Source organism: Phaseolus vulgaris, chromosome 8 (genome assembly GCF_051622355.1).
Source record: "Phaseolus vulgaris cultivar YP4 chromosome 8, ASM5162235v1, whole genome shotgun sequence".
Classification (NCBI taxonomy): Eukaryota; Viridiplantae; Streptophyta; class Magnoliopsida; order Fabales; family Fabaceae; genus Phaseolus; species Phaseolus vulgaris.
The window spans coordinates 18481592-18553680 of record NC_143505.1 but is presented as its reverse complement, the minus strand read 5'-3'; the positions used below and the strand labels follow the sequence as shown (position 1 = coordinate 18553680).

Here is a 72089-nt window from a genome sequence, read left to right as displayed (position 1 = left end):
GTGTTTAAAATGGCTATTTAATTAACCTATATTGATTATGACTTATGGCTTTAGAGCAGTCGAATTTGAAGATGTCTATATTTCTAACGTAATTGGTCTCTTTTGATTTAATTATTCTTATGATTTATTGTGTATTTGTCTTGAACACATATGAGGTGGGTAATTGTGCAGGACACATCCATTAGTTTCCTAGGTACAGGTATTGGCATGTTAAGAGGGCATGAAATGCATAAGTTTCTTGTGTGACATATTTTCTTGACATAGTTTGTCTAAAATTACCTTTTCCTTAAAATTTGAAGTATATTATTCATATCTCCCATAAGTATTATATGTTTTAAGCTTCTTTTTCTTTCTATGTTCCTTGACATACTATAAGAATATCTTCGGTTTGACTTTAGCTAAACGAAATCCACATTAAAATTTGAGTAGCGTTTATGTTGCGTAGGTTAATAATCTACCTTGTATATAGTTAGAAGTTATTGAATTTTGTTGTGGCTAAATGTATGCAAAAATATAGTAATAGTGTGGTTCTTGTGGAAAAAAAATTAAAATGCAACAGATCAACCTAAATATAAAAAAATATTATTAAAAATTATATGTGTCAGTCTAATCCTTGCATAAAAATAACTCTGATGTTTAGAGTAGGTTTAACCCTTAGAAGGAAAAAAATACATATCATCGATTTGACCGATACGCTAGGAATGTAAAAAAAGTTAAAAGTATTTAATTTTTTGCCAATATGATTCCAATAAAATAAATTTACTAGTTCAATCAATTTAACTGAAAACTATGAATACATTGATATGATAATAAAATCAATTGAGGTTTGATTTGAACCACACAAAATATGTAAACCCTAAACTCAGTTGAAAAACTAAGCTAACATGATCCTTTATTGATGATCTTTATTGATGGACTGTCTCCAACAATACTCTCCTTCAACCAATAAAGCAAATATATGCATACAACCTACAAAATATAGTGGAATATATAAGACAAAAAGTGCATCATACAATCACCACTGATTGAACTATTTGTTCTTAATCGTATTCAAACTAGCTTTTAGGATAATAGCAACTGCAAATTTATTAGGATATCAATGTTAGTAGCTTAAGGTCTGTTACATATAACACCTTATAGTGATTTGTAGGAGAATGTTGTACATCAAACTTGTAGAATCACTATTTGCAGAACAATTTTTGTAACTATACTGTGAAAATGTGTATGACTTCCATTAAGCAACACCCTCATGGAGCAGTAGTGATTATGGCACAACCCATAAGCGTTGTTAAGGATCCTATTTTCCTTAACAGGCTTAAAAAAGCCTTTCAAGAACAATTAAGGGTAAGTGTCCTCCTCGACTATCTTCCAATACCACCCTATTTACATTAGTTCTATTTTTCCAAAATAAATAAGAATTTTTATTTCATACTCAATTTGTGTAGTCCTTGAATTTCATCCTAATTACAATTGAAATTTTATACCTGAGCACACAGTATGCCAATATAAGAGCACTTGAAGTTGTCCAACATGGTGAGCATGCATTTGGTGTACCTGGGGGCCCCATGGTCCCTGTGACTCAGAGAAAGGTGAAGTTCTTATTTTTGAAATTTGCAAAAGTCTTTTGGATTTTCATATTTCTCCACATCAATCACCAGGATAAATTTTAGTACAATTTCTCACTTGTTCCTTAAATCCATATCAGTATGAGTTTTATGATGTGATTGTCACATGCAGGCTCATCGAAGGAAAATAAGAAACACTACTACTAAGCTTCTCTTTGAAGTGCCATTTTCTTTTCAAATTCCAACATTTTGTTTGATGGAAAACATTGCTTTGAATATAGTAAGTTTGTAGCACATATTTATATATATATATATATATATATATATAGTCCAATTCCAACTAATTGTTTTTTCTTTCTCTTTATGTTTGTTTTCTTGTTCCATGGAGTCCAATCTATGTTTTCTGATATAATAAACCTTTTACTGAATAATATTTCTTAAAAATTTGCAAAGGTACTACTGAACCGATTCAGGGAAGGAGGAAGCTGGGGGAATCATATTCCCCAATTTTCAATTGCAGAAAGATTCCAAAACTGGTTGCTGGAAAAAAGGGAACGCAACAGAGACAATAATAATGACATTTTAATCAAAGATTGGGTATAATTCTACTATCAAAGATTTTAGTTGTTGATAAAGTTAATGATTTAAATGTAAAACAAGATTGAAACCAAAAATATACATGCATGGTATTTTTAAGTAGAAATTAATGCAAGTGTTTATTTGTAATGACCTATTCTAAATGCAAATCACTTACACACATATGCTCTTGAGTTTGTTTTCTCGAGAACAACATTGCATTGCATGTTGGTTTCCAACACAAACATGTTTTTAGATTCTCTTGGTGAGGTCAAAGATTGATGTTGCTAGCACTTTTGGATCTTGAGTTGTTTTACTTTTGTAACTATGTATTTATTGTTGTGCATCTGGAACACATGATTGAAACATTTTTTGGCTTTGGTTGCCACAGCGGCAAACTATCAAGAAAACTAAGTTCTCTAGACAAGTTGTAGTTTTAGTTATTTTTTTTTGTTGTTACATCATTTTGTGATATTTTGTGCTTTTAGTTAAGTTTTTTGTTTAAGTCATTTCATTCACAGGTTGGGTAGAATGTATATAGGATCTCTAGACAACTTGTAGTTTTAGTCATTTTTGTTTGTTGTTATATCATTTTGTGATATTTTGTGCTTCTAGTTAAGTTTTTTGTTTAAGTCATTTCATTCACAGGTTGGGTAGAATGTATATAGGATTTTGAGATGGTATGTGGTTGGATTATAATAAATTCTAACTTGGAGGTTTCTAGCTATTTTTGTGTATATGAATTGAGGGCATTCCTTAATTATTCCATTTTATTTAATGTAATTAGTTCATTGCAGATAAAATAAACACATAATTGAAGAAATTAAGTTGAGATTTATACCCTAGCTTTGAAAACTAACATATGCAACTGTTTATGCAGTTCTATCATCACTTGCCTTCACAACAGACATTACGATCCCAGCAAGAAGTATTTAACTTTTTGATCACTGGAGATATACATATCAAAGACATTAACAAGAAAGCAAAGCAATCTGATGCTGCTGCTGCTGAAGGAATATAATAAATTACATATTCTTTAACACATCAGTATGTGAACACTGTATAAATATGTATATATATATATATATATATATATATATATATATATTACGTTCTGCTATAACATAGAAATGTTGTTGTTTATACTGTGCAGGTTCAGATTTGGCATCCTATGAATTAAGCAGCAGGATAGAAATATATAATATTGATTGAGATGAAGAATGGTGATGACGGTGAAAGTAAGAGAGATAGAGAGTATGAATGAGATGAAGAGTAGTTGGGAGTGTGATCATTTTACTGTTGAATCAGTTTCAGAAGAATTCTATTTGGATAACAATAGAAAAACTAAAAGAACAATCCAAATTGTTTCGTTTTCCTTGGGTAAGAATAAGACATGTAGAAAAAAAACTATGAAAGAGTTCCATTTTGAACCCTAGAATTTTAAACTTTCAGTTTCTGGGTCTGAAATGAAACGTGTAGAAAAACGTAATACAGATTGTTATAATCTCTTCAACTGCAACTTCCATGGGAATAATCTCTCCTTTTCTAATTTTTAATAAATATTTTAATTTTGAGAAATGCTATCTTCTACGTCTGTGTTCATCAACCTCCTGATATGTGACTATAAAAGAAATATTTTACAAAAATGAAATTTATTAATTTTGGAAGATATATACTTTAGAGAATCCAAGGAAAATAATGAGGTTGGAAAAAAGGAAAACTTTTCCAATATATATATATATATATATATATATATATATATATATATTTCTTCGAAGTACAAAAAGAGTAGTAATTTAATAAAACTTTCCACCAATCCAACACCATATTTTTGTGTTTATTCAATTGAAAGCTTTTGATGATGTTACTACTAGAACTTTAATAAACTGAGCAGATGAGGTTTTTATGGTATTTTTAGAGAATAAAGAAAATGTTGACTAATATAGATGAATGTTCTATTATTTTTTTAGGGATGATATTAAGTAGCTTTATCTATTAGCAGTTCTACTTTTGATATATTTAGTGGTTCTGTATTTGAATCAAAATGACTGGAAAATGTGAATTAATAGCCAGCAAAAATACTAGTAAGAAACTGCCACTCAATTTTTCACCAGTAGTTCATAATTCGCAAAAAATAATGACCACTTTCTGGACAGAATTGTTTGGTAGAAGAAATTTTTTAGCCTAGATTGGTCCTAAATAAATTCGTCTTGTTATAATTTTCAGCTTTTCAGTGATTAGATTTGCAACTGAATAACATTCATTTATCTTGTTATAACTTTTAGCTTTTCAGTGACTAGATTTCAGTACGAGAGAATGGGATATTAGAGACGGTTAACGGATGTAAAGGTAGCGAAGTCAACATTTAAGTGTGGGTTATGTGTAGACTTGGTGAAGAAACAGAAGTAACATGGGTTCACTTTATGATAGTCTAAGTTTAAAGAGGGATGAATTATACTTAGACTAATTTCATCATAAAATCAACTTTATGCAATCCAAACAATAAAATTGTTTTATGAAATAATATAAATTGAATTTTTTCTTGGTAGAAAGCAAATTCAGAAAAACAACTTATTATTAAAAAAACAATCCATTGAAATATTCTATTAAGCAATATTTGATTATGTTTTTAGATATTCACTTATGAAGGAAAAATAACAAAATAATTTTGAAAACAACATATTACATTTTTTACCTTAGTTATCTATAAAAAGAACAAGTAACCTAGAAAAAGCAGATTTATTTTTCATGTATCAAAAAGATGTTTTGACAGATTACAATACAGGATAACCAATTAAAATATTGAATTCATTATGACAAAAATTATTCTAATATTGAGAATCTTCCTAGTTACTTAGTCACACAAACAAAGATAACACTCTAAGAATTGTTCAAATTAGAAAACTGGAAAATATAGAGGTTGTAGGAAAAAAATTGATTGATTGTTGAAACAACAGGTTAAAATTTTATATCAGTTTTATCAATCTTGCAAAATATGAGGGCAATTAATAAGAAAACTTTAAAGCACACAAAGATTTATACTGATTCACTTAAAATTGGGCTACATAAAGTCCTATCTCACACTAAGATAGATTTTACTAAATCACAAGAATCTTTTGCAAAAGATTGCTCAAGAACAAGTCTTCACTAGCGCAGAAATGCTAATCAAATGCGGCTATTTTACATTTACAAATGCGACTATAGAGTCGCATTTGATCAGCACGCATTCGTAAATCAGAGAGATACAAATGCGGCTATAGAGTCGCATTTGTAAATGCGATTTACGAATGCGGTTATTTCAAATAGCCGCATTTGTATATTCTTCTGAATGAGCCGAGGGTTTTAGGGGTTTAAGATTTACGAATGCGGCTCTGGTAATAGCCGCATTAGTAAATCACATTTACAAATGCGGTTATTTACCGAAGTCGCATTTGTAAATCTTGTTTTTTGATTTACAAATGCGGCTTTGGTAAATAACCGCATTTGTAAATAGTGTTTTTTTTTAAAGTGCAATTTGTATTGTCCCTAAACCATATAAATTAACCTGCATAATGATCAAACCCATAAATACAGAAATATAGAGATAAATTGAGAGAATCAAAATGTACATTTACAATAGTAATCATACATAATAAAACCTACACTATTGATTAACTATGGTAGAGTTATAAAAATTTATGAAATATGTGGACCAAGAATCTCTGACATATGAAATGCCTTCCGAATTCATTGGTGTTTCGTCCGTGAAATGCCTTCTGCATTGCAAAATATAGTTGACCTAAATTAGATTTTAGATATATATATATATATATATATATATATGTTCAAGAATTATAAAAATGATTTAACATATCATGTTATTACCTCTTTCCAACCAGTTTTAACACCTAGTCTTATAATGGTAATCATCCATTGCATAATGTAATAGCCACACTCATAGCTTCCAGGTTGTTTATTACACTATAATTCAATAAAAAGTAATATGTTAGTATATTGATAAACAATGATAATAGAGAAAGAAAAAAATTACAAACCTTTATTCTTATGTAGTTCAAATTATTTGAACTGGATCGACCTTTTAGGATGTTATATCCACGCCATGAACTGGTTAATACAAAAAACCTCGTTAGTAGATGGTTAATTAGTAACATATACAAAGTTAAGTTTATAATGTACTTACGTATCAATGATATCCTTAAATTTTGTGGGAATCTTCTTGTGTAGGGAACAGAACCACACAACAGTCTTATTAACCATTGATAAGACAAGTAATTGCCAATGATGCCTATATCATCCATGAAAAGAGTTAGTAAATATTTAAAACATGAAATAGTAATAATTGATGACATATAATTAAACTTACTCATTAATATAAGGGCATAAATAAATTTGTTTTCCCTCTTTTTCCAGGGTGTTAGTGATGTATGCTTGAGTCTCAGATGACTTTGGTCCAACGGGATTAGTATATGCAGGATCTAAGAATCCATACATATTTTCCTTCCCCTCAGTGATACAAACTCTATGCAAAAACCTACAAGTTTTTAGTTAAAGCATAATCAATAATAATTTAACATAAAGTAAATTGAATAATAGGTAAAGATACTTACATCAAAAAAAATTGGATTATACATATATTGAGCTCCTGATTCCCTGATATAAATTCTGATAAATCTGTGTTGTACATCATCAGTGGCAGTTCAATGTTTATTTGAAAAAATGTATCATCCCACGGAACTGGAAAAGGTTCATTACCAATCTGACTAGCAATGAGACCTAATGAAGCTATAGGATTGTCAATTGGAACCTCACACTTCTTCTCCGGACTTGGTGGCCGAAAAGGTTTCTACAAGATAAAGAACATTTGTATTAAATAATATGTAATATATAAATATAAATAAAAAATAATATAATGAAATGAAATTATTACATGAGGTTCGGGCATAAATCGAATGAGGTCTCTAGGCCAGGCAACGAATGTCTGAAATGCATCGGCCACAGTGGTTACCTCATCTGAAGGTAGTGGAACACGAGCATCAGGAAATCGTACTTTTTCAACTGTTACCTTCGTCACATCAAGGGAGAGAGGAACGTTATGTAAGGTGGTGGCGTCTTGATAGACTTTTCCAAGGGCCACCACCCGAGGAAGTTTGTCGCCCACTACCAGTAGCTCACAATCCTTCGTCTGCCCATTGATATCATCCCCTGATGTTGGAGGAGCCGCACAACTCCCCTTTGTGCTCTTGGGAGTGGGACTAACAAGGGGTTCAATCGGCTCAGCACAAAGTTGTTGCGATAAAAACTCTTGTCGCATTCGATCATTCTCTTTTTTCATCTCTAGCCACATCAAATCAGTCTCCTTTCTCATCTCCTCCATTAATTCTTCACGTATCTTAGTCTTCATTTGAGTTTCGTTCTCTTTGGAGTTGGGGGACGACTGTCGTTCTGAAACTCCAAAATATAGTTTAATTCCGACCCCTTGTCCAGCTGCACGAACACGACCACAGTGCTCAGGTCGTCCAATTGCTTCAACCAGGATATCGTGACGACCTTCAGCAACAAATTTACCGTCGGATTCCAAGGAATCCTACAAGAGTACACAAAAATCATATTTTAAAGCATTAATATAATTAATGCTTTAAAATAAATGAAAATACCAAAAATAGCTTACAATTTTTTCGATGATAAGCCCGGATTGCTCAAAACTTGGTGCACCCGACTTTTTAATTCCGACCCTCTTCCATTTGACATGGCGAAAAGGTGGTGATGGAGGAGAAGTGACCCCTGTTTCCACATTCTCAGACAACGTCCCCTGTTTAGATTGCTCATTTTCCACCATCAGTGCTTGCTCAAGTTTTCGATACCCCGAACGAGACTTAACGTGCGGGGTAACATTCTTCAAAGCTATCTCTTGAGCTTTCTTTCGACGATCCTGTCATAATTGAAATAAACAAAGTGAAGTAAATAAGATAAACTTATTAATGTTATATAAACAAAAAAAGTTAAGTTACTTCACTTACCATCCAAGCCTCATTTTGACGACTTTCTTTTTAAAAAGACGCCATGTCTCTTCATCAATATGTTTGTACTTTAAACATGGATTTTCGTCTTTAAGGTCGCCAAAAACATATCTCGAAGTCAGTCTTGACTTAAAGGTATGAAATTTAAGTCCGATATTGGATATAATCTTTGATCGAAGCGGTTCCACATCAGGAATTTCAAAGTTTGCATGCAAAATAACATCAGCAAATTAAAATTAATCAATGAATATTAAAAAGCATTATATCAAAATGTAAAGCTTACCAAAACATCCTCCCAGATCATGTTCCGGTCGACCTCTGACACCTTATCCCATGAATTAATCAGAATGGAGAGCCTCTCACGAGAAACAACTCCAAGATAGCTCATAAACTCATATGCTTTAGGACCAAAAGCCACTCCAGTGTTGACGTCAATGTCAACACGTGTCTTCTCACCAGCAGCACGTCTCAATGCGAGACGCTTCAATCTAGTAGGTGCTCTACTGCCTCGTCCGGATCGAGGTCCGAGTGGGGTTTGATCGTCATCCATGTCTCTGTTAAAAAAATTAGGTAACAAACATTAGTTAATCTGCATCGAATTAAAATCTTATAAAAATAATACATAAAATTCTAAATCTAAATGCTTATTTACAGGTTGCATGTGGGTTGAAAGTTCATATGTAAATTCCTTCACTGTGGTCTTTACGGGTTGCATGTACATCATCAAGTACATCGTCATCTTTATTAATTATCATTGATGTGAATGAACGGGGGTCACCATTTTCAATATCATCTATGGCCTCCCCTTGTTTTTTGCCGTGTAAAACGAAATACCAATGTTCTGACGTAGGATCTTTCACGTAGAAAACTTGAGATGCTTGTTGAACCATTATAAATGGCTCATCTCGATACCCTATCTTTCGAAAGTCCACTAGTGTGAAAAACTTAGTGTAGTCAACCTCCCATATCTCTTCTATAAACCCATAGTATGTCATTGATCCAAGTACTGGATTTGTATCTTTCGAAGTCGAAAACTGCATTGACTCAGCTTCAAGTGCTTGGTGTAGTGGTTAAATTTTCTTTGAGTTATCTGAAGGAACCTAGGTTTGAATCCCATTCATTGCACATTTTATATTTTGGTGCCAAAATTTACATACGGAAAAATCCGTATGTAAGCCTTCCCGCTCCATGGCGCCAAAAGTTACATACGGATTATATTCGTATGTAATTACATACGGAAAAATCCGTATGTAATACCTGTTTACATACGGATTTAGCCTTCCCGCTCCATGGCGCCAAAAGTTACATACGGAAAAATCCGTATGTAATACCTGTTTACATACGGAAAAAAATTCGTATGTAATAATCCGTATGTAATGTTGATTTTACATACGGATTTTGATCCGTATGTAATATTCTGTATGTAATTCGTGTTTTTCTTGTAGTGAAAGTTTCATTAGCAAATCCGTCAAATACTTCAACACCGTGGTCCCACATTAACTTCAAATCTTCAATTAGAGGACTTAGATATACATCAATATCATTCCCTGGCTGTTTCGGATCGGATATCATCATAGACAACATCATGTATTTTCACTTCATGCACAATCCAGAAGGTAAGTTGTAAATAACTAGTAAAACAGGCCATGAACTGTGATTTGTACTCATTACCAAACAGATTCATTCCGTCTGTAGCTAAACCAAGTCGGATATTTCTTGATTCTTTACCAAACTCTGGAAACTCATCATCAAATTTCTTCCACTGAATAGAATCAACTGGATGTCGGTACATGCCATTACATTTCCTCTCATCTACATGCCATCTAAGATTCTTAGCATCGTTTGGGTTAGCAAACAAACGCTTCATCCTTGGAATGATGGGAAGATACCACATAACCTTCATTGGAGGTCCATGCTTTTCTATATCTTCAATAGTATCATCATCTTTTTGTTTCAACTTATAACGTGATAACCCACACCTCGGACAACTTTTCAACAATTCAAAATTTTTCCGGTATAATATACAATCATTAGGACATGCATGTATCTTTTTATACTCCATACCCATTGGACAAAGAATCTTTTTGGGCTCATAATTACGATTAGGTAGAGTATTTCCCTCTGGAAGCATATCCTTCAACAATTGAAGCAATTCCGTGAAGCTTTTATCAGTCCATCCATTTATTGCCTTCAAATTCATCAATCTTAACACCGCCGACAACCGTGTGAAGTTAGTTGATCCAGGATACAATGGAGTCTCTGCATCGCTTGACATACTTTCATTTCCATGCGCTTTTGCAAAAGACTCAGCTCCTACATCACGAATCATGTCTTCCAATCGATCATCATCTACATCATCGTGTACTACTCATCCATGGTGGATCCCACGTATTCTTCAGTTACGGAAACACGTGGTAAATTTAATAATTCACCATGCCATGTCCACGTTGTATAAGATCGAAGAAGCCCATCACATAGCAGGTGCTCCCTCATTATATTAACATCCAGTATCCTTCCATTCAAATAATTAACGCACGGACACCTGATCTTTGCTCCATCATGACCACTATTAATCGCGTTACATTGTGCAAATTGTATAAATTCTTCTACTCCTATTTCGTACTCCTCACTTAAACGAACAGAATTCATCCAATTTCTATCCATTATATATTCTGGAATAATTATAATTTTTATATCAGTGTTCTATCTCACGCGTTTGCCAACGGTCGAACACCCTCGGACTCAATACCAGAACGTATTATTGCTAAATATAACATATAAAGTAACAACTAACTACTAAATAATATAAATTACATAATACATAAAAAAACATACAAATACAAATTATAAATTATAATAATATAAATTTTGAAAAATACAAATTATAATACATAAAAAACATACAAATTCGAAATATAATAAATACTAAATAATATAAAATTTAAAATAAACAATAAATTATAATACATAAAACAAAATAAAAAAATGCAAAAAAAAATAAATTTAAAAATTTAAAAAGAGGAACAACGGCAGCGGCGGTGGAAGCAGTGGTGGAGCAGCGAGGGAGAGCCAATGGAACAGTGCCTTCGACCAACAATGGAAAGAAAAACGAAAGGCATTAAATACAAAAGCCAATGTGAAGATTGAAAGGAAGAAAGCGAAACTCTGGAATGGTAATACGTACCTTCGACCAATGTAATGAAGTTCGCAAACGAGAGAAAAACGAAGAAGATGAACAGTGCAAACGAAAGAAACTATGAAACTGTTGAGGCGCGTAAAATTTTTAGGGTAAAAAGCATTTACAAATGCGGCTAAACGTAAAAACCGCATTTGTAAATGAAGCTTTTTGATTTATAAATGCAGCTGTTTGAATAACCGCATTTGTAAATCAAGCGCTTTGATTTACAAATGCGACTATACAAACAGCCGCATTTGTAAATCAAAGCGCTTTGATTTACAAATGCGGTTATTACATTTAGCCACATTTGTAAATCAAAGCGCTTGATTTACAAATGCGGTTATTCAAATAGCCGCATTTATAAATCAAATTAATTTCAAAAAAGCCACTGCGTTTTTTACGAATGCATTTAAGCGCTGAGCCGCATTAAATAAAGAAAGCTCTTTTCTTATTTTTGTACTAGTGCTTGAACCCTACAAGAACTAAGAATACACCATGTAAAACCCTATTACAACAGTGTTATGCTTCAAAAAACTCTATCTTATAAGCAATTTAACCCAACCTTACAAAACAAAAGTAGTATGAAACGAATCCACCTTTCTTGTAGACTTAGAAGACACAAACAAGGACCTCCAAATTACAACACCTATATGAATCCTTTTGATCTCAAGATAGTGATGTAAATGACAGAACAAAGATCTCACAAAGTCTCAAAGAACTCTCCAAAAAACAAATTGACTCAAAGTACTTCTCAAGCTTTTAAAATCAGTAAGAATGTATGTGTTGAAGAAATATCTAAGAAAGAAATAAGCCTTCCTTTTATAGACTTTAAAACTGAACCATAAACCAAAACAATTTTGAAAAATTGTTAAGAAAACAACAGATTTAAAAAGAAATAAAAGGTTGATTTTATGAAAAACACTAAAACATATTTAAAGCAGTTTTTAGGAAGTTAAAAAAACTAAAAAAGGAAACAAAACTGAAAATGGAAACAAAACAAACTCACAACAACTTCTAGAAGCAAAACACATCAAAAAAAGTTTTAATCAATTGTTTCTTCAAATACAACCAATTGAAAAACTGTACTTTTCAGGAAAAGAGAAAATTAAACCAATTGAAAACAGTTTTAACCAACAGTGTTTCTGAAAGAAGTTAACAACACTTTTGAAAAACCTTCTAGTTATTTAAAAACAGATTAACTCTTTAGAAAAACACTTTGTGCTTTGACCCTTTATCATATGCTTGAGATCAAAGATAGATCAAGACATCAAACACTAGTCTAAGCTACTTAGACACTTTATGAGACACCAAGACTACTATTCAAGGCTTATGACTTCATCAACTTCTTTTCAAGGCTCATGAATTCATCAAACATATTTAGTTGGGTAGCTTGAAATATCCAACAGCAGAGACTAAAGAAACATTAAGCGGATGCAAAACATTTTTTTTATTTAAAGTCAATATGGGCTACATTAACACTAGAAAGCACACAAGCGTCCGACTGCCGAATGGTAAAATCATTAAATTTTGTTGGAAAAGAAAAAAATATTAAAAAATTAGTGTGTTGGTTTAGTGGACGCAAAAGAAAAAAAAAGCACAATGTGTGGACCAGGACTATGAATTTTTTCTCTTAAAAAAAGTCAATATGGACTAGGCAGATGCAAAATAAATAAAAAAACATGTGTAGGCTAAAAAAAAAAGAAAAGATATCTGTGTGGCTTGATAGACGAAAAAAACTTATGTGTGGACTAGACCAACGCAAAAGCCCACGCACTATGTAAATACAAAAAGAAAAAAAAAACACTTCTATTTACTGGAAACCAATTTTAAACCTGCTGAAATAATATTTATTTCAGATCATCTAGATTAATTTATACTTCAACTAATCAATTTTTGATTTAAAACAATCATCTAATAATCAATTCAATCATCCATAAAAAAATAATTTAATTTAAAAATTTAATTATAATAAAAAATCTAATAAAAACTTGTAATTCAAATTAAAAGTTAATAATAAAAAGAAGTACTTTTGTGCTGTTGAAATCCATACAACTGTAGTTGTAAATGATAAATTAAACAACAATTAACTAAAGTATACAATTACATAAATAAGTCTAAAAGTAGAATTATTGATTAAATTTAATTATAAGTCAAAATATGAAATGCAAGTAATAAAAAAAACATTACAAGATACACTACAATAAACAATGACATCGTCCATATAAAAAGCATATCGAAACAATGTAAAACATTTGAATAAATAAAATATTTAGTACATAATATGAAATATGAAGTGTGAAATAATAAAACTTACATTTTTGGATGAACTTCAAGGGAGCGATTGGTCATCATGGTCTTTTGCATAATGGTGGTGGAATTGACTTGTACCAGTTAAAGCATCGACACATTGTTATTCTATCATCATGGCAAGTTGTTCCTTCATTTACTTGAGTTCGTCTTCCAAGTGTGCATATTTTGATTTGTCAAATTAATTTATTGATGAAGTTGTTGGTTTTCCAACTAATCAGAGTAATCAATGGTTAAACTAAAGCAGGAGGGAAGATGTTCCTTGGTGGAAGTTACCAGCCAAGTCTATCATACCATAAACTGTACCTCTACTCTTCCTTTCAACAACTTCCTTCCAAGCCTGAAGCTTGGTTGGCACATCTACATGGTGGACATCAGAGGTTGATCTCTGAGAAATTTGTGATTGAATTGTCTTCAAGCGCTCATGGTAGTTTTCCTACATAGTCATTAGGAGATGAAAATGTTAGGAAATTACATGAAAAATATAAATAAATTTTAAAAAATTTAAACCAATAAAAGTGTCACGAGCACGAGTACTAACCTAATCACCCTTCTTGTTGGTTTGAGTGGCCATAAAGAGTTTATCAGGTTTAACTGGGAGACCGTATTTATGCTCATAATAATGTTGTACAATTAGAAACAATATATGTTGTAGAAGTAAATTGAGCTGCATGTAAGAAAATCAGGAGTACTTACCAAGCCCAGTACAATATCTTAGTGTGATTTACAACCTGTGGAGTGCATTTCCCCATGCTAAGTTGAAGCCCGATTATTTTTTTTTAGTTGATCTTTCTTTGAAATTTTGGGTATCCCAATAGTTCGTAAATCCACCTTATGCTTGCTCCCCTATCCAATTAGGCCAGTGATGATTTTTTTACGACAAGTGCAGCGCGTGGTCAAAAGTAATAATTTGTCCCTAAGGACAAATATCGAACCCACAAGGAACAGTTGAATAATCAAGTAAGAGATTCACTAAATATAAAATAGAATAATAAAAGTTTGTTGAGATTTGTTATGATGACAATTATTAATAAGAAAACAAGTCAAAGAGTTTGTTGCTTCAATTGGAAAAATAGGGATTGGGGTTCATCTTTCTCACTCTTTTTTATTTTGATTAGAATGACAATATTGTGTCATTTGATTGATATTGATAGCCGTATAAAATTCATTTATATCGATTCCTCACATATAAAATTATTAAGATGCTTCCTAAAGATCGATTCTCGTATATTTATAAAAACAAGTTATCAGTAAGATCAGACATTGATAACAATTAACATTTCAAATTTATTCCTAGCATTCAAACTTGTTAATCATTATCATTTAGGTTAGAAACTTAGAACTACTTTCCAGTCAAATCTAAATATCGAAATCAAGACGAACAAGCATTACTAACAAAATGATAATACCAATCATCAATCAAGAACAAAATATTATGTTTAGATATCACCTCAATACATAAGAGTTTAAACATATTACTCACATTCCCAAATGGTAGAACTAGCCACACATGATGGTTATTACAAGCAGGGAGAGCAAGGAAAGAAGATTCTAGATGTTTCTCTTTGACGGCTACCTCCTATAGGATTTCCTAACACCTTCTATTCTCCCCATTGGATTACAATTGTCTCAATGGTGTTTTCCTCTCAATCTTGCACATTAGGGTTGTGCCTCAAGCCACCTACTTAACCTAATTGGCTTGGGCTTAAGTGACTTCTCGCTTGGGCGCTAATGGACTCGCATGGACGAGAAACACGTAAAACGACCCAACATTATTAGAGCAACGCTCAAGCGAGATCCATTGGTGGCATCTTGGCTTTTTACGAGTTTGGGCAGCTTTGATGTGCTCGAGCATTCCCACTTTCCCTTTTTAGCTTTGTATATTCTCATTTTGTCCAATTATCTCCATTCTTTCCTAGAATCCTGAAATTAACACATATTTGAGAATAAATCGTTCTTATTTAAATTAAAATAACAAAATATGTAAAAAGGTTAAATTTCATAAATTAGGGGTTATTTTATACTTCTTTTATCAACTAATACCCATAAGTGCCTATATTTTAATATGAAATATTACTGAAATTTGGCATTTATCAAGTCCCCCCCAACTTAGAATCTTGTTTGACCTCAAGCGAAGTAAATGAATATATTTGAATTTAAACATCAAAACAACTTAATTCACTAAAAAAATGATTAAATTAGAAACTTATGATGCTTCCAAATTGAAATATAGAAAAATATCGATACAATCAACTTTCAGGATCAAATTAAAACAAATAAATGATAATTCATCAAGGAATTTCTTCTTAGATGCTCACAAGTAAGTGTTTCTCTCTACTTTCACTGAATCATAACAAATCACATTTGTTTTTCATTTCATCTTCATAACACAAACATATTAGAAACATGAATCTTGAGGTCCTTTCCAGGGTTATAATGAGGATGGGCTTCCAAAAAGTATTGGTTTTTCAGATAACAAAATGCACATCATAAAGAAGAAGAACATACCTACAATCCAATTATAGCACATGTGTTGTCTAATCACCATTTTTCTTTTGACTTCACACTTTTCCTCATTTTCTTTCTACCTTTTCATGATTTTCAACATGATTTTTTTTTTCTTTCACAAATAGGAATAAATTCTTCCTATTTTCAACTTTTTGAGCTTTCAACAATTAGAACTAACCATTCCCTTTTCTATGTATATTGCATCTATGTTCTACTTCCTTAAATATGCCAAATGGTAGAAAAATATATCATTAAAGGTTTAGGGTTAAATAATAACAAAAATTCTTGGCTCAAAAGGGATATATAAAAAAAATGAATTCTAATAAGACAAAGGTTGGCTTATTTGGCTCTGGATTCCTAATTAACACAAATGCCTCAATAATCTTCATGCTCTTTTATGATTCTGGATTCCTAATTAACACAAATGCCTCAATAATCTTCATGCTCTTTTATGATGTAACAAAAAATAAAAATTAAGCAACCAAAACTGCCAATTCATCAATAAAACTCTCAAAATTGTTTACGATTCACACACTCACTTGGTTTAATTAGTCTCATTCCTTTTTTTTTTGTCATTTTCTGTTTTAAGCAATCATCCTGTTAAATTTTCATGAATCACAATTTTAACTACATTTGAATAGGGATTCAATCATATTTTCTTTTCTAACTTGTGTCTAATTCATCTCACTATTTAATATTTAAACACAGAGTTCTTTTTTCCACACTTCAATTTTAATATTCCAGTTCTTTTTTATTTAAGAAAAATAAACTAGAAAACTGGTTAAATTAAAAATGAAACTAAATAAGAAAATAATTCAAGACATAAATTAAGAAATAAGCAAGTAAACAAAAATAAACAACAGAAAAAAAAGAGAAAAGAAAAGTAAAACAAAATTAAAATAACTAAAAAGAAAAGAAAATTAGAAAAATAAAACCATATTTTTGTTCAATCCTTTCTTCGTAAGAACTTGTCAAGCTTCGTGTTAAAATCTTCATCTATAGTTGTAGATGATCCTGCTTCGTTTGCTGGATCTGCCTCCCTGAATAATAGAACTTATCCCCAGGCCAAAATACATAAGCTTCAACTGATCGAGAGGCATAAAAGGATTTGGTTGCCTTTGAGAATTTATTTTTGAATATTTGTTATTTTATTTTATTTTTTTATAATTTCGCCTGAGAGAGATTTATCTTGCTTGAGCAAGATTCCCTGCAAGAAAACTCAATTTCACATCGTCAAACTCACTTTAGCGAAATTTATCTCACTTGGGCGAGATGACTCGAGAGAGTGTCCCTTGTTTGTCCTCTTAACTCGCCTGGGCGAGGATCCCTACACGAAATACTTATTTAACGTCATCAACCTCGCCTAGGCAAGACATATGACTCCTGGGCGAGTTCCTCTGCATAAAAACATGGTTTTTGAAAGGTAAAATAAAATAAAATAACAAATCAACATAAAATTTAAATTTATACTAGGTTGTCTCCCAGTAAGCGCTTGTTTAACGTCATCTAGATTGATGCCAGTTTATCTTAAGGTAGACAACTCCCTTTGGTGCATCCTTTTGTACGCATTCCTCCCCTGCATTTAAATTTTTTAACCGTAAAAAAGATTAAAAGTTACCTCATGATCTTGAGCTCTAACTTCAAGTTCTCATTTGTCTACATCAACTATGACTCTAACAATCTTCATAAAGGGTCTGCCAAGTATCTATAGAACCTCCTCATCTTCTTTCATGTCCATTATAACAAAATCTACAGGGAATATGAACTCATCCACCTTCACAAGAACATCTTCAACCAGACCATAAAGACATTTGGTTTCTCTATCAACCAACGGTAATGTCATCTTGGTGGGTTTAATCTTCAAATCACCTATTTTCTTTAGCATTTTCAAAGGAAATAGATTTATGCTTGCCCCCAAATCCAGTAAGACATTGTCCACAGATAAAGCACCTATAGACACGGGAAGATTAAAACTTCCAGGGTCCTTGATACTTTAGGCAAGCCTTTTTAGTCATGGCACTATATCTATCCTCCAGCTCTATATTTCTCTCTTCAATATAGCTCCTATTCTTCATAAATCTTTCAAATGTTGAATCTTGCTTCATATTTCCTGCAAAATAATTTTTAGGGAGCAAATCATAACAAAAATATTTCTTTCTCCTTTTTTTGAAGGAACATGAGGATATGATAAATCTTTTTCAAGAATACCTCTCTCCTTATTTTTACTATTTTCTTCCTCACTTATTTTCTTTTCTCTCTCTTTCTCATCTCTCTTCCCCTCATGCTCATTTTCTTCTTCTTTTTTCAGCCATTACATGATGTGAATGCAACCACAAGAATACATGATTCTTTGACATTCTTAGGAGCAACTTGAGTTGGTCATGAAATGGCACTTTACTTAGAATTGGATCAATGTTCTAATTCAAGAACTCACCAAGACTTTGCACCAAACCAAAGCTCATATGGAAGTCCATATATTGTCAAATGGAATCAAACACAAGGAATGAAGAACAAGAATTGAAAAGCTGGACAAAATTGAAATGCTAAGCTACTGAACCAAACAGAATCAAAGAAACAAAGTTGGAAACACAAATTTAAACGGTGCAAATGAAAGGAAAGACTAGGAAACTAAGAACTACCGAATGAAAATTGAAGAAAAGGAAGAAGAACACTTATAGAAGAAGCTTGCTGGATTTTGAGAATTGGAGAAGCCATTCACGCCACTTGGTTCCTTGTTCCAAGATAAGTGATGGAGTGCCGCCACTTGAAGCTCACCATTGCTCACAAGATAAGGCAAAGGAAGAAGAAGACTCAAGACTCACAATTTCTCTCTAAATTTGAGTATAGTCTCTCTACTATAAAATTCCAATCTGAAAAATACAAAGGGAAGCACCTTATTTATAGCCTATGAGGTGCTGAAATGCAAATCCAAATGACCCTCAAATGCTACCTAAATTCGGCGCCAACTAGACAATGAAGGAAGTGTGACTTTCCTTCCTAGTTTGGCACCTCCTAACTCCTATCTACACTCCCCCCTAGACTCCCTTACTACTTACACCTTTTTATTACATCCACACCCCTATTCTACAAAAGAAATAAGAAGAGCCATCTTATTATACTCTTGTCCCAAAGCTCTTGCCATGCTCCTAGTAATTCGTTGGGCTTGGACCCCTTGTTGGGCTTGGACCCCTTGTTGGGCTTGGACCCCTTGTTGGGCTTGGGTCCCTTGTTGGGCTTGGGCTTCATGGGCTTGAGCATCCTCTACTTGGTTTCCATCACTACATTATTACCATCCCTTTCTCCTACTCTTCTACCACTTTCAAAGGCAATTTTATTGCAATGCTCTTTTGGGTTGGTTTGGGCGTTGGCTGAAAACTGGCCACTTTGTCTCTCTACTAATTGTTTGGCAATTTGTCCCACCTGAATTTCTATATTTCTGATTGCTGCCATATTATTCTCTTGACTAGCCATAGTAGATTTCATAAATTTTTCCAAGGTATCTTTTCTTGACAAGATGCTTTGATGTCTCCAAATCCAAGTGGAAAACTTAAAGACCTTGCTGTTGTTGTGTGTGTGTGTCTAGTTGTTTGAAACTTGTTAATTCACTCCTTAAGTTGATCCAAGCTCAATTGAATCTTTAACATTTTGAAAAGATGGATTTTCTAAAAGGAAGTGAAATTTCAACAGGTTGAAATTTCGTTTTAACAGGTTGTTTGACACTTAGTAGATTTCAAATTGATTTGGAAAAATTTTTTCTTTGCCTTTGCTGTCAAACAAATTTTAACAGGTTAAATTTCGAAACAACAGGTTATTTGACACTTAGTAATTTTGTATGCTGTCAAATAACATTCAACCGGTTATTTCGAAAAATCAATCGACTGTTTTGTTGAAAACCTTAACAGAATGCTGTTAAGTGGTTTTTCTGTTTTAAATGATTCCAACAGCTTTTGGGCTTTTGTTGTAACTGTTTTAACCATTTGATTGAAAGATAAAAAGGTGGTTTTACGCTCCTATGCAAAGAGATCAATCAAAAACAGTTTTGAAGTTTTGAAAGAGCTCTGGATCATCTCAAGTGTGGAATAGGATTGGGTCTTGTATTCTGATCTTTGATCTTGTGATTTACCCAGGTGTTTTCTATTCTCTTCCTTCTTAATAATTTATTTATGTACTGGTGTTGACAAGAAGTGTTGTGTGTTCTTGAGGGGATCAAGATCAACATTCTTGGAGTGGTATGCGGTTGCAAAGAGGGTGAGTGGGCTTTGTGGGATTCAAAGTCACCTCTTTGTGGTTGTGTAAGTTGAAATTTGTGATTGATTACATAGTGAATTCTCAGTGGTTTCTGAGGACTGGATGTAGCTCAGGTGTTGAGTGAACCAGTATAAATATTTTGTGTGAATCTCTTTATCCTTACACTCTTTAAATTGCTTTAAATTTGTTTTGGTAAAACTGCTGATAAAAACAACTGGTTATTTCGTAAAAACAACAGGTTGAATTTTTGCATCAAACTTAAAAGAGTTTTATATTTGGCTTGACAGTTTTTCCATTGATTAATTCTTCATAGCCTTTCACTCTACCTTCAATACTTGCGAAAATCTTTCAAAAACAATTCACCCCGTCTTGTTTAAGCCATCAATTCTAACATCTTCAAATTTGTTCAGTCTTTCAGTAACTGAAGTATATAGGGGTTGTTGTTGTTGTTGGAAAGGACCTTGATTATTGGATGAACCACTATCTTCATTCAACCCAAAAATTTTATTTTTATTGCTTCTCCAACCTTGAGAATAATTATTGTTGTTGGAAAACCACCTTGCCTACCCTGATTACACATGTAATTTACTTCTGCTTTAGATGAATTGTTTTGATAAGCATAGTGACCATTGGGATGATCACCTCCACAAAAATGACACCTGATTGATTGACTCTGGCTCTGAGATAATTGCACGACTTGTATTTGTAAGGGAAATTTAGCCATTTTTTGCAGTTAAAGTCTTAATCTGTTGTGTCAGAATTTTATTCTAAGCCAAGAGTGCGTCTGAAGTATTCAACTCTAACAACCCTTTCTTTTGATTACCTTGTCTATCATATTGGACTTGATAATCAGTCCATGCCAATGCATCAATAATCCTTATCGCTTGTTCTACATCAACAACCATGATTATGCCGCCAGCTGCAACATCTTAGTGTCAGATCTGAGACCATTAAGAAATAGCTCAGTTGAGCAATATCTTCAAACCCATGATTTGGGCCCTTTCTCAGCATCATTTTGAATCTCTCTTATGTCTCACAGAAAGCTTCATCTGATTCTTGTCTAAACATAGAAATTTCAGACTTTGCTTTGATGTAGCGAGAGATTGGAAAAAATCTTTGCAAAATTTTTTTCTCTACATCCTTCCAGCTAGTGAGGCTATGATTTGGATGTGATTTGAGTCATTCTTTAGCTTTCCCTGCCAATGAAAAAGGAAATAGGTGCATATAAAAAATTTCAATATAACCTGATTAAAAGCCCATTGTTCCCACCAATTCATAAAATGTAGACAAATATGTATATGAATCCTCATGATCCATAACTGTAAATTGATGGGTCCTAATGAGACAAAGGAAAACAGGTTTCATCTCCAAGGCCCTAGTGGTAGCAGGTATTGCAATTCTAGAAAAATGCCTTGGCCCTTAGTGCATTGCATAATCTCCAAGTGTTCTCCTAGGGGATGGTGCTTGTTCTTCTGCCATATTGCTTTCTTCCTGAAAAATATTACTGGGAAAAGAAGTGGTCGAGGCTTCCTCTATAGTGTCTCCTCGTCTCTCTTTTGTCTGTCTTTTTGTTTCTTTTGGTTGCCCTTTCAATCTCTGCTTCAAATAATAATTGGTCTTTGGGAATTTGACCTCCTAATATCATATAAGACAGTTAATTCAAGGGTTAGCACAAGGATTCACGAGCAGAAACAAAATATTTTTTTTTCTAAAATTTTAAAAATAATCCGAAGAAAATAAATTCCAATTAAATATGAAAATAAAATAAAAACAAATAAATTCAAAATAAATTAAAATAAACAAAAATAAAATAAAATATTTTTTTAATTAAATAAAACGAAATAAAAGTAGTAAACAAATATAAACACCATAAAAAAATATATACAAAAATTAAGAACTATTAACAAAAAAAAATAAAAAAAAGTTAGAATATCCACAATATTTAGGAATTTACACTAAAAAATTCAATTCTTCCCCGACAACGGTGTAAAAAACTTGATGATTTTTTTACGGCAAGTGCACCGCGTTTTTATAAGTAATAATTTGCCCCTAAGGACGGATATCGCACCCACAAGGAACAATTGAATAATCAAATAAAAGATTCACTAAGTATAAAACAAAATAATAAAAGTTTGTTGAGATTTGTTATGATGACTATGATTAATAAGAAAACAAATCAAAGAGTTTGTTGCTTCAATTGGAAAAATAGGGATTGGGGTTCATCTTTCTCATTCATTTGTATTTTGATTAGCATGACAATATTGTGTCATTTGATTGATATTGATGGTTGTTTAAAAATCATTTATATCGATTTCTCGCATATAAAATTATTAAGATGCTTCCTACATATCGATTCCTCGCATATTTATAAAAACAACTTATCAGTAAGATCAGACGTTGATAACAATTAACATTTCAAATATATTCCTAACATTCAAATATGTTAAGCATTATCATTTGGGTCAGAAACTTAGAAGTACTTTCCAGTCAAATCTAATATTCAAGATAAAGGCAACCAAGCATTACTTACAAAATCATAATATCAATCATCAATCAAGAACAAAATATTATGTTTAGATATCACTTCAATACATAAGAGTTTGAACATATTACTTCAATCCCAAAGGATAGAATTACCCACACATGATGGCTATTACAAGCAAGGAAAGCAAGAAAAGAAGATTCTAGATGTTTCTCCTTGACGGTTACCTCCTATAGGGTTTTCTAACACCTTATATTCTCCCAATTGGATTACAATTGACTCAATGGTGTTTTCCTCTCAATCTTGGATACTAGGATTTTGCCTCAAACTTCTTATTTAACCTAATTGGCTTGGGCTTAAGTGACTTCTCGCTTAGGCGCTAATAGACTCGCCTAGGCGAGAAACACGTAAAACGACCCACCTTTATTGGAGCAATCTCGCTCAAGCGAGAATGAGTTTGCTTGAGTGAGATCCATTGGTGGCATATTGACTTTTTACTAGTTTGAGCAACTTTGGTGATGTTGGTGCATTCCCACTTTCCCTTTTTAGCTTTGTATATTCTCCTTTTTACCAATTATCTCCATTCTTCCCTAGAATCCTGAAATTAACACAAATTTGGGAATAAAACATTCTTATTTAAATTAAAATCACAAAATATGTAAAAAGGTATAATTTCATTAATTAGGGGTTATTTTATACTTATTTTATCAATTAGTACCCATAAGTGCCTATATTTTAATATGAAATTTTATTGAAATTTCGCACTTATCAGTTAGACAACCTTTGACTTGACTTTGGTCAACATGTCACAAAGTCGTTTTCTGAGTTTGGATTCGTAGACCTTTCTTATTTGCCACTCATCTTGAGGGGTCAAAGTGACTCTAGTCTATAATAAACAAGAATATATAAGTTAGTATCTGTATTTCCAAACTGTTTGGTTTGTATGAAATTGTAGTTAATAATTAAAATTATCTTAAAGTTAGTCCACCATTTAAGTTGGTCCTCCTCAGTCAAGACATCATAATGATGATAAGAGCTCTAAATTGAGACCTAATGCAGTGTTTAATGGCCTTAATAACATAATCATTTGGTGTCCAACTACAATACATACAAATAAAATTGTTAAGCATTATGATATACACATTGTAATATGAATATAATATAAATATAAATATTGGATGACTTACCCTTTACCAAGAGGTCGGATGATGACCTTACCACTAGGGTCACGCTGGATGTCCTCACTAGGGAGGTCATGCTCCAAAGTAGCAATGGTGTCATAATCTGCATTGTCACCTAAAACTTTGCACTGAGCGAACCGTGGTCGTGTGGATAGAGGAAGAAGGTGTGGACTAAACTGTGGGAGGAAGGGTCTGGTGCACAAAGGTAACAGGGGTGGGTTGGCCAAAGGAAGTATGATTGGGCTAGAGTGGAGAACTCCAAGTCTAGTGGACTGGTGCAGTGACAATGTAGTGGTCAGTCGAAATAGAGAATGACGACCATGGTGGTAATGGAATACTAGGGGGTGATAATATGATGGAATATATGTCTGATGGGGGTGATAAAGTGGATTGGATGTAAGAAAATCAAAAACGGTGATGGCTAGAGGAGGAGGGGTGAAGAAATATGGGTTAGAGGACGATGTGGAGAAATGGGATGAAACTGTTGAACCAAGTGGTGTTCAAGCTTTGAAAAATCCAAACCCTTTGAAGGATGTTGAAGGCTTGGTTGTGCTTGTTGTTGCTGAGCTGTCTTAGTTAGGATATGGGGTAGTTTAAGTTTTGTAATCCACTCTAGATTGAATCCAAATCATAAGCATTCTCAATCTTTTAAAAGAAAAGTGTTTTTCAAACTAAATGAAAAACAACCGATTGTTTTGTCGAAACAACTGATTGTTTTATACTTAGATGTTTTTAGAAAAGATTGAAAACTGTTTTTCAAATGGTTGAACTATTAAAACCAAAACAACCGATTGATTGCAGGAAACAACCTATTGTTTGTTTTGGTACCATAACAGAAAAACTGTTTTAGCTTTGACTGAGCATTAAATGTTTCTAACTGTTTACGCTCCAGTCTTTAATGCTTTGACCAATCTTTAAATGCAATAAATAAGTTTGTTAAGATTTGATAATAAACATCTTTGAATAAATTCATAAAAACATATTTGAGATTTAAGAACAACAATCTTTTGAGAACAAAAAGTTTTCTGTTTTTCAAAGAATTGAGATTGCTTAGAGATTGAGATTGATCAAAGAGTGTGAGATAGGATTTATGCTTGTATTGATTTCAGATTTTCTTCTGTAACAAGTGCAATCCTTGAATTCTGTTGAACAAGTTTGTTTGTGTGTTTGCTGAGAAGTGTTGTGTGTTCTTGAGGGGATCAAGATCAGCATTCTTAGTGTTGGTGTGTTGGCCAAGAGAAGTGTGTGTCTTGAGGGGATCAAGGTCACTTTCTTGGTTGTGGTGTAAGTAATCTAGGTTTGATTGCTTAGTGGTATTCCTCAGTGGTTTCGGAGAAGATTGGATGTAGCTCTAGGTTTAGAGTGAACCAGTATAAACATCTGTGTGCATTCTCTCTATCCCTAACTCTTTAAATTCAGTTTTGATATTTGTTTACTGGTATAAACAACCGATTGTTTTACTGGTGCTGTGCTTTTAGCTTTGTGTTTTGAAAAACTGATTTCTCAATCAAGGTATTCTCGAAGTAATTTCATTCAAGGCTTAAAATTTTGCGAAAATCCCTCTTAAACAATTCACCCCCCCCCCCCCCTCTTGTTTAAGGCCATATATTCTAACAATTGGCATCAAGAGCTTGGTTCTTGAAAGTTATTCAAGTTGATCCAAAAATCTTTTTTGTATGGCTGGAAAACAATCTTTTGAGGAAGGTGCTTCAATCTACAAATCACCTTTATTCTGTGGATTGAATTACAAGTATTGGGAAGCTAGAATGAAAATCTTTGTGGAATCTATTGATCAAGGAATTTCGAATTCAATTGAGAATGGTCCTTACATTCCAAAGTTTAAAAATAATGGTTTTTTAATTGCAAAACCTTGGTCTCAATGGACCAATGATGATGTGATTCCACTAGCCATATAGAGAATGATTCTTGACATTCTTAGGAATCACCTTGAGCTGGACATTATTGAGGCACTTTTCTTAGAGTTGGATCAATGTTCTAAGACAAGAACTCACCAAAAACTAGTACCAAATCCCAAACTCATTTGGATGTTCCACATATTGTCAAATTGAACCAAAAGAAATGGAGGAAAGGCAAAAACACTAATTAACAACACAAAACAGCAAGGTACCGAATCAAAATGCTGGAATTGAAGAAGAGAAGATGAAGAACGGCCAAGAACACAAATGAACCATAGCTACACAATATCAAGCTGAAATTGCCGAACCAAAACAACTAGGAAACAAGCTAAGACAAGGAAATTAACAAGAGAAGAATGGAAGGAGAAGAGAATGCTCATGAAGATGGAAGAAAGGTTGGATGATCACGCCACTAGAAGTATGGATGCTCCTAGATGAGTGTGCAAGCCGCCACTTGAGGAAACCATGATCCTTCAAGATAAGACTAGAGAAGAAGGCTCAAAAGCTCTCCAATGCTCACTTCCAATTTTGAGTATAGTTTCTTTAGATAAATTCAAATCTGAATTTTACAAAGGGAGCACCTCTATTTATAGCCTAAGGTGCTGAAATGCAAGCTACACAAATTCAAAAACTCCCTCCTAAAAGCTTCTAGAATTGGCGCCTAAAACAATGCATGAGGAAGGTGTGACCTCTTCCTTCACTTTGGCACCTCCTATTCTACTCCTACACCTATCTACTAACGCACCCCCCCCCCTAAGACTCCTAACTAAAGACTAAAAGATGCTTTAACAATAGAGGTTTCTAATGTTTCCCTCTAAGCACCTTCAACAATATTCTTTATTATTTAATACTTGGCCTTGCCCTTCATAGGATGGACTTGGGTTTGGGCTTGGGCTTTGGGCTTGGGCCTCTCTTTATTTTATGTCTTCTTTTAATTTTGAGAAGACTAGAAGGAAGAACTTCAAGTGTGATGGTGAATTGCCTCTTCCTTCATTAATAAAAACCTCCTTTACTTGACTCTCATCAAATGATGAATGTAAAATGGCCAAGCTTGATTGTACTGCTCAAAACATAATAGCTTCTGCACTAGATACTAATGAGTTTTTTAGGGTGTCAAAATGCAAAACTGCTAAAGAGATGTGGGACACACTCAAGGCTGTTCATGAAAACAATGAACCAAAGGAGGCAAGGTCAAAAAGCCAAGCAAGAAGGAAAAGAAGGCAAAACAAGAAAAGCCTCAACCTTTGCTTCATGGCCAAAAAGGAGGATGACTCAAGTAGTGTAAGTTCATCAAACTCCTCAAATTCTGAAAATTATGATCAATTGCTTCAAGCCTTTCAAGAAACGCATGAAGAAGCCAACCGATTGGCCCTCTTGAACAATCGGTTAAAAGAAAAGAATAGCTAGCTTGAAAACAGAGTCAAATCACTAGAAGAGGAATTAGATAATTCAAAAACAGATTTTGAAAACCTTGAAATCATTTACAGAAACTCCTCTTGCAAGTGCAATACTCTTGTTTGTGAAAATTGCGAAAATCTTGAAAATAAGGTTCACTATCTTGTGAAAACTGTGGATAAACTTTCTAAAGGTCAATCCAACTTTGAGAGTGTCTTAGCATCTCAAAACTGTGTTTTTGGAATAGCTGGATTAGGCTTTAATCCACAAAATAAGCAAGATAGATTTTCAAAATCATTTTCGAAAATGCCAGAAAAACAATCGATTGGACCATCGAAACAACCGATTGTTACATGCTTCTATTGCATGAAAAGAGGCCATTCTGTGAGGTTCTGTAAAATCAGAAAATATGTTGTTCCTAAGGGTTTTATGAAGTGGATTCCTAAGGGTAATAAAAATTTGATTGATGAATGTAAACCAAATGGACCCGCATTCATAAGGGGACCAAATCTTTGTACTTGAAAATTTTCTTTGTAGGAAATCTTGGAGGAGAGAAAGCAACAATGGTACTTGGATAGTGGATGTTCCAAGCACATGACAGGAGATAGATCAAAGTTCCTGAGCATCTCCTTTAAGCAAGAAGGACATGTCACCTATGGGGATAACAACAAAGGAAGGATTCTTGGGAGAGGATCCATAGGAGACAAAGACATCTTGGTCATCCATGATGTGCTCTATGTAGAAGGCCTAAAGCATAATCTGCTGAGCATTATCCAACTATGTGACAAGGGATATCAAGTGGTGTTCAAGTCAAACACATGTGAAATTCGTCTACCCAACACCAAAGAGGTAATGTTGGTAGGTAAGAGAGTCAATAATGTGTATCTTCTAGATATCTCTTCACCATTTTCAATTGGATGTCTTTTATCCAACCAAGATGAATCTTGTCTTTGGCATAAAAGAATTGGTCATATTCACATGAATCACTTGAACAAGTTAATTTCAAAGGATCTTGTGATTGGGCTACCAAAGCTCAAGTTTGAGAGGGATCACATTTGTGAAGCATGCCAAAAAGGGAAACAAGTGAAAAGTTTTTTCAAAATAAAAAACGTTGTTTCTTCTTTAAAACCTCTTGAACTTCTTCACATGGATCTCTTTGGACCCTCGGACCCTCAAGAACTATGAGTCTTGGTGGAAATTATTATGCTCTTGTTATTGTTGATAATTTTTCTAGGTACACTTGGACTCTTTTCTTGGAATCAAAGAGTGATGCCTTTTCTGCATTCAAGAAGCTAACAAGAAGGCTCCAAAATACAAAAAACTGCAACATAGGCTCTATTAGAAGTGATCATGGAGGAGAATTCCAAAATGAGAAGTTCAGCAAATTCTGTGAGAAGATGGGGATTCTGCACAACTTCACTGCTCCAAGAACTCCACACCAGAATGGTGTGGTAGAGAGGAAGAACAGGTCTCTTGAAGAGCTAGCAAGGACAATGCTTAGTGAATCATCTCTTCCTAAGTACTTTTGGGCGGATGCTGATGGAGATCAAGCTCAAGTGGACATGGAGACCAATCACCAAGATCAAGAAGAGGTAAAGGCTCAAAAGGAGGACGCCCATGGAGGTCAAAGCCCACCTCAAAGGCTTACAAGAAGCATGTTCAAAGCTTTAGGAGCTAGGGGACGTTTATTTACTCTTTTTGTAATTTCTTTAGTTGAAGGTGCTTAGAGGGGGGGTGCGTTAGTAGATAGGTGTAGGAGTAAATAAGGAGGCGCCAAAGTGAGAGAAGAGGTCACACCTTCCTCATGCTTGGTTTAGGCGCCGGTTCTAGTAGCTTTTAGGAGGGAATTTTGAATTCTTTTAGTTTGATTTTCAGCACCTCTAGGCTATAAATATAGGTGTTGCCCTTGTACATTTCAGATTTGAATTTTAATTAGAGAAACTATACTCAATTTTTGAGAGAGCATTGGAGAGCTTTGTGCCTTCTTCACTAGTCTTATCTTGATGGTTCCATGGTTACCTCAAGTGGCGGCTTGCACACTCATCTAGGAGTCTCCATCCTTCTAGTGGCGTGATCATCCAACCATACATCCATCTTCATGAGCTTTCTCTTCTCCTTCCTTCATTCTCTTTCAATTGTTCTTGTTTTAGCTTGATTCCTTGAAATTTTGTTCGGTGTTCTTGCTGTTTTGTGGTTTTTTGGTTCGGTCTTTTTATATTTCTGTCCATTCATCTTGTTCCTTTGCTTTTCTAGCTCATATGTTCGGTGCATTTGCCTTTTCTTCTACTTTAATTGGTTAAATTTGACAATATGTGGAACTTCCATATGAGTTTGGATTTGGTACTAGTTTTGGTGAGTTCTTGACTTAGAACATTGATCCAATTCTAAGAAAAAGTGCCTAACTATTGTCCAACTCAAGTTGATTCCTAAGAATGTCAAGAATCATTCTCTTCTTTGCTATTGGAATCACATCATGTGGTATCAGAGCTAGAGACGCTTGTGCTTAAAATTGAATTAGAAGAAAGTGAGGAAGCTATGATTGCTAGGTTTGTGAGTGGTCTTAGGAAGGATATTCAAGACATTATTGAGTTACAAGAGTATTCATCATTGGGTTCTTTAGTTCATCTTGCAATGAAGGTGGAAGCCCAACTTGCTAAGAAAAATTCTTTCAAAAATGCTCCTAATGATGGTTACTACAACAAGTCTTGGAGGAACAAAAAGTCTTTTTCTAAATTTCCTTCCAAAGATTCTTCTTTCAAACCCAAGGAAACTAAGCCATCTACCTCTAGGCCTAAATCACCCACTAGAACATCTAATACTAAATGTTTTAAATGTATGTGTTATGGTCATATAGCTGCTAATTGCCCTTCCAAACGAAGTATGTACATGCATGAAGGCATTGTAGTGAGTGAGCATGATTCGGATTCTCCTAAGCATTCATTGCATTCTAGTGCATCTAGTGAGGAAGAGAGTGAATGTCCACTTGAAGGGGATTTGTTAGTTGTGAGAAGACTTCTTGGACAAGTTTCACAACCTTTTGATGAAAGTCAAAGGGAAAATATTTTCCATACAAGATGTCTTATTCAAAACAACATTTGCTCTTTGATAGTGGATGGGGGTAGTTGTGTAAATGTGGCTAGTACAAGAGTCTTGGATTGCCTACTATCTCTCATACAAAGTCCTACAAATTACAATGGCTTAGTGAAGTAGGAGAAATAGTTGTAAATAAACAAGTCCTCATCCATTTCTCCATTGGAAAATGCAAAGATGAGGTATTATGTGATGTTGTGCCCATGGAAGCCACTCATGTTCTTTTGGGAAGGCCTTGGCAATTTGATAGAAAAGTTTTACATGATGGCTTTACCAACAAACTTTCTTTTGAATTTCATGGTCACAAGGTTACTTTAAAATCTCTCTCTCCAAGAGAAGTCCATGAGGACCAAGTTATCATGAAAAAAAAGAGGGAGAGTGAAAAAGATAAAAAAGATAAAAAAGATAAGAGTTCTAAGCCTACACTCCTTGTGTCTAGGCGTGAAATTGAAAGGGAAATAGTGGCTCATCATCCTCTTTTTTTAGCCATCCCTAGAACTCTTAAAGTAAAATCACTTGTTGATAGTCCTCATTGCTTGGAAAATTTGGTAGAAGAGTTTCAAGATGTGTTTGAAGATCCTCCAAATGGACTTCCACCTTTGAGAGGGATTGAGCACCAAATTGATTTGATACCGGGCTCTTCTTTACCAAACCGTCCAACATATAGGACCAATCCAAGTGAAACCAAGGAAATTCGCCAACAAGTTGAGGCTTTGATTGAGAAAGGGTGGGTTCAAGATAGCATGAGTCCTTGTGCTATGACTATTATCTTAGTGCCAAAAAAGGATGGCACATGGCGAATGTGTTCGGATTGTAGGGCCATCAATAATATAACAATTAAGTATAGGCATCCCATACCTAGACTAGATGATTTGTTGGATGAATTACATGGTTCAAAAATCTTTTCAAAGATTGATCTTAAAAGCGGCTACAATCAAATCCGTATCAAACCGGGTGATGAATGGAAGACGGCTTTTAAGACCAACTTTGGTTTATATGAGTGGTTAGTTATGCCCTTTGGTCTAACTAATGCACCAAGTACCTTCATGCGCCTCGTGCATCATGTTCTTAGACCATTCATTGGTAAGTTTGTTGTTGTTTACTTTGATGACATTCTCATTTATAGCTTATCTTTAGATGACCATAGGTTGCATGTTAGGCAAGTTTTAGAAACCCTTAGGAAGGAACATTTGTATGCTAATCTTGCTAAATGTATGTTTGCTCTTGATCATATAGAATTCCTAGGGTTTGTTGTGAGTTGCAAAGGGGTCCATGTGGACAAAACAAAAGTGATGGCCATTCAAAATTGGCCTACACCGAAATCTTTGAATGAGGTCCGAAGTTTTCATGGACTTGCTTCTTTCTATAGAAGATTTTTCCCAAACTTTGGTACCATCGCCGCACCACTCAATGACATAGTGAAAAAGGATGTGGTCTTTCAATGGGGAGAAGCACAACAAAAAACTTTTGAAATTTTGAAAGAAAAATTGACTAATGCTCCCATCTTGGCCCTTCCTAATTTCACTAAGACATTTGAGATTGAGTGTGATGCTTCAAGCATAGGTATTGGGGCTGTCCTCCTTCAAGAGGGCCACCCCATAGCCTATTTTAGTGAGAAATGGAAGGGAAGTCATCTCAATTATTCCACCTATGATAAAGAATTATATGCACTTGTTAGGGCTTTGTTTACTTGGCAACACTATCTTTTTCCCAAAGAGTTTGTGATACATAGTGATCATGAATCTCTTAAATATTTGAAAAGCCAAAACAAGCTTAACAAGAGGCATGCTAAGTGGGTGGAATTCATTGAGCAATTTCCTTATGTGATCAAACATAAGTAAGGCAAAGTAAACATTGTGGCGGATGCTCTTTCTAGAAGATACACTTTGCTAAGTCTTTTAAGCTCTCAATATCTTGGTTTTGATCACATTAAGGAACTTTATCATGATGACCTTGATTTTTCTCTCATCTATCAAGAGTGTCTTAAGGGAGGACACAAAGATTTTTTTATACAAGATGGCTTTCTTTTTAAAGGAAAATGTCTTTGTGTTCCTCATTGCTCTATTAGATTATATCTTGTTAGAGAAGCTCATGAGGGGGGTTTAATGGGACATTTTGGGGTTGCTAAAACTTTGGATGTGTTGCATGAACATTTCTTTTGGCCTCATATGCATAAACATGTTCATAGTTTGTGTGATAAATGCATAGCTTGCCGCAAAGCTAAGTCTAAGATGCATCCCCATGGTTTATATACTCCTCTTCCTATCCTTTCAATGCCTTGGGTAGATATATCTATGGATTTCATCTTAGGATTACCCAAGACATCAAAGGGAAAGGACTCCATTTTTGTGGTAGTGGATCGTTTTTCAAAGATGGCTCACTTTATTCCTTGCCACAAAGTGGATGATGCATGCCACATTGCAAACCTCTTCTTCCAAGAAGTGGTTCGCTTGCATGGGATCCCTAGATCTATAGTGTCTGATAGAGATCCCAAGTTCTTGAGTCACTTTTGGAAGACCTTGTGGGGCAAGCTTGGGACTAAGCTTTTATTTTCTACCACTTGCCACCCACAAACTGATGGTCAAACCGAGGTGGTAAATAGAACCTTGGGACAACTATTGAGATGTTTTATTTCGGGGAATCCTAGAGTGTGGGAGAATTTACTACCCCATGTTGAGTTTGCATATAATCGTGTAGTAAATTCTACCACCTCCCATTCTCCTTTTGAGGTTGTCTATGGGTTTAACCCCTTAACACCTCTTGATCTTCTTCCTATTCCCCTTCTTGGAGATGTCTTGTGCAAAGATGGGGATGAAAAAGCTTCTTTTGTGAAAACTTTGCATAAAGACATCAAGAAGAGAATTGAGAAGAAGGTTGGCAAGTATGCTGAATTTGCCAATAAAAGGAGAAAAGCATTGTTGTTTGATGAGGGAGATTGGGTTTGGCTTCACTTGAGAAAGGATCGTTTTCCTACTCAAAGGAAGTCCAAACTAATGCCTCGAGGGGATGGACCTTTCCAAATCCTCAAGAGGATTAATGACAATGCTTATGAGTTAGATATGCCTGATACATTCTTAGGTAGTCATACTTTTAATGTCATCGATCTAACTCCTTTTTCTGTAGGTCTCCAGAATTCGTGGTCGAATTCTCTCCAACTCGGGGAGTATGATGGAGATCAAGCTCAAGTGGACATGGAGGCCAATCACCAAGATCAAGAAGAGGTAGAGGCTCAAAAGGAGGACGCCCATGGAGGTCAAAGCCCACCTCAAAGGCTTACAAGAAGCATGTTCAAAGCTTTAGGAGCTAGGGGACGTTTATTTACTCTTTTTGTAATTTCTTTAGTTGAAGGTGCTTAGAGGGAAACATTAGAAACCTCTATTGTTAAAGCATCTTTTAGTCTTTAGTTAGGAGTCATAGGAGGGGGGGTGCGTTAGTAGATAGGTGTAGGAGTAAATAAGGAGGTGCCAAAGTGAGAGAAGAGGTCACACCTTCCTCATGCTTGGTTTAGGCGCCGGTTCTAGTAGCTTTTAGGAGGGAATTTTGAATTCTTTTAGTTTGATTTTCAGCACCTCTAGGCTATAAATATAAGTGCTGCCCTTGTACATTTCAGATTTGAATTTTAATTAGAGAAACTATATTCAATTTTTGAGAGAGCATTGGAGAGCTTTGTGCCTTCTTCACTAGTCTTATCTTGATGGTTCCATGGTTACCTCAAGTGACGGCTTGCACACTCATCTAGGAGTCTCCATCCTTCTAGTGGCGTGATCATCCAACCATACACCCATCTTCATGAGCTTTCTCTTCTCCTTCCTTCATTCTCTTTCAATTGTTCTTGTTTTAGCTTGGTTCCTTGAAATTTTGTTCGATGTTCTTGCTATTTTGTGGTTTTTTGGTTCGGTCTTTTTATATTTCTGTCCATTCATCTTGTTCCTTTGCTTTTCTAGCTCATATGTTCGGTTCATTTCAATTCTTAAGTAATATGTTCGGTGCATTTGCCTTTTCTTCTACTTTAATTGGTTAAATTTGACAATATGTGGAACTTCCATATGAGTTTGGATTTGGTACTAGTTTTGGTGAGTTCTTGACTTAGAACATTGATCCAATTCTAAGAAAAAGGGCCTAACTATTGTCCAACTCAAGTTGATTCCTAAGAATGTCAAGAATCATTCTCTTCTTTGCTATTGGAATCACATCAGATGCAGTGAGCACTTCTTGTTATGTGATGAATAGAGTGCTTATTAAACCCATTTTGAAGAAAACTCCATATGAACTCTTCAATGGAAGGAAGCCTAACATCAACCATCTCAGAGTGTTTGGATGCAGTTGCTTCGTTCTCAACAATGGAAAAGAAAACTTGGGAAAGTTTGATGAGAAAGCGGATCTTGGCATCTTCATAGGGTATTCTTTCACAAGTCATGCATATAGAATCTACAATAAGAGGTTGATGACTGTAGAAGAATCAGTTCACGTTGTCTTTGATGAGGTAGATCATAGAAACATCCAAATCCCGAAGACTAGAGCTGAAGAGGATGAACAGAGCATCAGTTTGGAGAAGCTGGAAATCTGTGCAGAAAAACAACCGGTTGATTCGCAGAAACAACCGATTGAAATTCTGCAACAGAGTGAGTTGCCCAAAGAGTGGAGGATTCCTAGAGATCTGTCAGCGGAAAATATCATAGGGCAGATAAAGGAAGGTGTCTCCACACGTAGCTGTTAGAAAAGATGGCTTTAAACTAGAGGGGGGGTGAATTGTTTAAAGGGGTTTTTGCAAACTTTTCAAAGCTAGAATGAATTTATCTCAGAAACCAATTGATTCAGCAATTCAGTTAGCCAAAACAGCAAGCAAAAACTGTAGTACCAGAAAAACAATCGGTTGTTTTAGTGAAACAATCGGTTGTTTATACCAGCAAACAACAAATAAACTGAATTTAAAGAGATAGAGATAGAGAGATTGTACACAGTTGTTTATACTGGTTCACTCCAAACCAAAGCTACATCCAGTCTTCTTAGAAACCCTGAGGATCTCCACTAAGCAATCACCACTTGATCACTTACACAACAACCAAGAGAATGACCTTGAACACCTCAAGAAACACACTCTCCTTGGCCAACACTAAGATTGTTGATCTTGAACACCTCAAGAACACACAACCAATCTCAGCAAACACAGAAACGAATTGTTCAACAGATTACAAAGATTACACTTGTTACATATGAATATCTGAAATTAATACAAGTAGAATCTTATTCCAGCACCTTGATCAATCACAAACTCTTAAGCAATCTCAACACTTTGAAAAACTCTTTAGAAAAACTTTGTCAAAAGATCTTCTTAATTCTCAAATCTGTTTTTCTTAATATATTCAAAGATGTAGTTTGTTATCAAATCTTAACAAACTCTTAAATTGCATTAAAAGATTGGTCAAAGCATTTAATGACTGGAGCGTATTCAGTTAAAGCATTTAAAGCTCAGTCAAACACAAAACATTTTTTCTGTTATGGTTCCAAAACAAACAATCGGTTGTTTCCTCGAATCAATCGGTTGTTTTGGTACTTAACAGTTTCAACCTTTCAAAAACAATTTTCAATCTTTCTCAAAACACCTAAGTATAAACAATCGGTTGTTTCGACAAAGCAATCGGTTGTTTCAACTTAGTTTGAAAAACATTTTACTTTCATAAAGATTGAGATGCTAATTGCTTGAGATTTAATCAAAGGGTGGATTACAACATATAAACTACCCCAGAACAAAGCTTAAACCAGCACAGCAACATCAAGCAAAGCAGAGGCTTCAACATCCTTCAAAGGATTTGGATTCTTCAAAACATTGAACATCACAAGGTTCAACAATCTCCCCCTATTTGATGAAGACAAATCCTTGATGCTTGTGTTGTACCTGATTAAATCTGAAGCAGTTCCTGCAATAGAACTTTGAGCAATACATTGAACTTCTGATATTCTGTTAGCATACAGATAAATAGTTTAAATCTGAAAACATCTAATATCAGAGATATATTACATATTCCAAACAATTTTATCAACTTTAAAACAGAAACTTAAAACAAACTCGAAACACAGCATATATCTCCCCCTATTTGTCTTCACAAATAGACAAAGATAAGAGATAAAACAAGATATTGTTTTCATTACATCAGAATAAAACAGCAACAGCAGAAGGAATGAAATTTTAAAACCAGAAAAGAACAGCAAAAAACAATCGATTGTTTCGATGACCAATCGGTTGTTTTTCCTTCATTCTTCTTCATCAGCAAACTGAAGATCAAAGATTTGATTCTGGACAGCTTCAATCTGTTCATCCAGGGTCATAAACCTTGCATCCATGTTGTCAAACCTGGTGTCAATTCTTTGGAAATTACTAACACAAAGATCATGGAGGCTCCTTTGATTTTCAGCAAAGCTATCAAGCCTATTCATCATGATTCTTTCAAATAACGACATGGTTGGCATTCTTTCTCCTTGATGTCCATCAGCAGCACTAGGTCCTGCATCTTGAAAATCTTCAGTTGGATCTTCATGTTGAACATCCATATCAGCAGTTTCATCTTGTTCAAGATTTGCAGCACCACTAGATGAGGCACCATGATCACCATCCTTGCTTATCCATTTTCCACCTACTTTTATAAAGTCCATCTTGCTGAGTGATCCATTGTTCAACTCTTGAGTTGACTTGACCAGCTCAGAAGATTCATCTTCAAGATTAACTTCAAAAAAAGTGTAGAAACTTAGATATTAAAACAGCATAGGGATAATGATAATCACCTAACCTCATGGCTTTTTGCATGTGTTCTTTGATTATATGAATCCAATTGATCTTGATTTTCTTGGTGATGCAGAAGATATAAACCAGATCTTCTTCAGTTAGCACAGAGTGGTTACTCCCCCTTGGAGTTAGAATCCAAGTTACAATGAGAGCAAGCAACCTCTCATCAAGCTTCAAACCTCCAACCGAGCATGTACTAACTTGAGATTGATTATTCTTCAAGCAACTTTTGTAGAACTGGATTTTGTTAAAATCCTCCACCACACCAAGGTTTCCCTTGTTGATTCTCAGACCAGAAAACTTAAGCCCAGGAACAGCAGCCCAAACTTCATGAGTTATCTCCATTTCCACACCTTTCACATGAGAAACAAGATTGTTTCCCTCAAACTTCAAGTTGGTGTAGAATACCCTCACCAAATCTGGATAAATGTTTCCCTTCATCTCTAGGAACTTTCTGAGAGATTGATCCTTGAGCAGCCTTCTTACATTATCAAGCTTTTGACTTTTCAGCCAATCAAAGCATACAACCTTGGGGTTGTTTATCTTCTTGATACTTGTCTCATATCTATACTTCTCAATGAGCTCATTGTCTCCAGAAAACCATCCTTCCAGCCTTCCTCCATATCTTACAGCCCTGGTTTTGACTCTCTTGGAGGTGGGAGGGGTTGATTCCATGACAGCAGAAACGAAAACAGAGGAGAGCACACTTAACAAATTTTTGCAAGAGATGGTGCAAGAGATATTGCAAGAGATGTTGCAATTGGTTGTTCTTGTGGAAGAATTCTGCACTGGATTTTATAGCAGTAAAAGAATCAATATGAATTTAATTTCATTAAAGGGTACCTGATTTTCAGAGAGAGAGGACTTGACTCTGCTCTGCACAGAAAATGTCAGAAAAAGCTGAAAATCACATGGTCTTCACATGTGATCTTTGACTAGTCATTAAGGCTCTTGAATTTCCAAGATTTTGGAATATATTCCTTTATGACTGTTATGACTTCTTTCTGAACATGATCAGCTTTCAACACAGATCATTTGACCAAGATTCTCTCTTTTAAATTGATCTGCAACGGATAGAAATTCAAAAAAGCAATTAATTCAATTTCTTCATAGTGTTGTCAGACTCAAAACAATCGGTTGTTTCGAAGAAACAATCGGTTGTTTTTCTGCAACAGTTAAAAACTTGATTTTTGAAATTTTAACCATGAGCAGAAGCAGTTTAAATCAGATGACATTGATTAAAAGAAAATTAATCACAAGAAAGAACTTTGAAACAGAGATTGAGAACAAATAAAGGAAAGTCTTATCCTTATGTTGATTCTTCAATGAGCCAATTGCTTGTTGATCAAGAAAACCCTTTTCACTGTTTTGATCTTTTGCATAGCATTGATTCAGCTTCAATGACTGCCTTTTTCTTCAACAGCTTGATCAGATGGCTCAGTTCTTCTTTTTCTCTTTATTTTTCCTGCATAAACAATTTCAAGTAGCAAGATTTGGTCCCTTTACAAATTTGGGTCCATTTGACTTTTCTTTGCTGTTAGAAACATCACATCCCTTAGGAATCCATTTCATAAAACCTTTAGGAACATAATATTTTCTAATTTTACAAAATATAACAGAGTGGCCTTTCTTCATGCAGTAAAAGCATGTAACAACCGGTTGTTTCGTCTTAACAATCGGTTGTTTTTCAGATTTTCTTAAAAAGCTTTTTGAAAACCTATCTTGCTTGTTCTGTGGGTTAAAGCCTAAACCAGCCTTTCCAAAAACACAGCTTTGAGATGCCAAGAAATTCTCAAAGTTTGATTTCCCCTTTGAAAGTTTGTCCACAGTTTCAACAAGATAGTGAACCTTTTTCTCAAGATTTTCACAATTTATGCAAATGAGAGTATCACACTTGCAAGAGGCATTTTTGAAATGATTTTCCAATTTTTCAAAATCACTTTTTGCTTTTCTCAGATCCTCTTCAAGTGATTTAACTTTCTTTTCAAGCCCATTGTTAAGATCTTTCAATCGGTTGTTTGAAAGAACCAATCTATTAGCTTCATCATGTGTTTCTTGAAAAGCTTTAAGTAATTCACTATAATTTTGTTCATTTAAGGAAGCACATGAACTTACCTCACTTGAACTGCAAGAATCATCATCATTCTCAGCTACCAAACATATGTTTGCTTTTTCATCTTCACTTGATGAAGAACTTGATGATGACACCTCATTTTCATCCCAAGCTATGTAGGCTCTTTTTGTCTTGCCTTTCTTCTCCTTGTAGCTTGTCTTTTTCTCTTTGCTCTTGTTAGGACAATCTGCCTTTATGTGACCTTGCTCACCACAACCAAAACAAGTATAGTTATTTGAATTAAATTCATTGGGTTTCTTGTTTCCATACCTATCCTTGTTGTTGTCTTTGTTGCAGTTTCTCTTTAGGAATTTGGTGAACTTTCTTGACAGCAAACTAAGATTTTCCTCATCACTATCATCACTTGAATCTTGCTTTCCCTTATGTTTGGATGCTTTCAAGGCTATGCTCCTTGTGTGCTTATCTTCACTCTCTTGAACATTGAGTCTATTCATCTCTAGCTCATGTTCCCTAAGTTTTCCAAACAAAGAAGCAACACTTAATGATGTTAGATCTTTAGATTCGGAAATAGCAGTTCCTTTGGTTGTCATGCTCTATCAAGACATTTCAAGATCTTGATGTTCAGCTCTTCTTTGTCAAAGGTCTTGTTTAGGCTCATAAGGTGATTGATGATGTGTGTAAACCTTTTCTGCACCTCAGCTATTGTTTCTCCTTTAAGCATTCTAAACATCTCATACTCTTGGATGAGAGCATGCTTTCTAGCTCTTTTCACCTCATTTGTTCCTTCATGAGTGACTTCCAAAGTGTCCCACATTTCTTTTGATGATTTGCATTGTGAGACCCTGAAAAACTCATCAGAATTTAAAGTAGAGGTTATAATATTTTTGGCAATGCAATCGAATTTGGCCTTTTTGCTTTCTGCATCAGTCCATTGAGACCATGGCTTCTCAATGACAGAACCATCTTTTTCAAACTTTGGGATAAAAGGACCATTTTCAATTGCATCCCAAATTCCTTTGTCAAGAGATTCCATAAATATTTTCATTCTAACTTTCCAAAACTGGTAATTCAAACCACAAAACAAGGGTGGTCTGTTAATTGAGGCACCTTCCCCAAACGGTAGTCTATCAGCCATTTTAAAAATATTTTTACGATCAACTTGAATAACTTTCAAGAACTAAGCTCTTGATGCGAATTGTTAGAAAAGATGGCTTTAAACTAGAGGGGGGTGAATTGTTTAAAGGGGTTTTCGCAAACTTTTCAAAGCTATAATGAATTTATCTCAGAAACCAATTGATTCAGCAATTCAGTTAGCCAAAACAGCAAGCAAAAACTGTAGTACAAAAAAAACAATTGGTTGTTTTAGCAAAACAATCGGTTGTTTATACCAGCAAACAACAAATAAACTGAATTTAAAGAGATAGAGATAGAGAGATTGTACACAGTTGTTTATACTGGTTCACTCTAAACCAGAGCTACATCCAATCTTCTCAGAAACCCTGAGGATATCCACTAAGAAATCACCACTTGATCACTTACACAACAACCAAGAGAATGACCTTGAACACCTCAAGAAACACACTCTCCTTGGCCAACACTAAGATTGCTGATCTTGAACACCTCAAGAACACACAGCCAATCTCAGCAAACACAGAAACGAATTGTTCAACAGATTACAAAGATTACACTTGTTACAGATGAATATCTGAAATCAATACAAGTAGAATCCTATTCCAGCACCTTGATCAATCACAAACTCTTAAGCAATCTCAACACTTTGAGAAACTCTTTAGAAAAACTTTGTCAAAAGATCTTCTTAATTCTCAAATCTGTTTTTCTTAATATATTCAAAGATGTAGTTTGTTATCAAATCTTAACAAACTCTTAAATTGCATTAAAAGATTGGTCAAAGCATTTAATGACTGGAGCGTATTCAGTTAAAGCATTTAAAGCTCAGTCAAACACAAAACAGTTTTTCTGTTATGGTTCCAAAACAAACAATCGGTTGTTTCCTCGAATCAATCAGTTGTTTTGGTACTTAACAGTTTCAACCTTTCAAAAACAATTTTCAATCTTTCTCAAAACACCTAAGTATAAACAATCGGTTGTTTCGACAAAACAATCGGTTGTTTCAACTTAGTTTGAAAAACATTTTACTTTCATAAAGATTGAGATGCTAAGATTTAATCAAAGGGTGGATTACAACATGTAAACTACCCCAGAACAAAGCTTAAACCAGCACAACAACATCAAGCAAAGCAGAGGCTTCAACATCCTTCAAAGGATTTGGATTCTTCAAAACATTGAACATCACAAGGTTCAACAGTAGCTCCATCTCTAACTTCTGCAGACACACAACTTTTGTCTCTCAAATTGAACCAAAGTCAATTGAGGAAGCTCTCAAGGATGAGAAGTGGGTTGAAGCTATGCATGAAGAGTTGAATCAATTTGCAAGGAATGAGGTATGGTTTCTTGTCCCTAGAACTGATGAAATGAATATTATTGGTTCGAAATGGGTTTTCAGGAACAAGCTAGATGAAGATGGTGTGATCACAAGGAACAAAGCAAGGCTAGTTGCCAAGGGCTACAATCAAGAGGAGGGCATAGATTATGGTGAAACTTTTGCTCCTGTTGCTAGATTGGAGGCTGTAAGGCAGCTGCTGGCATTTGCTTGTATGAGTGGTTTCAAACACTTCCAAACGGATGTCAAGAGTGCCTTCTTGAATGGCTACATCAATAAGGAAGTTTATGTAGATCAACCACCGGGGTTTGAAGATCATAAATATCCCAACCATGTCTTCAAGTTGAAGAAAGCTTTGTATGGACTGAAGCAAGCTCCAAGGCAATGGTATGAGAGGCTTAGCAATTTTCTGCTATCTCATGGTTATGAAAGGGGAATGGTAGACAAGACTCTCTTCATCAAAAAGTCAAATGCAGAAATAATTCTTGTGCAAATCTATGTAGATGACATCATCTTTGGTGCTACACAAGATAGTTTGTGTGAAGAATTTGTGGCTGCAATGAAAGGTGAGTTTGAAATGTCTATGATGGGAGAACTGTCTTTCTTTCTTGGATTGCAGGTTAAGCAAACAAAGGATGGGATCTTTCTATGTCAATCAAAGTATTGCAAGGAGATTCTCAAGAAATTTGAAATGGAGAGTTGCAAAGAAGCAAGCACTCCAATTCCATCAAGTTGTTACATGGATGTTGATGCTGCTGGAAAGAGTGTAGATCAAACAAAATACAGAGGATTGATTGGCTCTTTGCTTTATCTAACAGCTAGTAGGTCGGACATCATGTTTGTGGTGTGTCTATGTGCAAGATATCAAGCAAATCCTAAAGAGTCACACTTCAAAGTTGCAAAAAGAATTCTGAAATATCTCAAAGGAACATCATCTGTTGGGTTATGGTATCCTTCTCACTCTCCAATTCATTTAATTGTTTATTCAGATTCTGACTTTGCAGGTTGCAAGCTAGATAGAAAGAGCACAAGTGGTACTTGCCACCTTCTTGGCTCAAGCCTAATCTCATGGCATAGCAAGAAGCAAGCATGTGTTGCTCTCTCTACTGCTGAGGCTGAGTATATTGTTGCTGGAAGCTGTTGTGCACAGATTTTGTGGCTCAAACAACAACTTGCAGACTTTGGATTATAAATCAGCAAGGTTCCTTTGATGTGTGATAACACAAGTGCCATCAACCTTACCAAAAATCAGATTCAGCACTCAAGGACCAAACATATTGAGATAAGGCATCATTTCATCAGGGATCATGTAAACAATGGGAACTGTGAAGTGAAGTTTGTGGAGACCAAACTGCAGTTAGCTGACATCTTCACGAAACCACTACCAAAATAAAGGTTCTTCTTTCTAAGAAATGAGTTAGGTATCCTTGATCTTAATAATCTCTCTTAAATCTGTTTTAATTACATGTTAAAGTCTATTTGTGAAGACAAATAGGGGGAGAATTAATTGGTCATGTATATCCTTATCTGAAACTGTTTAAATCTGTTTAATCTCTGATATAAAACTGGTTTCTGCTGCTGCTGATAGAAACAACCGATTGTTTCGAGTAAACAACCGATTGTTTATCAGGTTTTAAGCTTTAAATGTGTGAAAATCTAACCTGCTGCTGTAAGAAGCATTGGATGGTAGATATGCTATTTTTGCAGGTACTGCTTCAGATTCAATCAGATCAAACACAAGCACCAGGGATTTGTCTTCATCAAATAGGGGGAGATTGTTGAACCAAGTGGTGTTCAAGCTTTGAAGAATCCAAACCCTTTGAAGGATGTTGAAGGCTTGGATGTGCTTGCTGTTGCTGAGCTGTCTTAGTTAGGATCTGGGGTAGTTTGAGTTTTGTAATCCACTCTAGATTGAATCCAAATCATAAGCATTCTCAATCTTTTAAAAGAAAAGTGATTTTCAAACTAAGTGAAAAACAACTGATTGTTTTGTCGAAACAACCAATTGTTTTATACTTAAATGTTTTTAGAAAATATTGAAAACTGTTTTTCAAATGGTTGAACTGTTAAAACCAAAACAACCGATTGATTCGAGGAAACAACCGATTGTTTGTTTTGGTACCATAGCAGAAAAATTGTTTTAGCTTTGACTGAGCATTAAATGTTTCTAACTGTTTACGCTCCAGTCTTTAATGCTTTGACCAATCTTTAAATGCAATAAATAAGTTTGTTAAGATTTGATAACAAACATCTTTGAATAAATTCAGAAAAAAACAGATTTGAGATTTAAGAACAACAATCTTTTGAGAAAAAAAAGTTTTCTGTTCTTCAAAGAATTGAGATTGCTTAGAGATTGAGATTGATCAAAGAGTGTAAGATAGGATTTCTGCTTGTATTGATTTCAGATTTTCTTTTGTAACAAGTGTAATCCTTGAATTCTGTTGAACAAGTTTGTTTGTGTGTTTGCTGAGAAGTGTTGTGTGTTCTTGAGGGGATCAAGATCAGCATTCTTAGTGTTGGTGTGTTGGCCAAGAGAAGTGTGTGTCTTGAGGGGATCAAGGTCACTTTCTTGGTTGTGGTGTAAGTAATCTAGGTTTGATTGCTTATTGGTATTCCTCAGTGGTTTCTGAGAAGACTGGATGTAGCTCTGGGTTGAGAGTGAACTAGTATAAACATCTGTGTGCATTCTCTCTATCCCTAACTCTTTAAATTCAGTTTTGATATTTGTTTACCGGTATAAACAACCGATTGTTTCTGCGAAACAACCGATTGTTTTACTGGTGTTGTGCTTTTAGCTTTGTGTTTTGAAAAACTGATTTCTCAATCAAGGTATTCTCAAAGTAATTTCATTCAAGGCTTAAAAGTTTGTGAAAATTCCTCTTAAACAATTCACCCCCCATCTCGTTTAAGGCCATATATTCTAACAAAAACATGAGTACTCCCAACATCAGACGCTGGTGAAAGATCAGAATAAGGGATGCTTCCTAGGTTTACAGCTACTTGACCATACATAAATGTGGGAACTCCACGCCTAGGCTAGCAATGAAACCATCTTTCCCTCTAGTCCTAACCATTCATTGATAACATTAATGTAATTATGTCATTTTTAACATAGTATATTCAAAGTAATAAACATTAGTTGTTCTTGTTATCAAAGTTTGTATCGTCATCATCGTTCTTGTCATTTTTTTGAATAATCTTCATTTAAGAGATCAATATCTCCATCACCTTCGTCAAGAAGTGGTTCAATATCATCATGATCAAGTACTTCAAAAATGGATGTGTCAACTAAGCATTCTAAATGTTCAATTCTTCTATTTTATTAGACATTAGACGTCTAGTTTGATACAACAATTCATCCATCATGTTGTCAACTTAAACATGTTTTGATTGGCACTCACCACCCACGCAAGTTCTTACATATGTTTGGGTAAGTGATATAATAAACTTGTTTGGTCTTTTATGGAAGGATGAATGGATCATAGGGTGCATTTCACCAGACTTTGAACAAAAGTTTTTTTAATTGATTAAATCAAGAAAAAACTAACTAACATTAACACAGAGTTTAGAAAACAAAACTTTCGAAAGAGATTTAGAATCAAACAAACTTGGATCATAACTAGACAATTCAAAATCTACTAAACAACACATACACAACAACAAATCCTTCAAGTAAAAGCTTGATTTGGAAATCATCAAAGCACCTTGCTCAACAAGAGCAACATACTCCAATTCATATATATGGTGGATTATATCGTAAAAGTCATCTTCTCCTTTGTCTGTCACACCTTTAACATACAAACCATTATTGGTTGTTTTCTTACGATCAACCCATGCCTTTGTATGAAACTTATATCTATTAACGAAGTACATGTTCCATGATGTTGCCTTTGAATTAGGTCCCCAAGATAGTGCCTTCAAGTTTGGGTTAATTACCATATTCCTTTCATCATGAACTTGTGTTGTAGTCATAGGAAAAAACAGATTCATTTATGAATTTCCAATGTAATAAAAACACGTATGGCTTGAGGTTACACTTACATAGCTCTTGAACCATTCAAAAAAAATGTTATGTATAACCATCAATGTGTCTTCATCATTAATTTAGTAAACATGTAAGAACAATCTTAAAAGATTAAAGTAGTCAGCAAACTATACAACCTACAATAATTGACTTGAAATTAAGTACAATTAAACTTACTCAAGGAATGGTTTGACCTCATTGTAATTGATGAGGATGTGAACATGAACAAAACATAATTCCTTATCGCTCAACCAATGGTCTTTGCTCGAACCACTTAGGTGTCCATATTTGTTCAAAACTGACAATGTGTATTGGACTTCCTCATTTGAATCTGGTCAAGGATTATTTATCAAACTTGTTTTTGACAACAAGCTGACACATTTGAAATAATAAGAGAAAAAATATGTTATCTCTCGATGTAGGTAGATTGCACATATTAATCCTTTTACCCGTGCCAAATTACGGATATCTTTTCATCTCCCTTCAACCTAAAACAAACATGTAATTGTTATCTTTTCTTGAATGGTAAACTTTGAAATAAATAAGATGATCCTTACCTTTCAAAGAGATACATCCATTGGTAGTGAACAGGACCATCAAGTATTACTTCCATAGGAAAATGAATGATGAGGTGTTCCATGAGTCAAAAAAAATTGGCAAAAATATTCTTTCTACTTACATAGGATGATTTCTATGTTTTCTTCGATTATCACAAGATCATTCATCCTCAATGCATTAGAACATAAGTCTTTAAAAAATCAACTTAAATCGGCAAGGGCACTCCACACAAATTTTGGCAATGATAAAAAAAACAATGGGGAGTAAACACTCCATGAAAACGTGACAATCATGATTATTCATGTCCTGCATACTCCCCTCCTCATGATTTACACACCTTGCAATGTTAGAGGCATAACCATTTGGCATCTTCAACTCGTTGATCCATTTATAAATTGATTTAACATATTTAGTTGAGAACGTCAAGTTGGCTTTTGGAGAAGTGGTCCCTGACCAACCCTTACCACAAGAACATGTAGCATCACTTGAGAAACCACAACAAAAAAATCCAATGCATAATAGGAGTTGACCTAGTTATGATACAAGTCATCAATATAAAGATTGAAAACATTGCACTAGACGAATGATGTGATGTTTATATATGTTTTATATTTGGGTCATTTCTATGCAAGTCTTTTTATACCATATTTGACCCTGAAGGTGTTCAACAATATTTAATGTTCTAATTTTTCTTATAAACGACTTTTCTAAAGTACACATCTCCTTAATTAAATAAGAATTCATTACACGTTAAAAAACTTGGTCAAGAACACAAGAAATCATTATTATCGAGCACAAAACCATGTCAAATGTCTCACTTCGTTTCACCTAATGATAAACTTAAATACAGAAATGAACCTAAAAGAAATGCATTTCACTTAGTATTTTTTTCCAAAGAATACAATAATAGGATTTTTGAATAAAAAAGAAGGTAACGTCAAAAAGATTTGTCAAAAAAACATAAAAATCATTATTGTATAGCTTAGAACTACACCAAAGTGTCATACTTCATCACACCTAACGACAAACTTAATAACCAAAATTTGCATTAAGAAATTGCATTTCACTTTGTATTTTTCATAAAGAAGACAATGACAGGGTTTTTTTAACAAAAAAAATGAGATATAAATTCAAAAGATTTGGTCAAAAACAAAAACAAAAAACATTATTGTGTAGCCTAGAACCATGACAATTGCCTTACTTCATCATGTATATTGAAGGACTTAAATACATAAATGATACTTAACAAAGAGATTTCACTTGTTATTTTAGCCAAAAGAGACAATGACAAGGGTGTTTGAACAAAAAAATGAGGTAAAAATTTAAAAAAGTTTATGAAAACACAAAAAAATCATTATTGTTTAGCTTAGAACCATACCTAAGTGTCCAACTTCATCACACCTAATGATGGATATAAATACATAAATGGACTTTAATGAAGTGCATTTCACTTAGTATTTTTCCAAATAAGATAATGACAGGGTTGTTTGAAAATGTGTAAAGTTCAAAATATGTGGTAAAAACTCCAAAAAACATTATTGCGCAGTCCATGCCAAGTCCCCTACTTTGTCGCATTTAATAATGAACTTAAATACATAAATGGGCCTTAAGGAATTGCATTTCACTTAGTATTTTTACCAAAAAAGACAATGCATGGTTGTTTAAACCCTCAAAAATCAGGTACAAATTCAAAAAACTTGGTCAAAAACATAAAATCAATATTGTGTAGTCAGAACTATGCCAAGTGCACTAATTCATCATACCTAATGATGAACTTAAATACAAAAATGGAACCTAAGGAAGTTCATTACACTTACTATTTGTTCCAAATAAGACAATGACAAAGTTCTTTTAACCAAAAAGATGAGGTACAAGTTTCCAAAATCACATCTAATGACTTAACAAGAGAAATAGGCCTTAAGGAAATGCATTTCACTTAGTATTTTTGCCAAAGAAAATAATAACGAGGTTGTTTAAACAAAAAAAATGAGGTAAAAGTTCAAAAAACATGATAAAAAACACAAAATCATTATTTGTCAGCCCAAAACCAGGCAGGTGCCCTTATTCTTCGTATTTAATAACGAACTTAAACACAAAAAGGAATCTTATTAAGAAATTTCATTTCATTTCACTTTTGGTAAAGAACACAAGGAAAAGGTTATTTGAACAAAATATTGAGGTATAAGGTCAAAAAAATTGTTTAAGAACACAAAATCATTATTGTCCATCATAGAACCATGTCAAGTGCCCTTCTTCGTCGCACCTAACGATAAACTTAAGTGCATAAATGGGAATTAAGAAATTGAATTTCACGTAGTACTTTTGCGAAAGAACACAATGAAAGGGTATTTTGAACCAAAAAAAATATATAAGTTTCAAAAAAGTTGGTTAAAAACACAAAATCATTATTGTCCAATCTAGAACCACGACAAATGCCCTTTCATCAAGCCTAACCAAGAACTTAAATACAAAAGTTGACTTTAAAAACTTTCATTTCACTTAATAATTTTTCTAACAAACACAATGAAAGGTTGTTTGAACAAAAAAAAATAAGGTATAAGTTCAAAAAAGTTGGTCAAAAAACACAATAATTGTTATTGTTGGTCAAAAAAATTAAGGTATAATGGTCAAAAAATCATTACTATGCAACCCAAAACCATGTTAAGTGGCGTACTTATTTTTGCCCTAACAATGCTTAAATACAAAAATGGATCCTAAGAAAGTTCATTTCACTTATTATTTGTTCCAAAGAAGACAATGATATGGTTGTTTCCACAAAAAAAGGTATAAGTCCAAAAACTTGGTCAAAAACACCATGTCAAGTGCCTTACTTCGCTGCACCTAACAACATACATAAATATATAAATAGGCATTACAAATGTGCATTTCACTTAGTATTTTTGCTAAAAAATACAATGACAAAGTTGTTTAAACAAAAAAAATGAGGTATAACATAAAAGAAGTTGGTTAAAAATTCAAAATCATACTTTGCATCATAGAACCATGTCACATCTCCTACTTCATTGCACCTAATGATGGACTTAAATATAAAAATGGGCCTTAAGGAAGTGCATTTCACTTAGTATTTTCCCATAGAAGACAATGACACGGTTGTTTGAAAAAAATGAAGTACAAGTTTAAAAAAGTTGGTCAACAACACAAAAAATCTTTACCATGCAACCCAGAACCATGCCAAGTGCCCTACTTCATTGCACCTAACGACGGACATAAATCATTACTTTGTAACCTATAACCATGGAAGTCCTCTACTTTGTTGCACCTAACGAAAAACTTCAGTACATAATGAGCTTTAAGGAAGTTCATTTTTTCACTTAGTATTTTTGGAAGATAAGACAATGAAAGGGTTGTTTCAACATAATAAATGTGGTATAAGTCCAGAAGACTTGGTTAAAAACACAAAATTCATTAGTGTCCAACCTAGAACCATGTCACGTGTCATACTTTATTGCACCAAACAATGAACTTAAATACAAGAATGGACCTTAAGGAAGTGCATTTAACTTTCTAATTTTTTTAGAAAAGACAATGATCGGGTGTTTGGAACAAAAAAAAAATGAAGTACGAGTTCAAAAAAGTATGTCAAAACACAACAAATCATTATTGTCTAGCCTAGAATCATGTCATGTGCCATACTTTGTCGCACCTAATGACGGACTTAAATAGAGAAATAGGCCAAAAAAAAGTTCATTTCACGTAGTAATTTTTCCAAAAAAGACACTGACAGGGTTGTTTGAACGAAAAAAATTGTCAAAAACACAAAATTATTATTGTCCAGTCTAGGACTTGTCAACATAACTACATACATGTCTTAAGCGCAACAAACCTTGGATGGGTGTTATCATGACGTGTAATGGGTTGTTGGGGTGAGTCAAACTTTACCATCAAATGCAAATGCACAATATCACATGTTTAGGACTTGTCTAAATCACTCCATAAGTGTGTTGTGCACAATATCACACGTTTAGGACTTGTCCAAGTCACCAGGAACACGTGTTGAGCATTTGATACGATTTCCACTATAGAAATGGAACCATATACCAACTTAATGCCATAAAGAAACGAAAATACCACTTTTAAAAACCCAAACATATCCATTCTCTCCATATGATCATCGTTGAACTTTGTTCATCTTCAAATGGAGGACTTCAACATCATAGAGAGTGAAAATGTCTTTCAATTCTTATCTCTCCTTACTATTTGCACATGACCAAATTACACAAGGTGACAAAGGTTTCTAGTTTCAATGTCAATCTCTTTGACTATTTCGCATACCATACAATTACCTTACACTTAACAAACAGGGTCAACTTCCGTATTACGCTACTCATATTTCAATAGATGTCCATGTACATGAAATGATAGCTTGTAAGTCTCATTTCCCTTTGAATACAATCATTGAATTGTATGTTAAGTTCACAAGATCTACAAAACAAATTATGACATTTTTAAACCAACTCAATCCAACAAACCCTCAACACCACTTCCATGCAAGCAATACTTGACTTTAAAGGTATCATCCAAAGAGCCACCATAATAAAAAGTCCAAAATGGTTATGGTCTCCCTACAAATGTAACAACCTAAGAACAATGACAATCCAACACAAATGGTCTTTTCATCTGTAACACAACATAACTTAAGTACTACAATGCAAAGAAGTCACAAAAGTCAACTACCGTTGTCCCTGAAGAATGGTTAGTGAAAAAATAGTGCTCAATTAAATAGAAATCAAATCTAACATTGATGTTGCACAAATGATCAAACATTGGGAAAAAAACTTGACTACTACATCCAACCATACAGCGTAAACAATCATAGGACAACATAAAACTTTTTATCCAAACTAAAGATTTACGACGAACAACCTCAGATAAATTGATTCACGACTTAAAAGACAATACCTATATTGTCCATCACGACATCAAAAGATCTACATTTAACTAATTGTTTATTTGTTTATTTTTATTTTTATTTTCTATCTAATTACGTGTATTATCTTTACATGTATTCATGTCAAATTTAAATTCCAACTTAACTAATCATTCAAATATTTTCTTATTCATTCTACTTTACTTAAAAAAATTATATGATAAAATTATTAATATAAATAAACTCAATCTACGATATTTTCCAACCCAATTTTCAATTTCTTTATTATATAAATCTCAACTTTGTTTACATTCATAAACCTCTATATTAATAAGCATACAAAAATGTTACTTCAAAAATTTGTTACTTGAAAAAAAAAATATTTCTATACATTTTTAATTTCTTTTCTATCATTACAAGAAAACAACCATTTTGCGTGGGCCAAAAACAGACACATAAACGGACAAAACTCAGGCATAAACTCAAACTCAAAACACAACTCACCAAACACAACTGCATTTTTTATTTCCAGATCCAACTCAAAATGTGAGTCATTCTTTTAATGGGTTGTTCAATTATTTCTTTTATGGGCAACCAACACTCAATAATCCAAACCAGCAACCAACACTCAATAATCCAAACCAACAACCACAGCTCAATAATCCAAATTCAAAATCGGTAAAATGTGAACATGAGGAGGAGGCAGACCTAGACCGGAGGCAGAGCTGGACGCGGAGGAAGCTCGCGCAAAGGAAGCTGGACGCGGAGGAAGCTGGACACGGAGGAAGCTCTCGCAGAGAAAGCTGGACGCGGAGGGAACTGAAATTGGGAAAATTAGGTTTTCAGATTTGGGGGTGTTGGAAAACCGGGAACACAAAAAATTTAGTATATAGTCCAAGTATGCGTCGGCCACATCCGACTTTAATTTTATTTCAATTTAAAATCGAATTCAAAATTTAATAAATAAATTAAACTTTTTTTATATAACAAAAAATATTTAATTTAATGTAAAAAAAATTAATTTCATTATACAACAAAATCTTTTATTAATTTATAAAAAATAATTTAATTTAATTTATACAATACAAAAATTAATTCAATTTATAAAAAAATATTTAATTTAATTTATACAATAAAAAATTACTTTAATTTATATAAAATAATTTAATTTAATTTCTACAACATAAAATTAATTTAAATTGTAAAAAACCTTTATTTAATTTATACAAAAATATTTAATTTAATTTATACAATAAAAATTTACTTTAATTTATTTAAAATAATTTAATTTAATTTCTACAACATAAAATTAATTTAAATTGTAAAAAAAAACTTTGTTTAATTTATACAACAATAAACAAATTTAATTTATACAAAAACTAAATTGAGTATAATTTCTATAACATCTACTACCACAAATATCAATGAACTCTATTATTGAAATTGCTCATGATACCCTCATCACCCCTTCTAACTTATAATCCAAAATCTAATAATCAACTATATTCCATGATTCTAAGTTAATTCTATAACTATCACGAAATGACTCATATTTCTCAAATTGCTTATGATACTCTCTTTCAGCCTTTACAATGCACTTCTTAGTTCAACTCTTACCTTGACAATGGACTAGGGTTATTAACTTCTTCCTGCTAGGGAGATGGGACCTAGAGAACTATTGAAGTCTTCGTCTTCTTCCCTCGGTCGGACAGGTTGATGGGTGCTTGACTGGGGTCCTTCTCGTCTTCGTGCTTCTCCCTCGGCTCTCGGTCTCGGGCGAACACCGGATGGGGGGTACCTGTGAAGGCACTCCGACGCTCAAGTCAGTGGAGCGGGTGATCAGTATTCTGGTAGGTGAACAGTAATAAATGATGTACGTACCTTTCTCCTTGGGATGTGTGCTATTTATATTATTTTAATGGGCTTACCTTATTGGGCCTGATTAGTGGAGTGGATCTTGCTTAGGGTTGTATTACCTTATCCTTAATGACGGATTAACTTCACCGACCTTAGTTTGAGCGTTAACGGTAGTATGGGTCGGCCGGCCAGGCCGGTAGTGATGATTCCACTTGTCTCGGCCAAGCTTCCATGGTCTCGGCCAAGTCTTTCAGGTCTCGATCGCCTCGGTCAAGTCTCTCAGGTCTCGGCCAGGTTCTCCCTGGTCTCGGTCAGGTACACCAGGTCTCGGACAGCCAAGTGGGTCTCGGTCAGGGAGACCAAGTGTCGGTCTCGCCCATACCGGTACATAACTTATAATCCAAAATGTAATCATAAACTCTACTCCATGATTTTAAGTTCATTTTATATCACACCCAGTCGAAACTTACTTATTTATGTTACATTTATTAAGAACTAAGTCTACTAAAATTACTATGTCAAAGACCTATTATTTAGTATATTGGGAAACTATATTAACACACTTATAAGGAATATTGCATATGTGTCATCTCGTTACTTACAACTTACTACATTATTATGTGCTTCAGTTAGAAAACATTAATTTCTTTTCGAGATCATACTCAATAACTATAACAATGACATTTATAGAGCATGTAGTCAACTTTGAAACACTTTGGATATTGTATCAATCTAACAATTAAGAATAAGTTACTTACTCACGCACTTAATCTTAATATGTTTGTATCATATACATTTTCGTTAATTCTTTAAGATGATCTTATGATTCATTTATGAGAAATAACATCTTCAAAATTATAATGGATATCAAAACAAAAGTCCTAGTTTATTCATCCATTGCACACATATAACATTAAATTTATTTAAGTTATTAATCAAAAGTTTTATCTAACTTTTTTTTTCTTAAACCAAATAAAATATTTTTAGATAAAATTTATTCTCTATTTATAAATACATCCATTACTATTTGCATTAATTAATTACTTTATCTTGAATTTATATTCTTAAATTTATGTATATTTTATATAATATTTACAAAATTTAAATACGCTTTTTGTTTTACTTTTTTTTTACTATTTTTTAATTAATTATTATTTTTCTACATGTTTTCAAATCTTTATAAAATTTTTAAGATAACTTCTTTTAAATAATTTCAAAATTAAACACTTCATCAATTTAATAAATTTAATTTAACTAATTTATATCATAATTTCAAAAATAAAATATTTATGACAATATATAAATAAAATAAATTTAAAATAAATAATCTTTAAAATAATAAAATATTTTATATATAATTAAATAATTTAAATAATAAATATTAAAATATTTGTTATACATTAAATAAATTTAAATAAATAATTTTAAAATCCTAAAATATAAATATGCGTGGGTCGTGGCCGACGCATATGCGTGGATCGTGGCCGACGCAAGCTGACGCAAATGCGTGGGTCGTTTTGCGTCGAATGTCATTGTTGCATGGGTTTTTCGTCATTTTGGCCAACAAAAATGATCCACGCAAGAATTTGGAAACTAATTGTTTGTTTTCTTGTAGTGTATCAATATTTTTAAAATTATTTTTTTTATGTGTGTCAGACTCAATTCTATAGTGCAAGACTTTAGCAACACATAAGATTCCCAATAGCAAGCTATTATATTGGAATCTCTCCTTCAAAAATTAATTTAGTATCGTGTGAATTAATAATACATATATCAAATATTAAACTGATAAGAACATATACACAGCTCAAAAATACCAACTATTTAAAAAAAATTCCAATATTTTTTTTACAAGTCTTTCTTTTCTTCTATTTATTCATAAATTTTACATATGTACATATTTTTAAAATTTATATTTCCTTAAAAGATGTGACTTTAAATTTATTATTTATGAAAAAAATTATTTCTCTAAATTTATGTTACAAACAATTATTTTTTAAAATTAATATATTTTTAACTACTGAATAAATTTAACTATCACATACATTTCATTATTTTCTTACAATCCTTTATTTTTTCCACAAAATTTCTGTTGTTAAAAAATTATCTATTTTTTGAATATTTATTTAACTAATTTTTACTTCTCTAAATAATTAAATCCTACACAGTTATTAAATATAATTAATTCTTATTATTATTTTTAAAATTAATTTTAATATTTCCTCCAAACTATTTTTTTCAATTATTTTTTTTATAATTTTTTTTCTCCAATATTTCCTCTTTATTATATTATTTAATAAATCAAAACACAAAAGGAAAAATTTAAAAACCAACTCAAAGTTTAGGATGTTAGCTCAACCAAAGTGAGCATTTGTGTTTCCAACGACAAAATTTTAACCTAAATAAAGTGTGCATGTGTGGGGGAAAAAAATGAATCCATGGTATGTGAGAAAGAATTCGAAAAACGCAGTACGTATACAGTAAACTTGATGTACGAAAACACAGAAACAGTAGGAAAGTGTTGGTTGTATACACATCAACGTGTTCATTTATGAACCAAAACTTTTTGGCCCCATCCTTCTATTAAATTATGGCAATCTTCTATATCTTCTATCAAAGAGAGACTCCATCATCCCTGCAAACAAACTCAAGTACTCCTTTTCCTGCATTCAAATTCCTTTCTCTAAATAATAAATATCAGATACGTAACAGCAAAACAGATCATGTCTCTTCCTATAGAGACTAAGGCAAACACCAACAACAACAACACTCCTTTTCCACCCTTGAAGATCAAAGAAGGAGAAACACCCTCCTCTTCCACACCTCCCTCTTCTTCACACATCTCTTTCCCTCCCATACCTACTTCTACTAAGATACTCCAAAATGGTAGGTGAGACGTTATTTACTTTTTAATTATTGGACTTAAATCTTATAGTTTAGATCGGTTTTACGGAATTAAGTTGAGTTTAAACTTCACTTTTAACATGGTTCTAGACATGAAGAAAATGTAGTTATGATCCTAAATCTTTGAATTTTACTACAATAGTCTACGTGAAACTTCAACACTAAGAACAATGATGAATCTCAGAAAGCTATATATCTGAGTTTTTCCCTGTTTAGAGGCATAAGATCAAAAGGGTACCTCTTGCAGTTAATTTTTTTCTTCCGGGTGAAAGACAAATGGTTTTGTTATCTAATGCAGAAGATAGCGATGAAGATGTGTTCACGGTTCCAGATGTGGAAGCTGCACTGAGTGTTGATTCTGCAGCAACAAATCCATGTAGCAGTAATGTTAATCAAAGTAACTTGACAGATCCACATATACATTATTCTGGTTTCTCTGGAAAACGTCGCCAAGGAAGAAACCCTCTCGAGAAAGAGCATAGACGGCACAAGAGGTATGTACTCAAATACATTTATATATATGCAACTGCAAAAGAATGCCAAACCTAGCTACGTACTTCATATTTTAGCAGAAAAATAAAAGTAATGCAGGTTAAATTTTGAACTTCAGGCTTAATTACTTCTCATTCTGTTATTTGTTTACCTATTATGTCCAATTTAGTCTTCTTTTAATCAACTTTTCAATTTTAAAAATGAAACAATGTGACTTTTACAAGTTTATTCAAGTTCTTTAATTTTAAAAATACAATAATATGATCGTTTTGATTGTTTAAATTAAGGTGGCTAGTTTTATAACTTACATTGCTTACAAAAAATTTATGCGTAAATTAAAACTGTCAAAAAATATTTGTGAATTGGATATAAAGTTGTAACATTGTTGAATTTTTAAAAATTAAAGAAGTTGATTTAACATTTTAATGAGATTAAATTAGATGAAGTAAATGAATAATATAACCAAGAAATAATTAAGCCTAAACTTAATAAAGAATGGTTTTTATATGAGCATGTTCATTTGATATTTAATCAATTTAGTAACTTTTAATTTGTTGATTAAATTTAAAAATAAAAGAAAGAAAAAATGTGTAAAAGGTAGGTTATCATAGTATAAAATAATTTTCGTGGAAATACAATATATCTGATATCAAGCTTTCATTAAAAAGTATAAACTAAAATATTACCTCTGGAGAAATTTGTCTTTGATTTATACTTCTGAACAAACAACCTGAAAATGATTGGTTGACATTGTAAAGGCATAAAGTAAAAAATATTTAATTTATATATTAATAAAAAATTGTCACTTAATTATATATGACTTTTTATTTATTGTTTGATATATGATTTTTCATTTATTGTTTTAATATTATATATTATTTTCCATTTATTTTTTTAATATAAACACAAGATAAAACTATTATTGTGCTACCTTTTTTATTGTAAAGAAAAATAAAATATAATGCATACTACCAACAACAAAAAAACTCATTTCGCAGAATTTGTTTATATTATTATTTATAGCATATAAAACAAAATTACTCTAGTGTGGCATCCGATTTAAGCACAACTAATTAAAATAGAAGATTAATTCTAAAACAAAATTGAATAAAAAGGCTGTTTAATGATTTGAAAATTAATTCATATATTTTTGCTATATATATACAAAGAGGTTGTATAATCTTGAAGTTGTACAATCTTAATGTTCCCAACAATAATTTTCCCCGATCGCAAACTACTCTCTTGAAAATAATTCATGGCCTTTATTTTGATAACAATTCGATCAAAAGTTATATTAAGTTAAATATTATGGTTGATAGTTAGGGTTGAACTTTCTCTATTTAAGGACGTAATATTCCAAACATCATAATTTAATGTAATATAGTTTAATAATCTCTACTATAAGATAATTATTGATAACAACAAAAGGCTCGTTTGATTCGTCCACTGAATTGAATTGGACATCCTCTGTTATGTTTATCATAATATAAAACACAATATAAAATTATTATTGTGCTACCTTCTCTATTAGTAATGAAAAAAATATAAATATAATGCATATTAGATAAACATTTATTTCGCATAATCTTTTATATTATTATTTCTACATATGAAACAAAATTACTTGTGATACATCCTATTTAAACACAATTAATTAAAATAAAAGATTAATTCTAAAACAAAATTTAATAAAACTTTTAATACATGTTGTAAAATATGCAAAGAGTTGAGGACGTGTTTGTCATAAGACACCATTTTGATATCTTGTGCATCTTCATATTTAATCTTGAAGTTTTAGGGAATAATTAATTTAACATGCAATAATCTTTTTCTTATGAATTATTCTTCAGGGAATCTTGTGATCTAGACCCTGATAACAAATATTGGATAAAAACTTATCATAATGTCAAAAGGTATAGTTTATAGTTAGATAGTTAGATAGTTAGATGTAACTTTTTTTACTTAAAAATGTATTATACCTTCAACAAATACCATCAACAAAGAGCTTGTTTGATTTGTCTAATAGAATGAATTGACTTTCCGCTATTATGTACGTCATATTAATATAACTTTATTTGAAGAAAACAATCATCTTTGTTTTCAAACTTTTCACCTTTAACTAAATATGGTTTGTTTACAACTTGTGCCTCGTTCTCCATTGCAATATTTTGGATCCAATCTTTTCATTCTCCAAAACTAATCTCAATCTCCAAAACTAATCCCAAGAAATTAGCTTTTGATACTATCTAAAATAAAAGGTTAGCTCTAGAAGTATTTTAATAGATATTTTAAAATTATTTGAAATTTTTTCTGAAATGAGTTTTCTATCCATCAAGTCCATTTGAAATTTTTTCTGGAATGAGTTTTTTATCCAACAAGTCCACTGACATTCAAAGTAAAGTCATTTGAATAATATTATTAATACTATTTTTATTATCAATATCATTAATACCATTAATATTATTATTATTAATATTATAAATAATTATAAATAAATTCATATTATTCATATTTTTATATTTATATAATTAATTTTATAATATTAACAGTAGGCATACCTTACCAACTCTAGTCCGTAGATAATATTCACCAACTTCAGTTTGTAGATAATACCCACTAACTCTAGTTTGTAGGTAATATCACCAATTTTAGTGTGTAGATATTACATATTCACTAAGGTCCATAGGTAATACCCACTAACTTGAGTCCGTAAGTAAACCAACTTGAGTCTGTAAGTAATTTTGCATATTTTTCCTTAATTTTTTTTTTATTCTTTTATCTTTTCTTATTATTTACGATTATTATTTATAATTATTATTTATTATTACAATTTATGAATATTTTTTTATAATTATTCATATTATAATAATAATTTTAATATTACCTATATAATTATTATGATTAATATTATTTATATTATTAAAATAATTAAGACTTCTATTCTTAATATTATTACTATTGTTTATAAAAATATTTATATTAATAATAATATTGAATTTACTTATGGATATAGATTCATGGAAAAAATTTGTGAATAATGAAAAATTTACCTACTGACAGAGATATGTGACTAATAATTTGTAGGTAATGCTGAATTTACCTATGAATTCATATCCGTGAATAATATTTTTTAGTAATGTTAAATTTACCTACGAATTCAGATCCGTAGATAATGTTGAATTTACCTACGCATTCAGATTAGTGAATAAAAATTCGTCGATAAATATGATTCTTTTTGTAGTGTCTTGCATTGCTACTTTTGCCTCACCTTAGTATATAAAGTCACTCTTATTTATCCTTTATCTCCCCTTAAGATGAAACACTACTACATTATGCCATTTCTCAGCTTTTGAATTCACAATGTCAATCTTGGCAATACAAGACAGGTTGTTTAAAAGGTTATAAGCAAACTTTCACGAAGACAAAAATTGTTTGAGCACATCATTTTACAAGAGAAAAACTTAACATTGTAAAAGATTTACAACTAACATTCACTCTTTAAAACTTATGTAGTAGGCGATCTTTTATTTAACACTCATAAGCTTTCTCAATCTCTTTGCATGCAATGTATTCAGTTTACCTAGAATCACATATTGCACATTAATCTTTTTTACATGAAATGGCTTATACTTATAGAAATTTAGCTACACTAGTACAGAAAAGTACATTAACAATGGTTAAAAATGACATATAAAGATGGCTCTCGAACCTTCGTTATTCTGAGTGTCGTTATAAATAAGTCATTTATAATGACGATTGAGGAATTGTTGTTATAAATTAATTATAACAACATGTGTAACCAAACGTCGTTACTTTGGCTAGTAAAAAACGAAATTTTTAAAAAAATATTTTTTTTAAAGACTATTGGAACCGTCGTTATAAGTGTGTAATTGTTAAGAAAAAAACAAGATTTGTAAACCAACGTTATGTTACTTTTTTTAAAAAAAATGTTTTATTTTATATATATACAACTCAAACCTGCATAAAATATCCAATTTTCAAAAAATAAAAGCATTTAATATCATAATTTAAATATAAAAAATATATACAACAAATTAAGTATATATAGCTTTCTACAAAAAGTTTTTATAATATATGAAAAAGTTATGTCATTCTAATAATTTATCTATCCTGAGGTGTTATACATGGTTATAAAATATTTTGACCATGTTGTCGTCACATACTCCAATGCTTCTGAATCTAGAGGTTGTAGGTCATTGAAAAACTGTGACATTTGAATTTTTTTGAATTAGTGCATGAATAATAAATGCCGAATTTTAAAGTGTTTTTGTATTGAGGTATTACATGATCCTAACCTCTATCAATTCCAGCTAGCATAATAGTCGACATCCACTACATAACATAATAACTGCACTCATAACTTCCAAATTGCCAATGCATGTGAAAATAAATGTTATTAAATGAATGAATAAGACACATTAAAGTGAGTCAACAAATATACTTTAAATACCTTAAGGTGCATCCAAGTGAGTCTTTTTGCGTTTGCACTTCCCCTCCCATTCAACATGTTATATCCAGAGTAAGCACTGAAATAATAAGATTTCGTGTTAGAATATATAACATAATATAATGTATAAGTAATAATAAATGTTAAATGAAATTGTTGTACCTATCTATAATGTGTTTAAAATAGTTAGGGGGTTTCTTATGCAAGGAGCAAAATCATGCAACGGTATGATCTTGAACATATATGATCAATAGTTGCCAATGATGCCTATATAACAAATCAGTTAGTTTCTCTTATTTCAATAATTTAGTATAACTTATTTAATAAATATGGACTTACTCATGGATATACGAAGAAAAATAAATTTGTTTTCCTCCATTTTTTAAGGCAGTGGTGATGTATGTTTGTGTTTCTGACTTCTTATTTCCAAGTGATTGAATGAGTTGAGGGTCTAAAACCCATATGTATCTTGTTTCCCCTCATTGAAGCATAATCCACAAATATACCTAACTTTCAATAAGTTAGTACTAAAATATATAATAAATCAAAAGTATAAAGATTTTAATAATTGAACTTACATTATCCATAATTGCAGAATTGTTATGTTAATCTCTTGATTTTCGGATGCAAGGTCCAACAAATCATACATGTGAAAAAAAATGGTACATCACTATGCCTTCCAAAAACATTGGCATCCCATGGAACCTCTACAATGGTTGTATCTAAAGTTGTAGCAACTTCCACCAATGCTGCCACAGGATCATCAATGGAGAATTTTTTTTCTTCTTTTGCGGAGGCAGTTTTGTCTTAGGTTCCTACTACTCATCAACAAAAAAACAAATAATTAAATTAGTTAGAATGTAATATATTTGATATATAATCCTATTAGTGCAAAGATATACCGTAGAGTCTGATATAGGTCTGACGAGATGTCTAGGTCAAGCAATGAAAGTATGTAATGCCTCTCCTAATTTGTCACCTCTGATGTCGACACAGGAACTGCAACATCACGATAGAGAACCTTCTCCACCGTGACCTTTATCAAATTAGAAGGAAGAGGCACATTGTGTAACATTGTGACCCCCCTCATAACACTTACCTAGGGAAACAAATCGGGTAAAAGAATTATACTCGACATATAACTCGCATTGGCTAGTTGAGCCAAAGTCATCCCTGGATAGATCAACCGCCGAACAACTCCCTTTAGTGCTGACTTTCTTGATAGGAGGCGGGTCATCTTGTACCATAGTAGGTGGTTGCTGCGAGAGTCTTAAACCCTCCCACCGCTTTTCAAACTCCCTATCCATCCGCTTATTAAACTCCTCCATTAAGCTTTCTCTAATCTCTTGAGTTACCTCAGCCTTTATTTGTTGTCGTAACTGTCGCAAATACTCCTGGCTAGGTTGACTGAACGATTGTTCCTTGCTATGTGATGAGCGTCCAAAGTATGACCGAATCCCAATCCCATTTCCAAATACACAAACACGTCCAGGGTGCTCAGGTCGTTCGATAGAAACATTAAGAATATCTTCACGACCATATGGATTAAAAGTCCCATGTGTTGATTGCTCAACAAGAGAATCCTACAACAAATGAAAATAAATTGTCAAACTTCAACACATTGAATTTAAAATAACATATAGAGAACATATTTCTTACAATTCGTTCAGTTGTTCGTTGTGAACGGACACTCTTCCATTTCTCATGTCGGGATGGTGGGGATGGAGGCCTGAAATAATCTACACTATTCCCTTCCTCAATAGAAGTAGAACGTGCTTTAATATTTTCTTCAAGCATCTTCTGCTCTAACATCATATAACCACAGGGACAATAAGTGTGCAGTCTCATTATGTGCCTTAATGGATTTTGCTTTCTTCCGAACATCCTATCATTCAAAAGTTAATAATACGTTAATATAAACTACATCCAAATAAAACAAGTGATATTAACCTTCCATTTCTCAGTTTCTCGAATCTTCAGAAACTGTTACCAAGTTTCTTCATAAAGGGATGCATATTTTGTACAAGGATTTTCTCCTTTCCTTCCACCATATATGATGTGAGTTGATTTTAGGTTGATTCATTAGGTGACACCTTTTAGAATGAAAATTCCCACTGGACATTAACTTAATAAGTGTTAAGTATATGTGAAGGTTCATTTCCAAAGATCAAAGGAAAAACACAAGTATAGGTGATTATGGATGACAATTAATGGTGCGGAATCAAGAACACAATGCTATTAACATGAACCGAATAGAAACACAAATTAAAAACAATGAACCGAATAGAATCATCTAAGAAAGCATTTGAATTGATTAGAAATAAGAAACAACGCTATTTTACCGATTGAAAACAAGAACAAATGAACAACACATATTTAGAGATTGACATGTTATGGAAATGGAATTAGAAGATGAAGGAAGGGAAGAACTTATGTGGTTTATCCTAAGGAAATGATTCACGCCACTTGGAAGGCGAATAGACTCCAAGATGAGTGAGGTTGTCGCCACTTGAGAGCTTCCAAAGACTCACAAGATAAGACTAGGAAAGGAGAAACAAGTCTCACAAATTTTCACTCAATTTGAGTATAGTAACTTCAATTTCAATGTATTTTTACATGAACCAAGCATCCCTATTTATAGTGTCATAGGTTCGGTTTTCACAAAGCAAATAGGTGGGAAATTCAAATGAAACTCATTTGAAATTACCGCCCAATACTAGTCACATGGAAGGTGTGACTTCACATGGAAAGTGTGACTTTACTACTTCTTCTCATAAGCCCTAAAATCCTATCCACACCTCCCTTTTATGTTCTATTTAAATCTATTCTAAAGAAATTACAAAAAGATATATCAATTGGTCATCTACTAATGCATGTGCCCTTGTTCTTAATAATCTTCTGAGGCGTGATGGATGATGAAATCATGTGTTGGGCTTGGGCCTCAGTTTGGGCTTGGGATTTTGTTGGGCTTGGGCCTCAAAGTTAAGAACACTAATAAGAAGAACTTCAAGTGTTTTGGTCCTTGACCATTCCTCCTATTGATGGCATCTTCTTTTGCTTGTTGAGATGACCCTTCAAGGTTGGCATCCATGGTCATCTCTTTATGGATTTGGGTCGTATCAATACATATAATTTGTTGTCAATTTTGATTTAAACTGACGAAACTTGATACTCACATTAGAAAGAACCTTCGCTCTGAAGGTTTCCATATTCAGGATCTCATAATGCGTCTCATTATTTGGGATGATTAGTTCATAAACAAACTTCAGATTGAGCAAAGTATAAAATAACTTCAGATTGAACAAAGTAAAAACAATTACGTACCAGAATATCTTGCCAAATCATGTTTCTCTCGTGCTCATTCACGTGATCCCAGGAATCAATTAAGATAGATATCCTTTCACGAGCAACTACTCCGAGATAACTGCTAAAATTCTTTGCATATGGCCCAGTGGCCACACTAGTGTTGGCATCAATAGGAAATGATATTTTTTTCACCTTTATTTCTTACACATACTCTTTAATCTTGTAGGCCCTCTACCAGTTCTTAAACGAGGAACTTTATCATCTACCATGTTCCTGTTATCAAACAAATATGATAAGCATCAAGAATATGAAATATAATAAAAATTAAATATTGTAAAACTAAACGTGAAACACATGCACATACAAATATATATTCCTTCGTCATGATCATTTCGAGTTGCATGTACAACATCAATAACATCCTCGTGCTCTTTATTGATTGTCGTTCTTGTAAGTGATTCAATCTCACAAATGTCATTGTTTGTATCTTGTGGGTTATTATGTTGCTTTTTTTTTCATGTAGCACAACAAACCAGTGTTCAGACGTAGGATATTGGATATAGCAAACTTGAGAAGCTTGATATGCCATTATGAATGGTTCGTCATGATAACCTATCTTTCGAAAGTCAACCAGAGTCATTCCTGACTCATCAACTTTGACACCAGTCTTATTGTCAACCCACTTGCATTTGATAACAGGTACAGTAAACTTGGTATAATTAACTTCCCAAATCTCTACTATGACCATAATAAGGCATTGATCCCCCAACAGGATTTTGATCATTTGAAGTTGAAAACTGCATAGACTCTGCCTCCAAGGTGACTCCACTATTTTGCATTATACTCCTATCATCTTGAGACTTTGTGTAAAACAAGCAGCCATTTACTTCATAGCCATAACAACATAAAACATCAAACTTGAGACCGTTTTCAAGCCATGTTAATGTTTCAGATGCTGATGGATCATTCATGATTTGTTGCTTAAACCATGTCATGAAAGTTTTGTTATGCTCAATTAACACCCACTTTTCTGATTGTCTTGGATTCTTATATTTCACAATGTCTTTGTGTGTATCTAAGTATGGTAATACCTTATTAGTGTTATTCAGGATATACAAATATGCTTGCAAAACCTCTTCTCTAGATTTGCTTATGACATGTACACTTTTTGAAGATATACTTATCAATCTACGAGAGTGCCAATATTTTCAGGAACTCCTATAGATTTGTCTTTTGACAAGTACTCGGAACAAAACTCAATAGATTCTTTTGAATGTGTCTTTCAATAATGGAAGCTTTCGGATGACATTGATTCTTCACATATCCCTTCAAAATCTTCATGTATCGTTCAACTGGATACATCCATCGCATATAAACTGACCCACACAATCTGATTTCTCTTACAAGATGAACAACCAAATGTCCCAAGATATCAAAAAATGATGGAGGAAAAAATATCTCGAGTTGACACAAGATAACAATAATTTCTTCTTCAAGTTCATCCAACTTCTAAGATTCAATCTCTTTACTACATATCAAATTGAAAAATTAACATAGTCGAGTGATTGTATGCCCAGTAATTTTTTGGTAAGATTCCATAAATAGCCACCGATAGTAATTGTTGCATTAGAACGTAACAAGCATGAGAATTTAAGCCAAATAGTTTCAAATCATTCATAGATACAAGACTCTTCACGTTTGAAGAGTAGCCTTGTGGTACCTTAACACCTTTAAAACATTCACAAAAACTTGTTTTCTCTTTTCTAAGAAAGTGTAACACGCTGCAGGCTTATGTACGTTTACCAACTTCTCGCGATGCCAATTCCTCTCGTATATTCATCTCAATCAAATTCAGACGTGCATTCACACCATCTTTTGTTTTGCCTTTAATGTTCATAAATGTTCCTATTAGATTGTCACACATTCTTTTCTACATGCATTAAATCTATACAGTGTCTGACATCTAACTTACACCAATACGGAAGATGAAAAAAAAATTGATCTCTTCTTTCATATTTCACTCATAGTTTGCTTCTTCTTCATTTTTCCAAAAGTCACATTAACATTTTTTATCTTTTCATAAATTTGAAGGCCACTTAAGGGAGTGGGACAAATGTCATGTTCTTAGTATCTGTTAAAAGCTTTTTTCAATCTACAATACGGATGGTATTTCTTTAGAAATCTACGATGCCAGGTTTTTCTTCCGTGTTTCAACGGCTCATATGATGTCTTCTCTTCACATGTTGGACATGCTCTATGGCCTTTCACACTATAACCTGACAAGTTCCCATATGCAAGGAAGTCATTGATAGTACAAAATAGCATCGTATGTAATCGGAAAGATTCATTCTTAAATGTGTCAAACACATCAACCCGTTCATTCCAAAATAATTTCAAATCTTCAATCAATGGATTAAGATAAACATCTATGTCATTTCCAGGTTGTTTTGGACCAGAGATCATCATACATAACATCATGTATTTGCGCTTCATACACAAAGCAGGAGGTAAGTTGTAAATCACTAACAAAACGAGCCACGAACTATGATTACTACTTAAATTTCCAAAGGGATTCATTCCATAAGTAGCCAATCCAAGTCTTAAGTTTCTTGATTCTTTTCCAAATAAAGGAAATTCTTTATCAATCTTCTTCCATTACAAACAATCTGCTAGATGACGAAGTAGTCCTTCACATTTTCTATTATCGGCATGCCACCTAAGGTTTTTAGCATCATCTACATTTGCAAACAAATGCTTAAGTCTTGGAATTATTGGAAGATACCAAATGACCTTAGCAGGAGGACCTTCCTTTGTGAATTCATCAATTTCATCATTTTGACCAACTTTAACCTTATAACGTGAAAAACCACACCTAAGACATCTTCTTAAATTTTCATACTCATTTTTGTATAAAATACAATCTTTAGGACATGAATGTATTGTTTTATATTCCATACCCATCGGACAAAGAATTTTATTTGCCTCATAATTTCGATTGCGTAATGTATTTCCTTCTGGAAGCATGTCCTTCAGTAATTGAAGCAATTTTGTAAAGCTTTTGTCGTTCCATCCATTCATTGCCTTCAATATCATCAACCTTAATACTGTTCATAATCATGTGAAGTTAGTTGAACCAGGATACAAAGGAGTCTCTGCATCATTGGACATATTTTCGAAAACTGCATTAGCAAAAGATTATGCTCCCACATCACAAATCATGTCTTCTAACCTATCGTCCATTGAGAAATGAACTTCCTCCGGAGCTCTGTGCACACTTGGCAAGTCTAACAATTCATCATGCCATGTCCATGTTGTATAAGTTTTCAAAAATCCATCACACAAAAGTTGTTCTCTAATTTCGGAAACACTCAATATCCTTCCATTCAAACAATTGACACAAGGAAACCTTATGCTTATTCCATTATTAATACTAACGGCATTATGTTATGCAAACTGTATGAATTCTTACACCCCTCTTTCGTAAGCATCACTTATCTGTGGTTTATTAATCCAACTTCGATCCATAGAACTGATAAACTAAGAAAATTAAAATTGTCGAAGGTCGGACACCTCCAAATTCAGCATCAACAAGTTTCATATATAATCAGATGTACAATCTAATTCATTATAAAACTAAATCAAAATTGTCGAAGGTCGGACACCTCTGGACTCATAATCAGTATGTTCAATATGTAATCAGATGTATTATCTAATTCATCATAAAACTAAATCAAAATTGTCGAAGGTTGGACACCTCCGGACTCAGAATCAGTGTGTTCAATATGTAAAAATAATATTTAAGTATTAAAAACTAAATCAAAATTGTTGAAGGTCGGATACCACCGGACTCAGAAAAAACACGTTCAAAATATAGTAAATAAAATTTAATATATTATTAAATTTTAAATAAAAACATACTAACCTGAAAAGTGGAGTGAATTAAAATGGCGGGGAAGCTCGGGCATACGTGCGGGAACTTTGATAGGAAGCCGGGAAGCAAGGAGGAGCAAGGAGGAAGCAGGGCAGCAAGGAGGAAATGTTGGGCGGTGAGGAAAAGCAGCAGCAAAGGTCTTCGGAACAGGAACCTCCACGCTGGGAGGCGCGGCACGATGGGAGACGCAGGGGCGCGGTGGTCGTTGTTGTATACTGTGACTATGACAACGTGAGAAGAGAGTGATGCAAGGCCCCCTGCAACTTGAACGGCACAAGCAAGAGGAGTGAAGCGGAGGAAAAGAAAGAGTAGGAGTGAAATGGTTAGGAAAGAGAGTGGTAATGGTGAGGTGTGAGTGAAATACCTAAAAATGAGTGTGAAGGTGAAATAGAGAATGGGTGGGCGAAATTTCAAATTTGCGAACACAACAATAACATCGGTTCTAAATACAACCGTCTTCTTTCACTCTGTCGCTTCAAATTAACAACGGTTCTTAGAACCGTCGTTAAATGTTGATATTTTATACTAGTCCATTTGTTCAAAGTCCTCATGTCAAAGTTTTTACATATCATGATTAACTTATGTCAACACTTTTTTCTATAAAATTATTTTTCTTAAATGTTAAACAACTTTAACTTTTCAAATCACTTTGTACTTCTTAATGTCAAATTTGAACATTCAAACACAAGGAATTGGTTTGTTGTGTAAGAAATAACTTGGGATGCCCAAACAACATGAAGTATGAAATGTAGGAATCTACTTTATTTGTTTTTGTCGAATAATCTTTAATGTTGTTCACATTATCTTCTTGTTAAATAACATCAAATTTTGATAAAAAAAAAAAAAAACTTTTAAGTAGTCTTATGATAATTTTTTTTAAGTTCATCTTATACATCTCTTGTTTCCCTCTAACTAACTTGATTATAGTAACCAAAATTTGACATTGTGTTATCATAAAAATCATAAATTATCCATAACATAACTTTTGGAATTAGACTCTCACTTATTTCATGGCATATATCCCCTCCATGCCTTAACATTAACAACATAAAAATGATATATTAAGAATGTTATATAGTTAATAGACTACTAATAGTTTATTATTGTTTTTGAAATATAAAAAATACATGTAATTGTCTTTTAAATTAAAAAGAATTAAAAGTTTTTAAAATATAATTACTAAAAAATTGTCAGGGGAAATTATTTGATATCTTTACTGAGTGGGGGAAATAATAAAGTGAGATCGCCTACATACATATGCATTTCTACAATCAAAATTATTTAGTAAATTTATCTTAATACTTATAAGCAAGTGACAAAACAAAATTTGTTACGAGTGAATTCGAATAAAAATATTAAGAAGTTAAAAGAAAATAATCTGAGAAACTAGTTCATGACTTTTGACGACACAAACAGGTTATTAAGGAACAGAGTTTCTGCTCAACAAGCCCGTGAAAGGAAAAAGGTTTACGTAAATGAGTTGGAATCAAGTGCTGTGGAGTTGGAAGAGAAGAATAGCAATTTAGAAGAGCAAATTTCAACGTTGATCAATGAAAACACCATGCTGCGAAAGGTACCTTCACACTCACTACATTATATACATTTATATATAAACCAAACAATATTAAAATATCTGGAATCATATACTGGGCAGATTCTTATGAACACGAGGGCTAAAGTTGACGACAATTAGCAGACTAATGCAAAGTCTGGCTTCCAGGAGATTCAGTTGTGTTTATCATTCCTTTTAGTTTCTGTTTGTTAAAGGTTTCTGTCTGAATCTATGTAAAATATTTAAACCTACTTGTTTTTGTTTTAGTGGTCAAACATTGTATCCTTAAAATCTTCTAATACTTTTATAAAATCTTAATATTGCTTTCCTTTAAAACCCTAATATTTGTTTTTATCAACAATAAATAAATTCAATAAAATAAAATACTTAAAAGATATTTCAACCTTTTTATATAAAAGTAACTACTTCACATAGTCTCATAAACCTTCTATCACATAGCCTCATAAACCTTCTATCACGTAGCCTATCCCAAAACCCCAAGCATTCTCTATTTGTTGAAACATCTTAAATTGTTTGTTAATCATTTCAATTATTAGAAACTCCTTCTATCTTTAGTTTACATATTCTTCTCTTCAAGAATGTAGATTAAAGTAATTGAAAATTTACATGAACTTGAAACAGAAACAATATAAATCAGTGATAAACTCTAGTTCCTAAGTTGGGGCAACAAGGTGATGGAAGAAGCAATATTGTAGTAAGAAGAAGATAATGTCTTATTTAGTGTTTCTTCTTCTTAAATTTAATATGACATAAATGTGGCTGAATTGTGATTCCTGGTTAGGACTATCGGTGGTGGCCATTGAATCTGTGCCGGAGAGCAATGTGTCTACGGTGGAAGAGAGAAGTTAGAAGGATCGTTAGAGATGATGGAAAATGGGGTTGAAGGTTATTTCAGACGGAAAGTTATTTTACGAAAATTTTGAAACTTATGATATTTTGCGAAGGTTCTTAAACCCATGGTAGTTAACGGAGGTTTTGAAACATATGGTATTTTACGAAGGTTCTTAAACCCATGATATTTAACAAGGGTTTTGAATGACTTTTAATGTGGTTTAAGATGGTTTAGCAGGGGAAACTGCAACCTTGAATAAATGACTTAATAGAGGTTTTAACCTTGGATAATGTAAAAATAAACCCCGTTAAAACCATTTTTTATTGTAGTGGAGTATCTCCTGACTCAATAGATTTAATATATAAAGTGTGTTCGAATAGGCATATCTAAAAGTCATTTGGCAAAATATGAATCAATATTCTTATAATGAGACCTTGGAGCCTCCTTCAAAATGTATGATGCTTTCTTCAATCTATAGACTTTATCTTTCTTACTCTCAATAACATAACTCGCAAGTTCCTTAAGGTATACTTCTTCCACCAAAGTATCATTTAAAAACATAATTGACATCCATTTGATATATATATATATATATATATATATATATATATATATATATATATATATATATATTTGCAAAAAAAGAAAAATTGAAATTTTTTTATTAGATGAATCATTAACATTACCCACAACATAATCCTCCAATCTAGTAGGTCATCTTCATTGTGATTATGGCATTATAAGATTATTTTTATTTGTTGATTTTATTGTACATAACTATCTGGAAACCCCATCAACTATCTTTGGACTTTTAGAGACCAATCATGTATTCCTTCTTCACCAAATGTCACATTTTGACTTAAATGTCACATTTTGACTTATAATCACTTTCTTTGTCTCGGGATTGTATACTTTATGTGCCTTTGAATTTATGCAGTATTTCATGAACACGCATTTCTTTGTCAAGTTTCTTTCTTAGTTGATATGGTGGTACATGAACATAAGATATACAGCCAAAAGCTTTTACATGTTGAATTGATGGTCTCTTTTGGCTCCATGCTTCTTCAAGTTTTAAAAACGTTTTCTTGGAGATGTCTTGAATCATAATACATAGTGATGAATATACAACAAAATCTACCTAAACACACATACACATGAAAATCTACCTAAACACACATACACATGCACGACTTTGCAGTCTTTGTGATTTAGCTTTGAGCACATCAAATCCATCCACTTTAGTCAACATGGACTTCATTGATTCATCTAAAATAACAAAATAGCTCATTTTTTTCACACATATGGTTACGCTAACCAATATCTAAATGCCAAACATTTTCCTGTTATAAAAATGTATTTCTTGCAAAAAGTAAACTTTGTAGGTTGTTCAAATTCTCACTAATATCTTGGTACTGGTTTTCCACAATGTTAACCTATTGTCAAAATCTACATGTTATTTTTGTTAGAGTTATGGTTC

General features: G+C 33.1%; 1 protein-coding gene and 3 pseudogenes across 2 annotated transcripts; 2 read left to right on the top strand and 2 right to left on the bottom strand.

Moving 5' to 3' along the window:
• The first annotated feature begins 21381 nt into the window (after positions 1-21381).
• Positions 21382-21487, top strand: LOC137827372 (small nucleolar RNA R71; annotated as a pseudogene).
• Positions 21488-54748: 33261 nt separating this feature from the next.
• Positions 54749-54930, bottom strand: LOC137827392 (U2 spliceosomal RNA; annotated as a pseudogene).
• A 788-nt stretch (positions 54931-55718) lies between these two features.
• On the top strand, positions 55719-70087 carry LOC137825644 (transcription factor HY5-like). 2 transcript variants are annotated; one of them, XM_068631369.2, is made up of 4 exons: positions 55719-55992; positions 56309-56504; positions 69624-69780; positions 69862-70087. In XM_068631369.2, the coding sequence occupies exons 1-4, from the start codon at positions 55830-55832 to the stop codon at positions 69898-69900; spliced, it is 555 nt and encodes a 184-aa protein (XP_068487470.1). In that variant the 5' UTR covers positions 55719-55829; the 3' UTR covers positions 69901-70087. The 2 variants fall into 2 exon arrangements, with proteins under 2 accessions (XP_068487470.1, XP_090150488.1); XM_090294362.1 differs by having other exon boundaries at positions 55865-55996.
• LOC150025481 (uncharacterized) lies at positions 64996-67300 on the bottom strand (annotated as a pseudogene).
• Positions 70088-72089: the final 2002 nt, after the last annotated feature.

What these genes read in the sequence shown, in the direction of transcription:
- LOC137825644 (XM_068631369.2), top strand. Translation starts at nt 55,830, where the DNA reads ATGTCTCTTCCTATAGAGACTAAGGCAAACACCAACAACAACAACACT. An exon ending in GAGCATAGACGGCACAAGAG is followed by an intron (nt 56,505 to 69,623) that starts GTATGTACTCAA and finishes CGACACAAACAG; the next exon opens with GTTATTAAGGAACAGAGTTT. An exon ending in AAAACACCATGCTGCGAAAG is followed by an intron (nt 69,781 to 69,861) that starts GTACCTTCACAC and finishes TATACTGGGCAG; the next exon opens with ATTCTTATGAACACGAGGGC.